The 72,089-nt window shown below is 32.0% G+C and overlaps 1 non-coding gene and 1 pseudogene across 1 annotated transcript; one reads left to right on the top strand and one right to left on the bottom strand.

Moving 5' to 3' along the window:
- Positions 1–23,094: 23,094 nt before the first annotated feature.
- Positions 23,095–27,297, bottom strand: LOC107262667 (annotated as a pseudogene).
- Positions 27,298–27,921: 624 nt separating this feature from the next.
- LOC112534633 lies at positions 27,922–28,029 on the top strand. The gene has a single exon (XR_003078913.1). It is a non-coding gene; the product is annotated as a small nucleolar RNA R71 (small nucleolar RNA).
- Positions 28,030–72,089: the final 44,060 nt, after the last annotated feature.

The following is a 72,089-nucleotide window of genomic DNA, read 5'->3' on the forward strand; positions in this document are numbered from 1 at the left end:
ACATCAGTAGTGCCACATCACTACATACTTAGCCTAATAACCAGGTGGGTCCACATCAGTAGTGCCACATCACTACATACCTAGCTAAAAGACAAATTCATGTAGAATTCAAAATCATGAAAGCATATTCCAAGACACTACCCAACATAAGTCGTAAGTGTAAATCCAAAAAACAATACAAGGAAAGATAAAGTATTGAACTACAACCTCTTGTGCACAAGGAGAAGACTTTAGTCATAGACCGAGAACACCAACTGGTCTCCTAATACTGCTTCACAACTTGAAAGCAACAATCTGAATTGAACTTGAAAAATGCAGATATGGCTTTCTCAGTAAACAGCTTTCACAGCCTCCATAATTCCATTTTTACTGACCAGCTTGATGAGTGAAGGGCATAGATTGATTAAATTCGAGCTCTGAATTGACTTGGACCTCTCCATTCACCTAAACAGGTGGCCTAAATAAAAATCCCAAGATATAAACTGCATAAATGAACACATGTAAACAAAATATTTGAATTGCAGTAGCAAATTAAAAAACAATTAATAAGACATGAGGCACATTATGCTGTAGCAACTTACTAAACCATTATTGTTAATGTTCTCCATCTTTATTTCAAGCTCAAAATAGAGCAACTCCTGTGAGAATCCGAGGCACCAGCAAGAACTTGATAAGTGACATATTTATTCATTTTTCTTGTCCATAAAATGCTCATAAAGAGGGACTTCCTCTTCAGAAATTTTGATTCCAGATACTTACTAGCGCCTACATTATTGTTGAGTGCATATAACTGGATGAAAGCATCTCCATGACAATGAAATCAAAGAAATCAAGCTAGTATTGAAACCGCAGTAGGCAACTTTGACATATATGTTTTATGCACAGAAAGGCATCCCATCCAGTCACAAACACCACTTCATAATAGGCTTTTCTATACAATTATAGTTTTGGGGTCCTCATTCTTTTCTGGACTTGATCACTAAACTTCTCAGAAATCTATCCAGATACTTCATTCCACAGAAAATGGACCCATGGTAGCATATCAAAAGTACAAGTCAGTGGTAAATAACTTAGGCGTCCATTGCAGAAATAGTTTTTTCAATCAATTAACCATCATTCATATAGGGGAAAAAACGAAACCTAATATGCATGCAAGTACTATAACAATTATTTTTATCAATGTTTTTCTGTGTGATGATCTTCTTAAAGTTGAAGATAGTCATTTTTCTGCATTTCAACTTCGTTACAATGATAACCTAATACCGCATCGAATGAGGCTTTTAATAGAGAACAGAAATTTAGAAATTCATTATATGCAAATAACAGTTTAACAAATTATACATGCTAAAGTAGGATAACGACTATTCTAGCAGTATTAGGAAATAGAAAGCAACAAATACTTGATATGGAACCGATCTAACAACAATGTTTAACATGCAAAAAAAATATACCTAACATCAACAAAATGGAGTAACTATAAAAGAATAATATGTACTATTCCAAAAACAAAACAATGACTATTTACCATAATAAATTATAAGAGAAGTGTGATTCTGATAACAAAAATTATAAGAGAAGGACCGATAATTCTTTACAAAAAACAGAGATAGGAAAGTCATATTGTACTGGGCTTTTTGCATTATATAATGGAATACCAACAAATTGTTTGGTGATTTCACCTAAAAATGAGGAAGGAGCTATCTAAGTACAATCTTCATCATACAAAAATAAATACCTAACATCAACATAAGGGAGTAGCTTTAAAATAATAATTTTTAACATAGAAAACAATGGTGACTATTTAGCATCAAAGAACAATTTAAAATGATAGGAGAAGGGTGACTTCACCTCAACTAAAACTGCAATTTCGGATGTGGTCTTACTAGGATATATTTGCGTAGAAGAGAGAAGAGTACTGATGTTGTATTAGGGCTTTTTAACTTTTAAAGGATACTTAGAAATTGATTTCTTATTACTACCCTTCATAAAGTGGTGACTATTTGGACTAACATCAAAATGACGCTAGTTAAACTAGTATGGACTGGAGACACTTTTAAACAGGACCAAATAGTCAATTACCTACTACATCCACTTGTAATAGCAGTGTCCAAATATTCTTACTCCGAGTGTCCCATTGTTTCTAAGGAGGTCCTTCCCACCTTAGAGCCTTTTAAGTTAAATATAAGTGTATTAGAAAAAGGTAACATGCATTTTAAAGCCCTTGAAATTTTCGATTTTATTTTATTGAGCCTTCTAATTTTTTTGTTCCTTTAAACCCTTGTACTTTTATTTTTGGTTTTATTGAGGACATAATAGTCTTTAATCAAAGCAAAAATCAAAGTACAAGGGCTCAATAGAACGAATAAAAATTTCATAAAATAGAACAAACAAAAATCACAATAGAACAAATAATTCCTTTTTGGGCACTATTCAAAACTAATAAACTTTAATTACAAACTAATCTTTCAATCAATAAATAATAATAGTATATTTTAAAAAAATTATGGAAATGATTTTGAGAAGAAACAAAATGCATTAGCCAAATGTCTATCAACTTAGCTTATATACAAATGACTAAAATACTTAAGATACAAGCTAAATATAAATAGGCAAAATATAACACATGTGTCTATCTTATATTTAACACATGTGTCTATCTTATATTTTTTTCTTACATCACATAGTGTTGTCTATTATTATTGCTATTTAGTAACAGTTTATTTTTTTTATTTTCCATTATTAACGACTTAGACGCAAACAATAGAAGGGGTGAAGGATAACTTTGTGTGAAATGATGCATATATGTAATACTTTTAATGATCATATTATTAAATTTAAGACAAGCTATTTTTGCTGATTCACAATTATTATTATTTTAGTAAGTAAAATCGAGTTTTCACGTCATCTTTTTTATCATGAAATCTCAAAAATCAAACAAATTAAAAGTGTGGACGTATATTTTAAATTTTTAAAATAATTAGATAAAATTATCAAGATATGTAAAATTCAGGATTTAATTAGTAATAAGGCCTAAACAAAACAAGCTTGTAACCAAAAATATAAAATGGCATAGCTTTACAGTTTTTTATACGTTGTACTATACTAACGGAGAATACAAAACAACATAACCACAAGTTAGACTACTGGAGATCCTAGTTCAAAGATAATACAATTGGCCACTTCTCCCTCATGTTCATCGGCCTTCTATAGAAGTTCTTTCAACTTTTCAATCATGGAACAAAGGTCATGATCACGGAGTAACTATTTGATAATATCCTCGTCTTCGTAATCAGTTAGCAATATCAATAGTACCTCTTTAAGTTCTCCTACATGGTTGTCCATTATCTCTTGTTTGGAAATTGATATTTTGGCTTTCTTATTCCTACTAGGTTGGCTAGTAGATCAATTATGGAAAAGAGCTCGAGCAACACTTTTTGAATCCCATTTATCCATTCGAGAAGGATTTCAAAAAATCACGTTTTTCACTTTTAGAAAAGTAAATAATCGACCAATGCACCTGTAGTTATTCAATAACTAAGAGGATGCAGTTTTACTTATGTAATCTAGTTTGTTGGCCAAGTTTCTATTAACTTAGTTTCTCCAAGTGACTAAAATACTTAAGATAAGCAAAAAGAAGACATATGGGACAACACATATAAGACAAAAAAATAATGCCCTTTCACGTGCCACTGACAGTTTTTCTATAAGAACGAATAATAATAATAATAACATTAACAATAATAATAATAATAATAATAACAATAATAATAATAATAAACATTATTTCATAAGACCAGCTCCTTTCTCTCTTATTAAACGATGACGTTAATTGGAAGGAAAAAAATTATATATTATGTTTTACTTTATACAACAATATACAATATACAATTTTAATTTATAATTATACTTTTATGAAAAGAAACACTTTTATTTTAATTGTAGGTAGAATTTTATTTACTCCTATTTTAAATCTGAAACAAACAATAATAATAATAATAATAATAATAATAATTCCAACCAAATAAATTATACTTGTAAGAATAAAACTAAATACTCTAATCATAATTGAGTCATGCATCTACTTACTACATGTATCTAAATCCTTAGATCAGGGTGTCCATCAATCTCAGTGCTAAGTGTGCTATATGTCTTAGTAACGTGACTTTTTAATGGAAGTGTCTAAGTTCTCAAATATTCATATCAAATATTATTGAATAACTAAATATTTGATGATGTATGTGTGTGTGTATATATATATATATTTTTTTTTTCAAGTAATATTTTTGTACTTTTAGGTTTTAAATTTATTCAGAGTATTTATATGTTAATACTAAATCAAATAGTTTGGTGATAAAATAATATAAACTCAAAGTTACTGTTTCATATACAAGAACATTCAGAGTTATTGACCCTAAGTCAAGCTATTCAAGTGAAGTTATTGAAAGCACCATGAAGGTCGATGTGCTAACAAGCTCAAATTCAAAATAATCCCCATCTTGAATGTTGTATGTCTCTACAAATTTATTGAATCTCGTGGTTAGTAATATCACTTGGACATATCTCAAAGCTTAAAGGTCAATCATCTAGATTTTGTTTTCAAAATCAGAAAGACCTACTCCTCACTTTGTAGCTTGTTCCTAATGGCGATATCGTATGCCATTAGTTGAATGATTTGAGCAAAAAAAATTCGATAAATACTTTGCTCATGGTACTTCATTTTTACTTAAAGTTATGGGTTATAAGATAAAAATATATAAAAAAGTTGCCCTAGTGTTAAAATAAATATATAAACTGAATAATAGAAAAATCATAAAGGATGGATTTACTAGGATATAAAGTTATTATGTCTTTTCTAGTGACAGCTGTAATGAAAGAAGGATTTAAATAACGACTCTTTATGAAACATTCAGATGGATCAAAAAGTATTGTTCTAAGTATATCATGAGGTTGTTTAATTTTGACTGATGTTGGATAATTTATTTCAACGCCACATCGATCCAAAATGCTAACTACAAGAAAATTTGGTCTTTGAAATTGGAGAACCAACATGTTTCCAGTTTAATTTAGTTATTTATGAAAAATTGCTCCAATTCTTCATAAATGAATATATGACCTAGACTTTGCATTTGAATTTCTATTAGATAACTTTGCCCGTCTGTTAGCCTTAGACACAATACAGTTGATAATTGTCCTCCATATTCCTCAGTAATGCCAGAAAGTAATTGCTACAAAATAAAAAATAAAGCAAATCAAAGTGTACAAATTACTCAAATATATATATACAACAATGGTGGTAGATTATCAAACCAACAAAAGCTTACAATTATCAAATCCAGTATAACCGGTAACACAATCACTTTCAATAATTGCTTTAAAGGAAAAACCTGGACAAAACAATAATGTACGTAATTTATAAAGAAACTATAAGGTAATTCGAATATAATTACAGTGAATAATTATAATAAGTACAATATTAGAATGTACCTCCATTGTAAACCAAAACAAAAGACTAATTGCTTTTCTTCTCGTCGGTGTTCTGCATATTTCATCAAACCCCAAATCATCAGTATTTATAGTAGGACAAGCTAAGGATTCCTACCAAGGGCTAGGGGTTTTCAATGCGTGGAAAAAATAGTGAACTGGCAATCATACATGTCGAAAGTGTCCATTATTTTGTCTCACAAGCATCTATTAGTATAGTGAAGCCTTTCCACATTAGTGGAAATCAATTATATGCAGGACATAGCAAATAACCTTTATGTACAATGATTATCCACAGCAAAACCTTGACAATTATCCCGTGACTTCAACTAGTTGGTCAACAATGAAAAAGAGAGAAAATGAAAAACTTGGACAAACAATTAAATGGCGGGTTTGTTAGAACAAGCTCTGAATTATTTGCGCGAAGCTTTGAAGTTATTTGCACCAACAACCTTTCCCTCGTCCAAAATTCTAGCAATGGCAAACCATTAATTTCATAATACAACTTTTTGATAAATTTTAACTAAATTAAGTAGAATTTTATCACATTACATACCTTTTTCAATTAAATTCTTTATTCATTTTATTTAAAAAAGAATTTCTTGTATACTATGTATAGTCTACTTTATGTATATTACTATAGAAAATAACTTCTATTTTATTTTAATAATATTTTAACTTACATCTACATTAGTCTTTTATAAAAATCATATAATATATTCTTGCAAAATTTATGTATTCATTATGTGCTACATGAGAAGTATGTACATATTTATCAATTTTTATTTTTTTATCAGTTTTAATGCATGTATAGTTGTCCTATGTCCATATAATAAATTTTTTAATAATTCATATTGTTAGAATTGTTAGTGCTCTTTCTCTTATTATTTTTTATATCACATATATATATATATATATATATATATATATATATATATATATATATATATATATATATATATATAGAGAGAGAGAGAGAGAGATTGAAATTTTCTTCTATTTATTAAAAATAGACCCTAATGGTCACTTAAGTATGCCCTAGATGACTTTTGGTCACTAATATTTTTTTTCATTTCATTCATTTGGGTAGCAACATGGTCATTACATGGTGAACAATAAATAAATGCTGACGTGTTTAAATTTTTATACGACTCTATGACATGTGTCTAAGCTCAATCTTACTCACTATCCTAGTAAGATTAGTGATTTAACTCAACTCTAAGCTAACTTAACCAAATAACACAACCAAAGCAAATATTTGAATCAAATTTTTAACTCAAAAAATTTAACTCAAATCTAGTCATTATCCTAGTCAAATCAGGTTTAAGTAAGTTTAGGTTTGAGTCAAATCACTTATCTAACTAGGATAGTGATTAGGATTAAACTTTAGATATGTGTTACACAATTATAAGGTATTTTAAACATGTCCAATTGTTTTTCTTTATGTTTAGTCATGGTAGTGAACACGCTACCCAAATGAAAGCTAAGTGACCAACTTAAATATTCATATAGTTGATGATTATATTGATAGGAAACCACACCCTTATTAGAAATCGGCCACCGAAACTCGCTTTTGCCCTATATCACACTGATGTGCATAGTTTTACACATATTTGCTTGCATATTATTGCGTATGTTCTTAGCAATTATTGTGCTTTTATTCCCAGATCACCCGTGTTTTGTCTTCTTTTGTATTTCAGGAGCATTTATAGGACCGTCATCGGTGTTTAAGCAATTATAGATCAATATGTGCGGAAACGGACGAGAATTCATCAAGATCGGACAAGAGCCTGCGTTGCACACATTGAGCACGGCCTGAGTCAAGGCCGTGCTGACCATCACGGCCTGGACTCTAGTCGTGACCAACCATCGAAACTTGATCTTCAAAATAATGGTTTGGGCACAGTTTCTGAGGCCACCACGGCCTCCACCACGAGCCGTGGCCGGCCAGCACCGGCGGGGGCACGGCCATGGTGAAAACCTACTTAGTGAGATCCACAGTTTCAACACAGCCTAGACTCAGCACGGCCTTGAACACTTGAGTGCCGTCACTTTGCGTTCATGTGAGAATTTTTCTGGTTTATCTACTATGTTTGATGATGATGCTTCTGTGCAAGACGATTTCTTGAACATGGAGATAGAACTAGAAAAGGAAGAGGCGAACATGATTCCTTTGAAAGACTATCAACAAGAACATACAATTGATGATGCTGAGTTGCAGTTAGAGGAATTTTTGGTGGATTTTCCATAAGTCCCTTCGATGATGGAAGATGAGCACGAGTTATCCAATGAAGAAGTCTTGGAGGAGCTCGAGTTTCTTCTAGCAAGTGAACTAAGGCAAGGACTAGAGAAAACCATCGACGTTCCTGAAGAAATTGCCCAACCGTCGATCCTTCCAATTGGTGAAACTTCAGCTTTCAAATTAGAAGAGCCCCTAGAGAATCATGACTACGTGCAATTATACGAGGAGCGAGTTTTGCCCATCATACTGGCAGCTTGCTTGATAGTCAGGAAGAGAAAATTGACGATTGTCCCTCTAAGCGAATACTTGAAGCCTTTTGCTTGGAAGAAGGATGGATGGTCGTCGATCACGCCCATTTTTTTTTCACCATGAGTCCAGCTAAGAAGACTCATCACATCAAAAAGAAGCGCTTTTAGGAGGCACCCCAATTTTTATCTTTAATTTCTAATATTTTAACCTTTTATTTTGAAACATTTTATTAGTTTTAGTTTTCATATTTTATTTAATTTTTGTTTCAGTTTCGATTTTATTTCTTTATTTTATTATTTTCAGATTCTACCGAGGAGGCACTGAATTTCCACAACATCAGCCTCGATGGATGATCAGGGCAGTCCCCTAGATCTCTTTATTTTTCTGCATTTATTTATTTTATTTTTCATACATGTCATGCACTTGGATTGTATTGCCTTTGTTCTCTTAGTTGAGCATCCCATGCAGGGTATCCACAATATTTTACACTGAGGACAGCGTGTTTTTCAAGTGTGGGGTGGTTGTGGGTAAACCTTATAATCCTACTCTCTCATATGATTCTTAGATATATCTGAAATTGCTATCACTAAGTGTTGTGTATTGTTAGGATGTTAGAACACTGTGTTTTTATGCACTTAAGTATGCTATTTTTGAGCTGATTGATGACTTGATTTATAGAATTGTAGTTACTTTTCTTTGTTGTTCATTGTCCTTGGAAAACAATTGATGGTGTTTTACACATCAACCCTGCCGGGTTAAACTGGTTTTATTTAATTATTTTTTGAATTGTCGAATTTTAACTTAGAACGTTGATAATGTCATATGCATGTGTTTCTTAAGTAATGATTCAATTAATGATGTTGTGAACAAATTGCACCTAATACCACACCTCAAAGTGAGATTTTGAGCCTCTTGAGCATTCATTATACTTATGCTCTTTATATTTCTTGTTTGAGTGTGCATTGTACTTGACTTTGCTTCTAGAACTTGCTTTGTAATGCGTGTTGAAGTTACATGAATATTGTGAATACCATGAGATGATTTGGGCGATTTAGGATTCACCACATTTGACCAAAAGCCTATCACTTTATGTTTCCATTAGTTAGCCAGTTTTGAGTCTTAACCTTTTCTTCATAATTTATACCTATACACTTCAATTATACGATTCTTTACATTTATTTTTCCTTTACCCTTATGCTGGAATTTCTTTCTGTGATTTGTTTAACTTTATATGGGATTAAAATGCCAGTTGCTATGTTGGTAAATTCATTAAATCTTTTTTATCTTTTAAATGCTCCCTTTGATCCAATTTGTATTTGTTATTCTTTATGTTTATTCGAGTTGTATGCAGCGGTCGCTAATAAGCTGCTAGTTCATTATTAAAAAAAAAAGAAAAAAAAAGAAAAAGAAAAAAGAAAAAAAAAAGAAGAAGAAGAAAAGAAAAAAAAATATATAATAAATAAAATTCTTTAATTATTTATCTCTTTATCGGATTTAAAGCATTTGCGAGCGTTATTCTATGAAGTAGGGATCTTAGTGAATAATTCTTTTTGTATTTTAGGCATTTAATCCTTTGAGCATATATTGTTGTTTATTGCACGAATTCCAGCATTTTCACACTTCTGTCCAAATCTCCGTACCTTTACCTTAGCCCCATTACAACCTCGATAAAGACCCTTTGATTTTGGTATTTACTTATTCACAGTAGCGAAGATATAATTTCTGAGCAAGCCTATGGTGAGCGGGTTTTGTACATTTGCTTTGAGGGATTTTTTTCTTCACCTTATATACACTTTGAGTGACTTGAGTGATCCCGGTAGGCACTGGTTCGTGATGTTTGTATTGAGTTGTTATTTAAGTTATTCATGCATTAATATTATTTCCATTCTCTGTTAATGATTTGCAATTTAATTTATGATTGAGTATCCTTTGAGATGTGTCGGATACTATCTGTTGTGGACTAGGGGCATAAACTGTAAGGAATTGCTAACTGCAGTTTTATAAGGTGAATTGTTAATTGCTTGAGGACAAGCAATAGCTTAAGTGTGGGGTAATTTGATGTGCATAGTTTTACACATATTTGCTTGCATATTATTGCGTATGTTCTTAGCAATTATTGTACTTTTATTCTCAGATCACTCGTGTTTTCTCTTCTTTTGCATTTCAGGAGCATTTATAGGACCATCATCTGTGTTTAAGCAATTATAGATCAATACGTGCGGAAACGGATGAGAATTCATCAAGATCGGACAAGAGCCCGCGTTGCACACATTGAGCACGGCCTGAGTCAAGGCCGTGCTGACCATCATGGCCTAGACTCTGGCCGTGACCAACCATCGAAACTTGGTCTTCAAAATAATGGTTTGGGCAGGGTTTCCGAGGCCACCACGGCCTCCACCATGGGCTGTGGTGGCCAGCACCAGCGAGGGCACGGCCATGGTGAAAACCTACTTGGTGAGATCCACAGTTTTAGCACGGCCTAGACTTCGGCCGTGCTGACCAGCACGGCCTTGACCACGGTCGTGCTGAAATAAAATATATAAGGAAAGCAAATTTTTTAGGGTAAAAGGAAAGAAGGGGAAGGAGTGACATAGAGCCCTGGCGGCTGGTTCGGTTTCTGCACCGTATTGAGTGCGAGAGAGAGTTGCAGGGAGGAAGAATCCCAGAATCGCAAGGTTCCGAGTGCAAAACAGTAGTGGAGCAATTCAAGAGGCATTTGGGAGATTAATCAAAGTGTAGATCTAGATTTGGAGTTGTTCATCCAATTCGAGAGAAAAGGGTGTACATGTTTTATTTTCATTATTCTTTCATTGTAATTGATTTTCTAGATTGTTTTAAACATGAACATGTTTAGCTAGACTGATTAAATCCATTGGGATTTCTTTACTATGTTGGCTTAATATTATATTGTTGGATTGTTTAAGTTGGTTTTGTATTCTTCTTGTTTCAGTATTAATAAGATAGCATTATTCATAAGACGTTGTGAATTGTGGTGTTTAGATTGCTTTGTGTGATTGAGAAGTCCATTTGGCAATTGGAATTTTGAATAGCAAGAACTGGTTAATAATCACTTAAAGATAAGAATAATTAACTAGCCGGATTAAGAATTAACAAAGCTTAATAGAGGCGGATTAAAGCTTAATGCTAATTTAAGAATCAATCGTTAGGAAGAGATTCCAACTTTAGGTTATTAGGTTTTGGAATTCGGTTATCTTGAGAGAGAAATCGAATTCAGTTAAGAATTCGTCCACGGGTAGCATAATTGGATTCATCAATCCTTTATCTTTTGTTTGATCACCAACTAGTTTAGGTTCCCTTTGGGTTTGTTTTCTTATCTTGGTTATTTCATTTATCCATTCATTCCTGCATCTCCCTTAGAACTTAGCTTGTAGCTATTAGTTAGTTTAGAAATTATTCATCATTCATCTTAGGTTAATATAACAAAGAACAAAGAAGTAACTCTAGGCTTTCACTTTCCTGAGGAATACGACCTTGATACTCGCCATTAGTGCTAGACTGCATCGATAGGTACATTGCCTTAGATTGTAGCTAATACAAGTAGCATATATCACACACCCTCACTACAAATTGGCCATTGAAACCCAATTACACAACAAATGATACCTTTACATTTATCACAAATTGATACCTCTTAAATTGCGGCATATTAGACCTACTGAAATCCATACCCCTCGCACCTTCGGATATACACCACCTATCCTTCCTTAACAATTGGATCGTCGATTATACACATGATATCGACTATCGCTTGTCTCTGCTTATATCACATGCCAACTTTGCGATATCCTACCTTTGATAAAATTGAAGGACATAGTTTGGTATTATAAAATACATTAACTTACTTACTAATGTAGAATTCATTTAAAAATTCTACTTAGTCTGTTAGAATTTAGTTTGACTATAACTAATTCCACACATTTAATTATATAGAATTCTATTTTAATAAAAACACATTAACTATAGATCTAAAAGTGAATTCTATAAAGTTTATAGATTTCAATCAAACCAAATGTTAAACTTGTTAAGTTCAATAATTATTTATTATTTTAAACTAATCAAATAATTATTTATTATTTGAACCAAACTATTTTGTCATATGGGGATGTAAAAAAGAAGGCAATGTAGGATCCTCAAGTAAGGTTTAGATTGTACTTTCTTGTAAATTCATAATAAAGCTTCCTTAAATAATTTTTTTCATTTCAGTCATTCGACTTTCTTTTGATTACATCTCAAAACCTATATTTCGGTTAGGCTTAATTTGCAAATAAATCTTATACTTTTAAATTTCTTTTTCAAATCTATCACATCGCTTTTAACTTATTCAATTTTAACAATGTGCTTTGATATCTATATATATTTGAAAGAAATGTTCTAAACATGATTTCTCTTTCCTACTTGGCAAATTGTATGACTTAAAGCATTATTTATCTAAATTATGAGAAATTTTAGTTTTATAAAGCATAAGAAGAAAACCATATACATTCATAAATTTAATAAAGTGTTATGGTGTAAAACGTCTAAAAGTTTAAGTTTATAGTTCAATTCTCAATACTTTCTCTTTTATGTTTAAATTTTGATATATATTTTTAAATGAAGGTTGCTCTCCGTATGTTTGATAATTTAAAAAGTAGGCACCACTAATTTTTTACTATTTCATGTCTCTTCTTTTTTGGCTGCTCCCATGACAAGTTTTTTTCTTTACATAATGAAACTTATCGTAGTGGCACTCTTCGTTCTTTTAGTTGTTGAATCTTTTTTTGATTGATCGAAGTGTATATTTCTAAGTATGAGGAAACTAACATGTAAGAGGGGGTACATATATAAGTATGAAAAGATAACATTAGAAGAGGGGTATATTTGTAAGTATGAAATGCGTTTAGATAACATCCTTTTTTGATTGGGTATTATTATTTTTTATACTACAATTTAGTTGAATAAAAAAGCTATTAATTCTGATTTTGAATTTATATTTATCTAAATTTTAGAACTTATTTTATCAAATTCTTTGAAAAGATTAAATATTTTATACTTTTTAATATATAAAACTATCATTTATCAATTAAACGTCAAAATTAACTGCATGAACATGAAAGAATCCATTATAAAGAAAATAATGGCTTTCATGGCAAGATGATTGTCAATATATTGTTTTCTAAGATAATGGAGTCAAAGCTGACACTAAGTAACTTAAAAAATTATAGGTATATCAGATATAAAATTTTCAAATATTATATATTGCGCGATAATATAAAATATAAAGTGTTTAAATTTTATTTTGAAAGTGGATAAAAAATCAAAAATATGGTATTATGATTTAAACCAATTTAATTAGAAGTTAATTTATTATAAAATTCTTTTATCTCATTTTACCATCAAAAGTGAATTTTAAAACTGCCTTAATTTCATATAATTAAAATTATACATATTAATTATTAAAATACAATAATTTTAGTATTAAATTAAAATTATTTTATTAATTTTATACAATGTGCGACCAATATCTAACTAAATCATATTTTTTAAATAGTTAATTAAGTTCTATTTTAGCCGCTACCAAAATTATTATACAAAATTTGTTGACCTCACTATTAATTCTACATGGTTAAAGTTTTATGCACTTATCATATTAATTATCCAATTTTTTCGTCCTCTGTCAAAATTATTATCCAAAATTTATTAAAAACATAAACAGATATGTCACTAATTAATTATTGTTTTAATGAATCACTAATTAATTCTTGATTTTATCAATCTCACTTCAAATAAGTCAAATACCTACTTTCTAAATAAATTTTGACCAATCAAACAAAAATAAACTTCCAACATTCCAACGTCTAAAAAAATATATAACTTTCAAGTTCCAACATTTCCACTTAATTATCAAACTATTTTATAAAAAATATATGCCTTATCCACTTATATTGAACCAACCGATATATTTAAATAATGAAAATACGTGTTAGTCATCCTACACCAAAATATAAAACACTCATATATCTGTATCACTCTGTTATTTATTCTGGTGTATACCCTATTTGTACGTAATTATATTTAGGATCGGTGGTTTCTACCTTGAAAAAGATACAACATCTCTTTTTGCATGCATGCATTTATTCACTTATCATAAATGACTATATAATAACTCATCACTCCTCTAAAATACATTTCCCTCTCAAGAAAAATTTGAAGTATCATTTCTTTCTCTCAATCTCTTCACTGCAGAATGGCTAGAAACACATCTTTCATTCGTGCCCTTCACAAACAAATCAGGCTGCTAACTATCCACAGAGATGAGGCAGAAGATAATGGGGATTCAGATGTATTGGACGAAGAGATATAAAGATTGAGGAAAGAACTCACACAGAGGACGAGGACTGTGACGAGGACAAGGAGGATGACGGCGATAAAAAATGAGGAAGAGGAGGACGAGAACAAGGATGTTTCTGAGGAGGAGGACGATGACGACAACGACGAAGACGAGGACATGGAGGAGGAGGAAGATGCAAGCAACGAAGATAACAGTGGCAGTGATCTGAATCTTTCCTCCTCCTAATCTTATTTTATATGATCATTTCTTTCTTTTTTTAAGATTTTTTTTTTCTTTTATGTTTGTAGATTTTTTCTTTGGAATTTGTACTTATAATCTTAATTTTATCTATTGAATTATTTTAATTTTAATTTCTCTTATGGTTAATTAATTTCAAGTTTGAATAGTCCTACACCAAATTAATATTTAATTTCTCTTTTGATTAATCGTATGAAACTTCCATTGCAATTAATAATCCGGCTTTTATTAATTTTCTTCACCAATATTAATTTCAGATAATATTAGTGTCTTAATTTATATGTTTTCTAGTATCAGTATTCTTTTAATAGGGTCCATTTATTACCAAAAATTTATTATTTACAGTATCGAATTTCTCTATATCAGTCTCACAACTAATTCTCTTTTCTGTCTAAATATATATGCTTTGGTGTTTAAATATACATTCTTTGGTACGCCAGCTTTTGCTGTCTATTTCTGTATCAATGTCCTACCTACTATAAGCATTACAAATGCTTTGGTGTCCAATTACATTTTTCCTAATAAGTCGTTGCATGCGGAAACCTCAAACGAAGGGCCATCCAAACATAAAAAAACGAGGTCCAATAACCATTCTAAAATTGTGCATCATTTGGGCCTGCATCATTTTATGGCCTAAATAGCCATCCATATATCCGTACCAGTTCAGATGATGAAATTGTAGGGCTATAATCAATATTGTCCTTCATAGTCATAATTTTATTCTTTTTGAAGGTTAAATATCTTTTTGTTTAAGTTATACTTTTTCGTACTTATTATATATTTATTTCATCAAGTCTATTCAAACTTATTTGTTATAATATAATGACAAATATAAAAAAGATATACTCGTATTCCAACATTCTAACCTTTTCTATGAATGGATGTAAAAATTTTAATTTATAATTTATCTTTATTGTAATCAATTAAGATCATTATATTTTCCTCAAGCAGAAGTAAACAAACCTATTTTACATTCTGCAAATTCTTTGCCTAGTCTAACTTACCAACTTATAAACTAAATCAATAGATGATATTAGTTTTAATAACTATGTATAATGTCAATCATCTAATCTTAAGCTTATAGACCTCATCAATCTTGTCAACAGAGCAATAAATTGCAATTATATAGACAGTACACTTCACCCATGGTACTAAGCCACATATAGATCTTAGAAGTGTAATTTAACGAGTTTTATTATTTCAAGGTCTATTTTCAAGACAATATATTATTTATTTACTCGTTCAATTAAAAAAATAAAATTATACTTTTCAATTAAGATCATCTCATCTTATTATTAGCATCATGTATTGAGATTATCTCATGTTTTACTTGAACATGACAACTCATGTTTGTCTAAATTTAGACCATTCACATCCTAATCATAGTTTATATTTATTATCTAATTAAAACTACTCATTTTTTAAACTTAATTCTGATCTTCTAATAAAATATTAATCATTAGAATTAGAATTAAAGATGTACATCGCAAACACGATCCATTAAGTTGAACATGAAAGGATCCTGTCCCATCACTAAGATAACAAATGTCAACCATTGGTAGTGGACTCAATGATTCAAATTATATAAACATGACCTATTATGTAGTCTTGACCATTCAATTCAAAAATCAAGTGGTTGAGATTTGTTATCCAACCACAGGATCTGAATTCTACAAAAGAGATAATAGAACATATGTGTCATGATTTTTGACACATAAGATTTTTATTTTAATATGTGTACTTATATTAAAATTAATATAGAACTCAAGCTTATATGCAATTTGATGATCTTTTCTGTCAATTTATCAATTAATTAGTTACTTTCTTAATTAAACAATGATTAATTCTAAGCGTACGAATTAGCATCTTAGAAATAATATAACTTTACATATTTAACAACATAAACATTTCTAGTATTACGACAATGGAAAATAATCATTTTATTATAGTAAATTGATCTAAAAATGAACCTATTTTATAACTTATAAGATTTATATTCGTTATTTTCATAGTTGATTTTAGATAAATTAAACATATTGTTAAGGAAAAGTCAAGATTTTTAATACACTATAATATTAATTCAATAAAAAGAATTATGTAATAATAATATTATTTCATTTTAACAAAATATAAGATAGTAAACGCTTTCTAGTATGAAGCATACTTTTATCTTTTTTTACTTTGAAAAGTTATAAAATTAAGTCTTTTAATTCTAATATTCTATGTAGATTTAGATATCTAAAATACATTTCAGATAAGAATAACTAAATTGAATCTTCATAATTTACTTTTCAAAAATTCTTGAAGTGCAGAAAATAATAATTATCCAATTTTTTTTTTATATTTTATAGGACTATTGTGTCTAAATCATGTCAATTAATCTTGAATTTTTTTTTAATGGCCTAATGATAGGATCATTAAGTTGAAGTGTATACTAGGTATAAGTAACGTTATATACTAATAAAAATATATTAATATATAAAACTCTTACAATATACATATTATATTAATAGAAAATAATGACATCATATTAAAATAATAATTTAATACTCCATATAAATATACTTTACATACCACTGCTACTTTTTTTTTCTTCTGTTTCCTTTACTTTGTAAAAATAAATTTAATATATAAATCCAATTACAACACTATTATTATTATTATTATTATTATTATAATTATCATTATTATTAATTATTATTATTCTTTATATCTCCATGATAATACTGTTCCTAATTAAACAATAATTCTAATTTAACAAAATAACATTTTAAATTGAAATGCATATAAACATGACCAATAGCCTATAATGCATGACCTAATTGAGGCCCAAATAACAATTTAAAATTCAATTCAGACGACAGTAGCTAGTAGGACACTAACTTGTGCCTCTTATAACACTAACAAAGTGAAAAGTACACACCAGTGAAGCCATTTCAGACACTATAGTTATATCAGGATAATAAAAAACTAGTACTGATTGCATTTTTGCCTTCATCTTCAATACTGGGCCCATTAAAATGCATATCCCACGATCAACGGCCTATAAAATAGTATTAGAACATACACTCTGTTCTGGCCCCAATAATAAATCATATGGCCTTTAGGTTCATATTATATTTTTTAATGAATTTCGTGTCACGATCGTTACTAGAATACTAACGTGTTCGTTTTATGAAATTGATAAAGGAAAAATTAGACACCAGTGAAGGCAGTTTTAGACATTGCAGTTATATTAGAAAGCAAATACCAATATTCATTGCCTTTCTTTTTTTACGGCCAATAAAAGCATGCCATGAGCCAATTAAAAAAACATAATATATCACCAGTTCATCTTGGATCAAATCCTTTCCGTGTCTAAATAACCTTAGCTATTAAATTCATAAATAATGGTGAAATTCAAATTTATAATAAAATCTCAACCATTATATATAAAATGAAGGTGTACATATTACAAATATGATAGGATCTCAATTCATGATTCTTGTTTAACCATAACTTCTTTATCAATACAATATGGATTAATATCCTCTCATGTTTCAACTTGTAACTGATATCTTATATTTCTATAATCTTTAGCATTGAATTCAAAATTAATATTTGAGATTTATTAATCAATAGATTATTCAATTTTAGACACTAGACATGTTAAGGATACACATAACACAACAAATATGCTAGATGATGTTGACGTTGAACATGAGAGAATCTCAATTCATGCTTCTTGTTCAACCATGACTTCTTAAACAATACAATATAGATTAAGATCCTCTCATGTTTCAACTTGTAAAGGATATCTCATATTTTTACAATCTTGAGCATTAAATTCAAGATCAATGGTTGAGATTTATTATCCAATAGATGATTATTGATGTGTCTAAATAAGTACTCGCAAGTGTACGAACCGAATGGTAGTTCGGGTAAGCTCACTACGAGGTCGATCTCACAAGGAATTGTAGAGCATATATCATAAAGACCAACTATCACACAAATTACTGAAAGTAAATATAAACACTCTAAGCCGATGTTTTGAAAATGATCTTAGTTTAATAAAAGAAATTAAATAAGCAGAAAGTAAATATGAAACTAGAATGATTAATATGAACTATATGATAAAATAGTATTTAGTCTAGCTTTTACTTAGTAATCCCCTTAATTCCCTTAAGCCCTAATTTAACAAATGAGATGGTGATGTGCCTTTTCCCTAAGTTACTCAAGCTAATGATGCAACTTAGGTTTCTTAACCAATATAGATTAAAGTAAAGATGATGTCTCTAATACTTTTAACCTAAAGATTTTCATAACACATATTACTATTGAATTGATATGATGGTCAATCAATAATAATAGATGAAACTAATGAACATATGAAGGAAAAGAAATCATTCATTAAACTCAAAATATATAAGGTTCAAACATAAGTAAAAAACCAAACTAAACACTTATGAGACTTAGCCTAACATACTCAATCCAACGATCATTATAATTAAATAGAGAGACTTAAGATTCATAAAACAGAAAATTAAAACTCCCTCACAGTTCAAAGGGCTCTTCAAGGAATGAAGAAGATTGATCCTCTTTCTCCGATTCTTCAAAAAGTGATGCCACGCAAGCTAGTAATATGTCAAAGATTAATTGATTCACTCTCGAATTTTCTGCCGAGAATAAAACCCTTGTCTTTCAGAGATTCAGTAGTCGAAGCAGTCCCTCTTATAATTCACCTCTACTCCTTGTAGAGATTCCCTTTTTCAGAGTTCTTTCCTTCCCAAACAACTCCTTTAGTTTATCCCTTTATTGTCCTAAACAAACTAAACTACTCAAATGATAATTATCTACTAATTACATAATAATTATTTAAACTTTCCTTTTTGGGCCTTAATGAATTAAGCTAGGCCCAAACTATTAATAGCCCACGTGTCTGATTCTCGAGCCTTTATAGCTGCAGTCCAATTAACGCCCATTAGTGCGTTTTAAACTCAAATTCTCCTTTTTTGCATTATTTTCTGAATTTAGACAAGAAAAACTAAAGTGAGGTAAAACATATCTTTATACCATATTATATATAGAAATAAATCATTAACGCTTTAAAATACTCTTAAATATCTATATACAATTTAGATCGATCAAATGCCCCCACACTTGAACTTTTACTTGTTCTCAAGTAAACAGTAACTTAAGAATCAATCGTTGCAAAAATTCAATAAAGCAATTCGTACTCAGCTCCAAAGTACTATTCAAAAGAATCTCACTAATGCAGAAATTATACAAATCAAAGAAAACTTGAATCATAAGAATTTTTCTAAAAAGGTTGTAAACTCAATCATAGTTAGTCAAAAGATTCAAGTATTTATCATTACACATGTTCACAACAAATAGCTTAACTCATTATCAATGAATATAATTATAATGCATAACCCAAATTATGATAACTTTATTCAAGAAGGAAAACCTTAATGTTCAAATAGCGATCAATAGGTATTTACATTTTTCACTTGCTTTGCAAGCTCTTTTTTCTTCAATTTTCTTTTCTTTTCACCCCTTAGATTTACTCGATACTTAGGGTTTCTTTCTTTCTTGATATGTTATGCCTTTTTACGCAAGTACAAACATGGGTAATGAAGCACCTGGTTACTCAACAAAACAAAAATCAAGATGCTTTGCATACTCATAATTTCAATTGCCTTTTTACGCGAAAATCAACATTGGTCATGAAGACTCTCGGTTACTCAGCAACTAAAACTAGCAGAGTAGAATTATTAACTTAGAGCTTTTAACTTACCCATATCATTTTCCATAAACATAGGTAAACCATAATAATAACAAGGGAATAATAACTTAAATCATACACTTCTAATCATACCCATGTCGAATGTTGCCAAACTACTAATCATGTTCTTATGCAAACGATGAACACTTGATCATTTTAGTGCAATCAACTCATGAGTTCACATTCATATGTGCTTATAAATTAATTCAAGAACTCAAAGATTTATCATAATAGCATTCTTTCATTGATTCTTTAGTGTAGAATAATAATAACAAGCTGAGTATATAATAGTTTTAAAATTTTTTACAAAAAAATTAATCAAAAGCTACTAAATACTTGGCATATATAACAGAATTACTCTAAATCTTCCCCCCACACTTATTTTAGACATTGCCCTGAATGTCTTAATCATAAAAAGAACACATAAAAGAGAAAAAGATAGAGTACTTCCTTTGGAAATTGGAGTGTCATTTAATCACCACTGGCCATAAGTAATCATCATCCCGTATAAACCTTAAACAAGCTTTAGAGAATCATCATTGATAAGAACTAATTAGCTTAAAATAAAATATCATAAATAAAACCGAATTTAAAAGTTATTATTACAAAATAAATGTAACAGAAATCCTAAATAGTTATAAAGCATGGAAATCCTAAGATAGCTAAAAATATCAAAGCAAATGCCCTATGGTAACTAGATAGCTAAATCCTAAAACAAAAAAAAAAAACTTAGTACAAAACTAGAATCAATGATGGGGTGGGGATGATGATGGTGAAAGAGCATCAAAGTCGACGGATTCGAAGTAGCAATCGAGTTTGTATGCTTGTCGACGTTGACTCTTCTCCACATTAGCCAATCGAGAGTCAAAGGCATCAAGCCGTTGGTTAAGGTTGGTGTTCATCGCTTGAAGTTGAGTTAAAACCTGGTGCCAACCTTGATTACCCCATTCTTGCCCTTTACTTTCTTCACTATCCGATTCTTCCTCCATATCATATCTTGGTGGCTCATCTCTAGCCACACTACTACTACCTCCACTCGATCCGTGCTAAAAAGTAAGAGGACTACCACGACAATTTACAAATTAGCTCTAATCAATGCATTAGTATCTAAATTGCCCGCGGAGGGTAATGCCTCATATGGAGAAGACTCCGGATCAAAACTACAAAGATACATAGCCAACCCTGTAATAATATATCCTAACCCGATACAATTCTTAGGTCTAGCCGGTGTCCTTAGTAAACTTTGCATAATAAAGTATGCCGAAGAAATAGATTTATGGGTATCCAAACACCATAGAATATTTAGTTCTTGCTTCGTCACCTTATTTGTCTCTTTCCTACCAAAGATGCCTCCACACATGAATTTTGAAATAAGCAAATAACAATGATCATTGAAGACATTATTTGGCATGTTATTAATATCATATTTGTCTTGACCCGTTAGTTTTTTTCAAAACTTACCCAAATCAAACTTATGATGTTGCTCACAAATACCTCCTTTCTTTAAACCGAAAGCTTGGACAATTGCATCAATAGTAACAGTATAGTTATGCCCAAACAATCTTACCTTAAACTCCTTGTCATTAGAAGGATCACAATGTAGAGTTGTGAAAAACTCTAAAGTTAATTCATTATATGATGGCAATGAGTTAAAGGCAAAATTCTTCCATCCTAATCTATCCAAGAGTATCATCATTCTCTCAAAAATATTCAACTTAACTAGAGAGGGAGCATCCAAGAACTTACATGAAACTTGCTCTCTTGAAGCAAGGCTAAGGAATCGATTGCCCTCTTCATGGGAATAAAGATCAAAAGGAGCTCCATAAGTTGCCTTTAAGCTTTGTTCTTCTTCATGAGAGCTTGAGACTATCTCTTTCCCCTTTTCCTTTCTTGTTCTCTTCTTTGGGGCCATTATTTACCTATGGGATGGATAGAATAGGGATTGGTGGGTAAAGATTTTGAAGTTTTGAAAGAAAAATTAAGGCTTTTTGTATAAAGAGAAAGAAAAACGAGGAGAGAGAAAATATGAGGTTGTGTTAATGGAGGAAGGGAGAGAAAAGAATAGAGTTCTATGTGAGTGTTAGAGTTTTAGAAAGGTGTGTTTTTGAATTCAAATAAAATCCTTTTTGTTGTTTTGGTGGGAGATGAATAACTTTTGGAGTCTTAATGTATTTCAAATTAAAGTTGCTCACTCCTTTTTTTTAATCTTTTTTTTAATCTTTCTTTTAGGGTTCCGCACCCTCCCCGCGCCTGGCGGATGTGCCGCGAGGTTGCGGCATGCGCCAGGCGCCACTGCGAACCTCGCGAAGATCCACGGCCATGAGTGCTTGCCGCTGGGTGCTGCGCACCTCGCGGGAGCATCTGTGGCTCGCGGGTGCTTGGTTTCAAAAAAAAAAAGAATTGTATCTAATACTAATAGAAAAAACTAAGCTAGCAAGGATGACTTGACTAGATTACGACTAAATTCCTAACTAAAGACAAACATTGCAAGGGATACTCAAATCCTAACTAATTGACCTTTATATAATGCACATAATCTTATAAATACTTGAAGCACAATATCGACTAGTAATTTAAGTGTTACCACATGATGCTCTTTTCTTGTAGTTGATGATTGTACACGTGCTCGGACGGTTGAATCTCTTGCAGGTTCCTAAAAACAAAGCGAGAAAATACTTTAATTTGAAAACTAAAATAGTAAAAATAGAAAATATGTAATATGCAAGTGCTAAATTTATTGTCTATAGCTAGACATTGACACAAGTTATTTCAAATTGGAGGTGCTTCCATGCACTCCACTTCATGTCCATAGGTCATCCCTTCATAGTATGGCTTTAAGTGATGGCCATTAACTTTGAATTGTTCTTGGGTCTTAATGTTACGTAATTCCACCACACCATGATTGAAAACTGTTATTACTTCAAAGGGTCCGTTCCATCTAGATCTAAGCTTTCCTAGAAAAAGTTTAAAGCATGAGTTAAATAATAATACTTTTATTCCAGGGATAAAAGATTTACGAAGTAAACTCTTATCATGTTGCTTCTTGGTCCTTTCTTTGTATAGCTTGGCATTCTCATATGCCTTACTACGCATTTCTTCTAACTCATTTAGATGCAATAAACGCTCTTCACCTGCTTTAGTTAAGTCCATATTAAACTCCTTAATAGCCCAATATGCTTTATGTTCTAATTCGACCGGTAAATGGCAAGCTTTGCCATATACTAATCTATAAGGACTCATTCCAATCGGTGTTTTATAAGCCGTTCGATATGCCCACAAGGCATTATTCAAGTGCATAGCCCAATCTTTTCTAGATGGGCGCACTGATTTCTTTAGTATTGACTTAATTTGTCTATTGCTCACTTCCACTTGTCCTGATGTTTGTGGGTGATAAGGTGTTGCAACTCTATGGGTTACTCCATATTTCTTTAGTAAGGCGCTAAATGCCTTGTTGCAAAAATGTGTTCCCCCGTCACTAATGATTGCTCTAGGTGTTCCAAACCTACTAAAAATATTATCTTTTACGAATTTGCATACTATCTTAGCGTCATTAGTTCGTGTAGCTATTGCTTCTACCCATTTAGACACATAATCAACAGCAATAAGTATATACTCATAACCATGAGAAGGTGGAAATGGCCCCATAAAATCGATACCCCATACATCAAATAGTTCCACCACCAGATTAAAAGTCTGAGGCATTTCAGTTCGTTTGCTTATACTTCCACTTCTTTGGCATTTATCACATTTAGCACAAATATATGAGCATCTTTAAATAATGAAGGCCAGAAGAAACCTGATTGCAGAACCTTGTAGGTTGTTTTCTTACCACTAAAGTGACCCCCACAATGCATTTCATGGCAGAAGGCCAAAATACTTTGTTGCTCATCTTCAGGAACACATCTTCTAAACATTTGATCATAATAATGTTTAAACAAATAAGGGTCATCCCAATAATAATGCCTACATCTTGATAGAAATCGCTTCTTTTCCTGCCAAGTTAAGTCAGTTCTCATAACACCACATGCCAAATAGTTAACAACGTCAGCATACCATGGCTCATGACTTACTACAAATAATTGTTCATCAGGAAAAGTCTCATTAATTACTTTTTTAGAACCAAGGTTATCAAAATCAGAAATCAACCTTGAATGGTGAGCTGCTGCTACATTTTCACTCCCTTTTTTATCTTTTATCTCTATATCAAACTCTTGCAATAAGAGCACCCACCTAATAAGCCGTGGTTTAGCATTAGGCTTAGTTAGAAGATATCTCAAAGCTGCATGATCTGAATGAACAATGACTTTAGATCCCACCAAGTAAGATTTAAATTTGTCTAGTGAATATACAACAGCTAGAAATTCTTTTTCAGTTGTCGAATAGTTTACTTGAGCATCATCAAGAGTTTTGCTAGCATAATATATTACATGTAATGCTTTATCAACTCTTTGGCCCAAGACCGCTCCTATAGCATAATCAGATGCATCACACATGATTTCAAAGGGAAAAGACCAATCAGGTGCCATAATAACCGGTGCACTAGTTAATCTTTCTTTCAAGATGTTAAAAGTAGATAAGCATGCATCATTAAAAATAAAGTTAACATCTTTATCCAGCAACTCAATTAAAGGACGAGCAATTTTAGAAAAGTCTTTAATAAAACGCCTATAAAATCCTGCATGGCCAAGAAAACTTCTAATGCCCTTTATTGAAGTAGGCGGGGGCAATTTGGCAATTAAATCAATTTTTGCTTGGTCTACTTCAATACCTTTACTAGAAACAACATGTCCTAGCACAATTCCTTGTTTAACCATGAAATGACTCTTTTCCCAACTCAATGTTAAGTTACATTCAATGCATCTCTCAAGTACACGAGTCAGATTACCTAGACATGTATTAAATGATGAACCAAAAACTGAGAAATCATCCATAAATACCTCGATGCAGTCTTCTAAAATGTCAAAGAAAATAGAAAGCATACATCTTTGGAATGTTGCTGGAGCGTTGCACAGCCCAAAAGGCATCCTTTTAAACGCAAAAGTTCCAAAGCGACATGTGAAAGTTGTCCTTTCTTGATCTTCAGGTGCAATGGGTACCTGGTAATATCCTGAAAGTCCATCAAGAAAACAATGAAATTCATGTCCTACTAAACGCTCTAATATTTGATCAATAAAAGGAAGAGGAAAATGATCATTCTCTGTTGCAGCATTTAACTTTCTATAATCAATACACATTCTCCACCCCGTTGTCATTCTTGTGGGGACTAACTCCCCTTTTTCATTTTTAATAACTGTTGTGCCTGACTTTTTAGGCACTACATGAACAGGGCTTACCCAATTACTATCAGTTATAGGGTATATAATACCCTCATCTAATAACTTATGAACTTCCTTTTTTACTACTTCTTTCATATTGGGATTAAGTCATCGTTGTGTATCTCTAATCGCTTTAGAATTGTCTTCTAAGATAATTTTATGCATACACATTGTTGGATTGATCCCCTTAATATAAGAAATTCCCCACCCAATAGCTTTTTTAAGCCTTTTCAATTCTCTAATGGTTGCCCCTTCCTCTAAAGGAGAAAGATCAAAGGCTCTGATCACTGGATATGTATTCTTTTCTCCTAAGAAGACATATTTAAGTGTGTTAGGTAACTCCTTAAGATCAACCTTAGGTGGTTCATCAATAATTTTTGATTCGCTTTCAATGGTGAATCTAAAGGTTCAATAGTACTTTCATCAGATAACACTGGAATAGCTTCATCTAACTTATCATGTAAGTCTAAGACTTCTTCATCTAAACATTCTTCATGCTTTTCCAATGTTAATGCAACTTCTAACTTATCATCCTTATCTTGTAAATATGTTTCAAAAACAAAATAATCCATGCGATCAACATATGAACATTCATCAATTGAAATACTAGGAGATATAATTAGAGAGTCGAACACTTTAAATTCTACAGTCTCTCCCAAGACTGTCATAGTCAGCTTCCCATTGTGCACGTCAATAACTGTCTTGGTAGTTGCCATGAAAGGTCTACCAAGAGGTATTATTTTCTCCTTATCCCTTGCTGATGTACCTTCCATGTCTAGAACCACAAAGTCAACAAGGATTATCAGTTTTCCTACCTGAATCAGCAAGTCCTCCACTATGCCTCTTGGATATTTAATTGACCTATCAGCTAGGTGTAGAGACATGGTGGTTGGCTTCAATTCTCCTAAGCTAAGTTGTGCATGTTGAATATGGCATCAAATTGATGCTTGCTCCTAAATCCAATATGGCTTTAGCAACCTTTTTGTCCCCCATTGTAATATCAACGGTAAAGCTCCCAGGGTCTTTCATCTTAGGAGGTAACTGTTGTTAGAGAACTGCACTTGCTGTTTCAGACACCATAACTTTTTCATTGTTCCCATATCTCCTCTTGTTAGAATTCAGTTCCTTAAAGAACTTAGCATAAGCTGGCATATTCCTGATCACATCCAACAAGGGCAAATTAATGTTAACTTTAGAAAGCATATCAAAAATTTCAGAAAATTGCTTATCCTGTTTGCTTTCTTTCAATCTGTTAGGGAACGGAATAGGAGGCTTATAAGGCTCAGCTGCCTTATGAAACTCAGGGCCTGAAAACGCCTCATTTTTTCTCTTTCTACCCAAGATTGGGCTATATTCTTCCTTCTTTTTGTAAACCTCCTTCAGTTATCTCCACATCAACTAGTCCACCTTCTTTTGATGTACCTGTGTAAGAAGAATCTTTTTCAATTAGATTTTCAACATTATTATCAAATAACTCACCATCCTTAAGAACAGTGATTGCTTTAGCTTGCTCAGGTTGACTTGGCAATTTTTCTTTCTTATTTTCTTGTACCGCTTCAGCAATTTGCCCAATTTGAATTTCCAATCGCTTTACTGAAGCTTCTATGGAATCAGTTTTCTTCTCATTCCTCTCCATTCTGTCATGGGTAGCCGTCATAAAGGATTAGAGTATTTTCTCTAAACTTGGTTTTCTTTGAGGGGCTTGTCCTTGATTAGGGAATGGAGGATTTTGGTTTCTTGGGTATTGAGGCTCTTGATTCTGATACTGGAGTTGGTTTTGGTTCCTTAGTATTTGTGGTGTATTATGATCGTTATTTCTCCAGGAGAAATTTGGATGATTCCTCCATCCTGGATTATAAGTGTTGGAGTATGGATTATTCCTAGGTTGCCTAGGTTGATAAGATTCCATCAAGTTAACCTGTTCATAATCATCTCCTGCATAAGTCTCATAAGACAAACAAACATTAGCACCATGACCATAAACACCATATATACCGCATACCTCATTGCTTTGTACATTCTTAGTTGAAGCAAGAATCTTAACTTGTTTAGTTAATTCGGCTATTTGCATAGCCATCTCATTATTAGATACAACTTCATTCACTCTTACTCTTTTTGTTCTCACACTCTTTTGTTGTGAATTGGCTCCTAACATCTCAAAGATGTCATAAACCTCATCAGCAGTTCTTTCTAGCATAGCACCCCCCGCTGCATTATCAACCATACATTGGTATTGTTGTGTTAAACCATCATAAAATGATTGGTTAGTAACAGGAAGTGGGTATCCATGGTGTGGGCATTGTAGTAAAAGTGATTTGAAGCGGTCCTATGCTTCGTGAAAGGATTCAGTATCCTTTTGATAAAAATTGGAAATCTCAGCCTTTAATTCTTTGGTCTTTTGATGTGAGTAAAATTTACTCATAAATTTTTGATAAACTTCATCCCAAGTTCTCAAAGAATTAGGAGGCAAGGTCATTAACCAAGCCTTTGCTTTATCTTTTAATGAGTAAGGGAAACATCTCATCTTTAGTTGATCTTTATTAAGTCCAGATAATGGGAATGTGTGAACTATAGCATAGAACTCTCTAATGAATGTCAATGCATCCTCACTAGGCATACCATAGAATGACGGAAGCATGTTAAAATGGATGTTCTTAAGCTCATAATTCCTAGATGCATCGCCTAAGACTATGCATGAAGTAGTGTTACCAATTATCGGACGAGCATAGTCCTTCATGGCCATTCGCCTTTGCGCTGCAACTTCTCTTTGATCATTAGCCATTACCACAACCTCTTCTCCCAACTCTTGTTCCAGCTTTTTTTCAAATTCAATTCCTCTTGGAGTTACAAACTCACTATCTACCTCTTGGTCTCCTTCTGCTTTTTTAACAGTTGATCTCAAGTTATAAGGATTTTGAGTTGATCTCGTTTTCCTGCTAGGCATACAAAATCAAAGGAAAAACTTCAGAAAAAACTTAAAACAGAATTAATAAAAAATAAAACAGAAATAAATAACATGCAATACATAAAAAGAAATCACAGGAAACGATATTTGACAATTAATCAATATAATATTGACACAATTCCCCAGCAACAGTGCCAAAAACTTGATGTGTCTAAATAAGTACTCGCAAGTGTACGAACCGAATGGTAGTTCGGGTAAGCTCACCACGAGGTCGATCTCACAAGGAATTGTAGAGCATATATCATAAAGACCAACTATCACACAAATTATTGAAAGTAAATATAAACACTCTAAGCCAATATTTTGAGAATGATCTTAGTTTAATAAAAGAAATTAAATAACCAGAAAGTAAATATGCAACTAGAATGATTAATATGAACTATATGATAAAATAGTATTTAGTCTAGCTTTTACTTAGTAATCCCCTTAATTCCCTTAAGCCCTAATTTAACAAATGAGATGGTGATGTGCCTTTTCCCTAAGTTACTCAAGCTAATGATGCAACTTAGGTTTCTTTACCAACATAGATTAAAGTAAAGATGATGTCTTTAATACTTTTAACCTAAAGATTTTCATAACACATATACTATTGAATTGATATGATGGTCAATCAATAATAATAGATGAAACTAATGAACATATGAAGGAAAAGAAATCATTCATTAAACTCAAAATATATAAGGTTCAAACATAAGTAAAAAAACCAAACTAAACACTTATGAGACTTAGCCTAACATACTCAATCCAACGATCATTGTAATTAAATAGAAAGACTTAAGATTCATAAAACAAAAAATTAAAACTCCCTCAAAGTTCAAAGGGCTCTTAAAGGAATGAAAAAGATTGATCCTCTTTCTCCACGTCTTCGAAAAGCTTCTCCGATTCTTCAAAAAGTGATGCCACGCAAGCTAGTAAGATGTCAAAGATTAATTGATACACTCCCGAATTTTCTGCCAAGAATAGAACCCTTGTCTTTTAGAGATTCAGTAGTAGAAGCAGTCCCTCTTGTAATTCACCTCTACTCCTTGTAGAGATTCCCTTTTTCAGAGTTCTTTCGTCCCCAAACAACTCCTTTAGTTTATCCCTTTATTGTCCTAAACAAATTAAACTACTCAAATGATAATTATCTACTAATTACATAATAATTATTTAAACTTTCCTTTTTGGGCCTTAATGAATTAAGCTAGGCCCAACTTTTAATAGCCCACATTTCTGATTCTAAGCTAGGCCCAAACTATTAATAGCCCACGTGTCTGATTCTCGAGCCTTTAATAGCCGCAGTCCAATTAACGCCCATTAGTGCGTTTTAAACTCAAATTCTCCTTTTTTGCATTATTTTCTGAATTTAGACAAGAAAAACTAAAGTGAGGTAAAACACATCTTTATACCATATTATATATAGAAACAAATCATTAACGCTCTAAAATACCCTTAAATATCTATATGCAATTTAGATCGATCAATTATCCAATTTTAGACACTAGGAATATTAAAGGCACACATAACACAACAAATATGATAAGTGATGTTGAAGTTGAACATGAGAGGATCTCAAATCATCATTTTTGTTCAACCATGACTTCTTGATTAATACAATTTGAATTAAAATCCTCTCTTGTTTCAACTTGTAAATGATATCTCATATTCCTACAATCTTAACCATTAAATTTAAAATTGATGGTTGAGATTTGTTATACAATAGATGATTATTCAATTTTAGACACTAAAAATAGTAAGGGCACACATAACACAATAAATATTATAGGGGATGTCGAAGTTGAACATGAGAGAATCTCAATTCATCATTCTTATTCAACCATGATTTCTTGATCAATACAATATGGATTAAGATCCTTTCATGTTTCAACTTGTAAATGATATCTCATATTTCTACAATCTTGAATATTAAATTAAAAATTAATGGTTGAGATTTGTTATCTAATAGATGATTATCTATTTTAAACACTAGAAACATTAAGAGCACACATAACACAACAAATATGATAGATGATGTTGAATTTGAACATAAGAGGATCTTAATTCATCATTCTTGTTCAACCATGACTTCTTCATCAATACAATATATATTAATATCCTCTCATGTTTAACTTGTAAATGATATCTCATATTCCTACAAATACTTCCATTTTTTTTATATAAACCCTATTATAATTAAAACATAACTTTATATTTATTTGTATATACTAGATAATATAATCTTTTACATTCTCTTTATCAATATTATTTTTATTTTTATTATTACATATTTATTTTTATTTTTATTTTTATTATCATTACTATTATTATTATTTTTCTAAACATAATTATATTATTACAACAATAAAAATGAATATGTCAGTTTTTTATCCATGGGCCAACATTTCCTTCCACTTATTGTAGCCTCCTCCCATTTTCTTTCACTCTTCTCATTTCCTCCCTTTCCTTCTATCTACTCTCCATCTTTTCCTCTCACTTTCCTTTCCTTTTTCTTCACCTTTCCACATACTTTTTCCCTTTCAAACAGAAAAGCTATCACAAAATCCCAAAAAGATATTTTCCATATCGGACAAAATACAGATAAGTTAAATTGCAAAAATAGACAAAATAAAATATACATGTTGATGAGCGATTTACCTATAAATGTTCAAGTATATACATGTACCATATTAGGAGCGCGAAATGAAAATAGATACAGCTGTAGATAGACTTTTTTGAATGAAAAGGAAGCTAAACAAGCCTAGATATCATTAACAAGGATAGACATATATTTTTTTAATATGAGTAAAAGTATAAAACTTCCTTTCCCATTGTTATCCCTAGCTTTAAACTTCAATTAATATTTTGAATTCTATTTTCCTATTGGGAAAAAATGAAAAAGGAAGAGTCTACTTAAAACTATTAAATACTTATAAAAACAAATGTAAAATAGATAGCACAATATAAAAAGCATGTATTACCTAATTAAATTTTTATGTTTTGTTTAAAATATTTAAATATATCTTTCATTATATAAATTAAGCTTATAAAAAAAAGAGTAAACCTACCGTAAAAATACAAACGTGATATATATATATATATATATATATATATATATATATAGAGAGAGAGAGAGAGAGAGAAAGAGAGAAAAAGTAGTGCTCGTCACAGACATTACACGCATAAATTATTATTATAAGAATTATAATATAAGTTATTTAATAAATTAATATATGATATAATATTATAAATAATTATACCGATAAAGTATTATAATAATAATAACATTTAAATAAATATATCAATAAAATAAAATTGAATCTTAATAATAATAATAATAATAATGATGATAATAATAATCTTTTCAACCTTAATGCTCCGTATTAATGTAGGCATATTATTATATTGAGTAATTCCAACAACTAGACTTATATAAATTTCTCTATTTACTTTCTTACTTGAGAAAGGATTTTCCATGTAACTAAATACTTAGAATCCTAGCCCTTGAGTAATTAATAATTTTACTCCTACTAATACTCAATTTAAATACAATTTAATTCCAATCCTATAAGTAGTTTGATATTTAAATAGTAAGTAATCATACCATCTATCTATATATCTACTAGTATTACTCGTTACGTGCATTACGCGTGTAAAATATTATTATAATAATGATGAACACAAATATTTATATATTAATAAAATAAAATTAGAAATAATATATATTTTTAATTTCTTTTCTTCAATTTTTATGAAAATTCATATTGAGTTATTCCAATTTTATCATACATATATATGTAGTGTGAGTTCAATTACTTTTTATAATTATTAACCAATGTAAATTGCATTGATATCTTAATTAAGCTGAGTGGATGCAAATGCCTCGTATGTGCACAAAAATTGTTCAGTTTATGCTATTATGTATGGACCAATTACTACACATCATAAAATATATCACACGTCTTAATTTTAATGAGAAATCTAGAATCTGATATGGCAGTTATAATATATTTTATAGATTTAATAAATATTTAAACTTCAAATAAACTAATAAAGTACTATAATAATAGTGAACACATAAATTAATATATCAATAAAATAAAATTAAAAATACCATATACCTTTTTACTTATTTTCTTCAATTTTTATAAAAATTTATATTGAGTTATTTGAATTAGATTAGATTAATTACTAATTAATTCTTTTAGGATTAGTAAGAGATTAATCATTAATTACTGTTTGGCAAATAATTATTTTTTGGGCCCAAAGAAATAAAATGAACGCATATATTGTAAGCTTAAAATAATTAATTTAATTGATTAAGTAATTAATTAGTTAATTGATAATCAAGGGTAGTAGGATTAGTAAGAGATTAATCATTAATTACTGTTTGGCATATAATTATTTTTTGGGCCCAAACAAGTAAAATGAACGCATATATTGTAAGCTTAAAATAATTAATTTAATTGATTAAGTAATTAATTAGTTAATTGATAATCAAGGGTAGTTTCAAAAGAATAACGATGGTGAACTGGCTTTGATCCAACAACTGCAAAACTAAACAGATGCACACGTTTAATTATTTGAATTGTTAAAAATTTTAAGGATAAAAGCCTGATTGTCTTGATATATAGGAACTAAGCATGTTAGGATCTAAATATTTTATTAGTCCTAGAAATATATAGTTCCTCAATGAATAAATATGTGAAAGACCAACAAAATATTTAAGGTGGAGCCCCTAATAGTCTCCAAGCTGAAAATGTTCTTGAGATATAGTAATACTTTATATATTTTAAGTTGGAAGCACCAAGTAGTTCCTCAAGTTAAAAATATCATTGGAGAACCGATAGTATTCTAATATGAGATCCACAAGTAAAACTAGTTCTTGGTGCTCTAGTTTTATCTATCGGGTTTCTTAAGTTAACCGATAATATTTTAATATGAGATCCCCGAGTAAAACTAGTTCTTGACACTCTAATTTTGTCTATCGGGTTTCCCACGTTAATTGATAATATTTTAATTTGAGAGTTCCAATTTGAAGATGTTCTTGAGGATTTAGAGTTCGAGAGCTCTAAATAAATTGGGCACTTGGGGTCTAGAGCCCCAAATTGAAAATATACTTGGGGATCCAGAGCCCCAAGTTGGAAATGTCATTGGGGATCTAGGTAATAATTTAATAAAAAAAGAAAAATTTTCAGTTCGAGAGCCCCAAGTTGAAAATATTCTTAGAGATCTAGGAAATATTTTTTATAAAAAAAAATTTAGTTTGAGAGCCCTAAGTAAATTGGGTACTTGGGGATCTAGAGCCCCAAGTTGGAGATTTTCTTAGGGATCTAACCTAAAAAAAAAGTCAAATTCTAAAACTAATTTTTGCTACATCCTAAATCATTCTAGTAATTTAAATCTAATTATGCATAATTACCCAGCAAATAAACACATGAATTATATATATATATATATATATATATATATATATATATATATATATATATATATAATTTTATGAATATTTTTCTCCGATATACTTTAAGATGTTTGTTTTTTCATATTGGTATATTTTCCAATGCCAAGATCTGAAATTTATGCAGATAGAGTTTTACCAATTAACCCAAAGATCATTCATAGAGGAAGAGGGTTTGGTTTGAAATGAATTAAGTCGATATCCCACTAAAAGCTGAGAGAGAGCGATCTTGGACTGGTTGAGTAGTTGGCAATAATCGGTGGTGATACAATGCTGGCGTTAATCGAAGAAGGCCAAGCAAAAAAGCTGTTATCTTCATTTGTGAGTGAAGAGGTTGCTACAAGATTGCAGCGAAGAAGACTCGATGATGAAGAGAGAGAAACAAAAGAAAAAAGTGGCTTGTTTATAGTTACAAGTGTTAAATGCAGGAGAAATAATGAAGCTAAATTACACGTGTAATCGGCTAAAACATGCGCAGAGGGCAATTGTTTGGTCTATAATTATTTTTCAAGCCCAAAGAAGTAAAATAAAAGCTCAAGCTAAAAGCCTATAATAATTAGTAATTAAAGGTTATAACTACACACGTGAAGTCATAGGAGGAGTTATATAAGCAGTTATCCCCATTCCTAAAGTAGAAAGAGATAATGGGACTCTGTGGTACAAATGATGAAAGCACTCCCCAAGAAAAGTGGGCTTGGGACTCTGTGAGCGATTGAATTTTTCAAACAGGTTTCCACTACTGGTCCGGGGTCCGCCCTTCTTACTAGGCCTGTTTAGAATGAGCTGTTCGGTTGAGGGCCCTAAGGGATTTTAAAATGGTCTTAAGACTGTTTCGGAGAAGAAGTCGCCACCCGATGAGATCGGGACAGTTAAGGAGTGAGGATGACCACTTTGTACCCTTCACGAAGAAGCACTGTTTCCTCCTCCCTAAAATCAGAGATTCTAGGTTCAGAAAGCTAGATACGAACAGGAAAGATTTTTGAAAGCACCCCTATCTGTCTAGGCGGTGAAGCCTAGTCTCTACTAGAGTAGACGAGCCTTTGCCTATTCTTATAAAATCTTCTTAGCCTAAGTTTACCCTATATTCATTTTATTCACCAATTCTTTTTATCTTATTAGCATGTGAGGTGAGTAACCAAGAATCTAGCCTAAGGTGGGGATATTTTGGTACCTCAAGTAGTCCTAGATGGGAGGCACATTGTTGTCTTTACTAATCCTAGTCGAAAGGCACTTTGGTGCATTAGATTTTTTCTTGGCATGCCATGGCGTCCATATTATTTGTAATTTTTATTACCTTAATCTACATGACAGATTCATTTTAGCCTTAGCATTTGAAGTGAGAACATGCGAGACGTGGGGGGACTTACTTTGGTAAACTTCCGTTTTATTATCTTTGCATGTGGGGTGATTAGAACAGTTGCTAAATCCAATTTTATCCTTTATTTACATGGTAAGTTATCCTAAGCATAAAATTAAACATTCATAGAAAGGGATTAGAGAGATCGGGGTGCTTAGGAGAAATTATTAAAAATCATGGTCGAACCTGATTATTAAAAATAATAAATAAAGTATGCAATTATAAAATAAAAAATAATAATACACAAAACTATTAAGGTCGAACCTGCGCAGGCATAGGCTAAGCTCGCGTGGATTCAAGTTTCTAGAAGCCTAAAAGTGCAAAAACGATTGCGTTTTATACTAACAATTTAAATTCGAAAGTACTAAGTTGAACTCGCGCATGTTTATCTTACAAAGGGGAAATGGGTCTTGCACCCCAAATTACAAAAATAGAAAAATTTGAAAAGCAAAATATGCACCGAATATCAAATAAAATTAGATTTGACCCTTAAGTTATGGATTTGAGTGCAAAATAAAAAATATACTTTGAAATAAAAAATGAGTGTAAAACCTTTGAAGATACTTTCTAGGATCTTTTTTGGGGGTAAATAAAGTTGGGTTGATTTTTTGTGTTTGAAGGAGGAGTATAGAGAGATAGGTTTTTTTATGTGTAGAGAGAGAAAGATTTTGATTGGTAAAAAGAGAGAGGTTTTGGTGTGTAGAGTGTGTATAGAGAGAGGTGAGGAGATTATAGAAAGAGGGTAATGTAGGGTTTGGATATGTAGAATGTGTGTTGAAAGTGAAGGTGGAGGGGGCTTATATAGGTTTGGCTTGAGCTCGTGCTAGCTTAGGCATAAGCTCACACGAGCTTAGGCTTGACTGCGCGAGAGCTTAGTCTGACAGCTTTGCAACAATGTGTTTCTTTGGGTCCTAGGGATTTAGAGGCGATCCTCGAGGTAGTCTTCATAGGTTTAACTTGCGTTATTTATTCAAGAGCATTCTATCAACTAAAATGTCTTATCATTTGGTTTATAAAAGTTGACTTATAAAATTTGGTAATAACAGTTTGCTCCCCTGCTTGGAGGAGGAAGGCTTGGAAAAAATGATTTTTGTATTGAAATTTTTGAAAATCATTTATGGAAAGCATGAATCCGATCAAAGCAAGAATTTTGGAGTAAGGTTGCAGACTATGTACTTTTATTATTGTGACATGTCGGTGTGATATCGTCATTTTGGTTGTGCATCAGTGCAATACCATCTCTTGGAGGGTGCCACAGGCTCGATGCTATAGTCTTTTGAGACGGTGCCTCAGGTGTGATGCCAAGGTCTGTTATTGAAGGCACCATGGGCGCGATGCCGAGGTCTTTTGAGGGTGCCTGATGCGCGATGCACCAGTGTTTTGTTGAGGGTGCTTCGGGTGTGATGTTGAAGTCTTTTGAGGATGAATCTGGCACAATGCAATGGTATTTTATTGAGCATGCCTTGGGTGTAATGCCGAGGTCTTTTTGTGGGTGCCTAAGGCGTGATGCCAGGTCTTTTGAGGGTCCCACGGGCGTGATGTCAGGGTCTTTTGAGGGTGCTTGAAGTGCGATGCCCAAGTCTTTTGAGGATGCCTCAAGCGCAATGCCAAGGTCTTTTGAGGGTGCTTGAGGCGTGATGTCTAAGTCTTTAAGTATGCCTCGGGCAGGATGCCAAGGTCTTTGAGAGAGTGCCTGGGGCGTGATGCCCAGGACTTTTATTAAGGGTGCCTCAAGCGCGACGCCAAGGTCTTTTGAGGTTGCCTAGGGAGCGATGCCCAAGCCTTTTTGAGGGTGCCCTAGGCACGATGCCAAGTCTTTGAGCGTGGTCTTTTGAAGATGCCCCAGGCGCGATGCCGAGTTCTTTGAGAAGGTGAAAGAATCATACCAACTTCATATTTTTACTTATTTGGGTCAAAGCTTGCGTGCGAGCCACGAGAATTGTTTGAGCATTCCCACTTTATGTCGACAGGTTTATTCATGTATGCATGAGTTTATTCTAATTTATGCATGATATGCTTGGATTAGGGTAGGAGGGAGGACGTCGTCTTGTACAGGCTGCTAGGATTTCTAGGAGTGTGCTCTAGAATGCTTGATATAGACTTGATCTTTTACCGTTTGCGTTTCTCGCAGCTTCTCGAGACTTCAATTGGATTTCACCACTTTTAGTGGCTTTGGACCCCGGTACTCCGTCAATAAGTCTCATGAATTTGCTGATGTATGTCCGACGAGATGCAGTCAAATTTGCTTGTCAACTTGGCTACTTAACTTTCGGTCTGATGAGTCTGGAGACTATGCTTTTCGCTTTGTAGGTGCTTTTCTTTCGAGTCCTCGCGGGGAAGAAATGGAGAGATGCCTTTTGTTAGAGCCTACTTGTGGACCATACCCTTGTTATTTTTCTTATTATTATTATTTTTCCCTTTTGTTTTCTTTTTTCTTACTCTAATTTTTACTTAGGTTGACCTTTCGAGTTTTTGATCTAGTGAGCCATTTTTCCTTAATTGTTGACTAGGTCGCCCTTTTTGGGTTTTTAACTTAGTAGGCTATCCTTAATTTTTGCCTAAGTCGCCCCTTTAAGGGTTTTTAATTTAGCAGGCATCTCTTTTTGTAATTTTCTATTTTATTTTTTTCATTTTCTGAGGATATGGTTGGGCGAGGAGCGGGAGTTACTTGCACTCCGATGATGAATTCTTCGTTGTTGATGTGCTTTGCCGCTTCCTGTCTTGTCCATTCGTGAGACATTTCACAATTTTGTTATTTTGAAGATTAACTCGTGAGCATACTGCTATTCAATGTGATGTCATTATATAATTAGAGTCAAGCATAACTATTGAAGGATCCATGTACCTAGCTGGACTCCCGTCGTCAGCCAGCCTTTTTAGATTTATGGCTGACTATTTTCTCTAGGATGTCCTAACTTTTGCCTTGGTCTCTTTGCTGGATCTTTGAGCCTAGCGGGCTTTTTTTCTCTTTGTTCTATTTTTGTTTTGGTTAATTTTTGGACCGGGTGTTGTCTTGCCTGACTTGGTGAACTCGTACCTTTGCATAGCCTATTGGTCTTATTATGACCCAGGGAAGGTTTTGGGTTGGTGAGCAAGGTTTTCTGTTATGTTTGCATTAGGTATTCTACTTGCTTTAGGACTTTATCCTCAAAAGAAAGAGAGGTTTTAGGAGGAAAGGGAGAAGGAGTTGACTCACTAGGATTTCTATGATCTTTCTTTCTTTTCTTTTGATCATTCACATATTCCCTGATAAGAAGAAAGAATTCTCTATCCATCTCCCACTTAGGATCTAGTCAAATTACTTTAGCATGCTCTAGGAAAGATAGGCCAAGTAAGATTAGTGAAATAGGAGGAGTTAGATAGGTTTTGGTGAGAGGAGTAATGGCTTGGAAGTACTTGGCAATCTTTATGATATGTGAGAAAATAAGGATAGCACCATTGGAAGTATTGCTAAGATGAAAGAGGTGATCAAGAAAGAAATTGGAAGTTAGGATCTGCTTACCATGAATCATTGCAAAGAGGAAAATGAGATCCTTTTGGGGAATTTTCTCAACCCCATTATCTCTTGCATGAATATTGGTGGCGATCATCCTATGAACAACCCAATGAGTGAGGGATTTGAGATCTTGGAGAGGGAGTCTTTTGAGTGAGTCTCTATGGTGGAGATTTGTCTCCAAAATTGAGAAAAAAAGAGAGGCATCTCTACAAGGTTCTCAATGATTGAGAGATGGCCTCTTTCTTGGAACCCAAAGATGGAGAAAAATAGAGGTCTAGTAAGGGTTCTTTTCTCCCCAAAAAGCCTAAATTCTATCATGTACTATTCATCCCCATCTGTTTTTTATTGACTACCAGGGTGGAAAGAAATTCCTTAGTAAGGTTCTCAAAGTCAAGCTCAAAGATAGGAGGAAAAAAGAAGTCTATAAATCTTATGTTATCAAGAAGATCATATACCTCTTGAGATATTACAAGTTTGATTAAAGCTTCTTCATCAAAACTGACTTGGTTCGGTTTTCTTCCTCTCTATTGTCATGTATTTGATTCTTGTCTCATCATTTACCCCTTTCATCCTCTCAATGATGGATTCTATGGAGGAGGAGCTTCTACCAACAGCCTTTCTTGGACCCATCCTTGTCTTCATGAGTAGGAAGAGAAGATTAGAGGATATATGAAGAAGGAAAGAAGGATTTTTGGATGCTTTTTGAAAAAATTATGAGAAATTGATGCAAATGAGCAAAATGTGGCTTTTATAGCCTTAAGGGGGTGTGGAAAATGGTTAAAAATAGCTAGTTTTGCATTAAAAAATAATTTACAAAAATTTCTGTTACGACTAGTTTTTGTTGAAATCGAGGTGAAGCGCGATCGCGCTTTTGAAAAATACTCACAACGACTATAATTTGAAGAAACTGCGATTGGGCTTAGGGGTAGCAGGCACGCTTTTAAGGTCATTTCCAGGATTGGCTGAGGACCTATAAAGCGCGAGCGCTCCCCCAAGGCACCAGTGCACTTTTTAAAATTTCATATAGAAATTATGTTATAATGAATCCACGAGACATGCTCCTTTTGTTTTGATCACACCATTTTATACATATGAGTATTGAGATGCACCAAGATTAAAAAAATCTAGGACTAAGATGATTTCAATACTCAACAATGGCACAATGAAAAAAATCACAAGTATCATAATCAATTGCATAAATTGTCAAGAATTCAAGCTAAAGTGCTATCATCTATCATTCCTAATTTCCTTTTTTGAGATTCATTCTTTCCTCATTTAGGAATTTGGTGAAAATATCGGCTAATTGTTTGGATGTATCAATATATTCTAGCACCAAACTACCATTTTGAACATGATCTCTCAAGAAGTGATGTCTAATATCTATGTGTTTACTCCTGGAGTGTCGAATAGGATTCTTAGATAGGTTTATAGGAGTAGTGTTGTCACATTTGATAGGAATGTGATCAACCTCTCCCCCATAGTCTCTTAATTATTGCCTCATCCAAAGGATTTGAGCACAAGAACAACCCACTGCCACATATTCGGCTTCCGCGGTGGATAGACCAACCGAGACATGTTTCTTGCTAAACCAAGAGACTAAGCATTCATCTAGAAAATGACAAGTTTCGGAGGTGCTCTTTCTATCTAATAGACTACCAGCATAGTCGGCTTCCGAATATCCTATTATATCAAAGGGTGTTTCTCTAGAGTACCAAAGTCCTAAGTTCAAGGTTCCATATAAATATTTTAAAATTCTTTTAACGGCACTTAAATGAGACTCTTTTGGACAAGATTGGAATCTAGCACAAAGGCAAACACTATACATGATATTGGGTCTAGAGGCAGTTAAGTATAAAAATGATCTGATTATACCTCCATAGAGCTTTTCATTTACACTATTACCATTCTTATCCTTGTCCAACTTAGTTGTGATGCTTATTGAGGTCTTGGCTACTTTTCAACCATCCATTTCAAATTTCTTTAAAAGTTCCCTTGTGTACTCGGATTGGTTGATGAATATTCTGTCTTTGCTTTACTTGATTTGAAAACCAAGGAAGAACCTGAGCTCCCCATCATGCTCAGTTCAAATTCTCTAGTCATACACTTAGCAAAATCCTCATAAAGTAATTCATTAGTAGCACTTAATACAATATCATTAACATAAATTTGAACAATTAGAGTATCGTGATGATGTTTCTTTATAAAAAAAAAAGTAGTGTCAACCTTGCCATTTGAAATCCATTTTCAATTAGAAAAAAACTAAGCCTTTTATACCAAGCTCTAGGAGCTTGCTTTAATCCATATAAGGCTTTAAAAAGTTTAAAAATATGATTTGAAAATTTATGATCCTCAAAACTGGGAAGTTGCTCAACATATACTTCCTCCTCAATGAAAACCATTTAAAAAAGCATTGTTCACATCCATTTGAAAGAGTTTAAAATTCATGTGACATGCGTATCTAAAAGCATCCTAATAGCCTCTAATCTAGTAACCGGAGCAAAGGTCTCATCATAGTCAACGCCTTCCTCTTGGTTGTAACCTTTTTCAACCAATCTAACTTTGTTTCTAGTGATAGAGCCTTGCTTATCTAGCTTGTTCCTAAAGACACATTTAGAACCTATAACTTGGCTATCCTTAGGTCGAAGGACAAGTTCCCACATTTTGTTTCTTTCAAATTAGTTGAGTTCATCTTGCATAGCAATCACAAACTTTCATCTTTTAGAGCTTTATCAATGGTCCTTGGCTCAATTTTGAGAAACAAATGCTAGATTATTTGAAGCTACTAGTTTAGAATGAGTACTTACACCTTTTGATAAATCTCCAATGATTTGAGTAGGGAGATGTCCTTTTTGAAATTTCAAGCTTTTGGATGGTCTTTGATGCATCACGTATGCAACTACAACTAAGGCAGTGAACCTATCGATGTAGCCTAGCACAACGACAAGTATTAAAATATTGTATCCCTTAAGAAAGTGAAATCCTAGAGTTACTACTTCACTCTTTGTTATCTAGCCTAAAATTAATGACTGATGGTTTCTAGATTTATTAATGACTAAAAGCTAAGTTCTAAATGGAATGCAAGAATGAATGAGTAAATAAAGCAATGAAGACAAGAAAGCAAACCCAAAGGGGACCTAGACTAATTGGCAATCAAATAAAGGATAACAGATTGTTGAGTCCGATTATGCTACCCGTGGACGGATTCTTAACTGAATTCGGTTTTCCTCTCGAGACAACCGAATTCATAAATCTAAGAACCTAAAGTTGGAATCTCTTCCTAACGATTGATTGTTAAATTAGCCTTAAGCTTTAATCCGCCTCTATTAAGCTTCGTTAATTCTTAATCCAGCAAATTAAATAACCTTATCTCTAAGTGGAAATTAACTTGATCTTGCAATTAAATTTCCAAACTCAATTAGAATTTCTCAATTGCTAAAAGAATTCTATAAACAGTAATCAACACATTCAATGTAAAGAAAACTGGATTTAATTATTTATTGCAAAAAGAATACAGAAAAGAATTCAAACAATCCTAACAATTTAGTACTAAGCCAACATAGTAAGGAACCCCGATGGGTTCAACCAATCTAGCTACTCTTGTTCATGTCTAAAGCAACTAGGAATTCAATTGCAGTGAAAGAATAAAGAAATCGAAACATATACACTCTTTTCCTAGAATTGGATGAATAGCTCGAAGCCTAGATCTATGCTGCAGTTGATCTCCAAAATTACTCCTTGAGTCGCTCCAAAACTCTTCCTCAATCTTCAATCCAAAACCTAGATCACGAATTTGATGTTCCAAGGGGAATCCATTTTTTGGAAGCCTCCCTCTAATGTCTAACAACTCGTCTAAGAAGATTACAACGGAAGATTAAAAGTCAAGATCGCCGATCCCGAACTCTCTCTTTCTTTTGGGTCGTTCCTTTTATACATTGCGCATTATTCTAGCTATTTCCACTAGTATTCTATTTTTTCTTTCCACAACTCCATTTTGTTGAAAAGTTCTAGGAGAGGAAAAGTTGTGAGAAATACCAAATTCTTTACAAAGATTTTCAAAAAAATCATTTTCAAATCCCTTCATATGATCACTTCTTATAGGGGAAATCAAATATCCTTTGTCATTTTGAACACGTTTTGCAAAAGATTTAAAAACATTGAAAGCCTTATTCTTATGAGCAAGGAAGTTAACCCAAGTAAATCTAGAGTAATCATCAATAATTATAAATGCATATGACTTTCCACCCAAGCTAACTACTCTAGTACATCCAAATAAATCCATATGTAGTAATTGGAGTGGTCTAGAAGTACTTACAATGACTTTGGATTTAAAGGATGATTGGTGTTGTTTTCCCATTTGGCATGATTCAAAAGGCTTGTCTTTGATGAACTTCACTTTAGGAAGTCCAATCACTAGTTCATCTTTGGCTAATTTATGAAGATGCTCTATGCTTGCATGACTAAGTCTTCTATGCCATAGCCAAGATTCATCACTAATAGAAACAAGACACTTGAAAGATTGGTTAGCAAATTTGTATAAATCAATTGTGCAGGTGTTGCTACTTCTTTCTCCTTTGAATATCACTTTGTCATCTACAAGAGAATTGACAAGGCATCCATTGGAGCTACCCCTTATCACACAATTGATTTACATTCAATAAATTGTGTTTCAAATCATCCACTAAGAAAACATCATCAATAAAATATCTATCATCCTTACCAATAGATCTGATGCCAATTACCTTACTCTTGGCATCATTTTCAAGAGTTACTTTGCCTCCTTTGTAGTCCTTATGAAAATGCTCTTGTCACTCGTCATGTGCCTTGAACATCCACTATCAACATGCCAAAGATTTATGCTTATGGAGTTAAGACACCTACAAAAAGTAGTTAAATTCACTTGATTTTAGGTACCCAAACAAAATTGGGTCCTTTGGAGTTAGCATTAAAAGACTTACTCATGAAAATGTGCATTTTCCTTATCTTGCATTTTACATTGATGTGTTAAGTTCTCATGCAATAATAGTAAGGTGACCTTAGAATTCTTAATAGAGTTCAAGTTGCTCTTTTTAGCCACTTTTTCTTAATGTTTGAACCTCTTATGATCATTATCACACATGTATGAATAAGGTTACCAAAATCTGTGTTCTTATACATAAATGCATGCTTTATTCCTCTTGGCTTAGTCTTGGGAACATGTGTTATGTGTATTGGTTTTTGAAACTCCATTTGAGTTTCTTTCTAATGCTTGAGATTGAGTGCCTTTAATAAAGATTATATTGTGAGATGAGGATGATGAAGCATCTTTGAACCCAAGTCCATGTCTCACAAAAGGGGAGGTCTTTGAGACACAACTAGAGTGTGAAGAGACTCCTTCCCTTTATGAACTTTTGAAATTAAGTTTCTAAGTTCTTCAACTTCATTTTTCAAAGAGTTGTTTTTCGAAAAAAGCTTTTCTTTTGAAACATCATCAAATGACTTCCTTAGGTCATCATTGGAGGTTTTTAAGGAGGCAATTTTCTTCTTTGAAATTTTAAGGTCTTCTTCTAAGCAAGAATATTTATTTTTATAAAAACTTAGTTTTGAAAGCATAGTTTGCAAAAGATCATCCTCATCATCCAACAAATCATCACCAAAAGATTGAGAAGATGAACATAAAGAAGAAGAATTATAAGAATGAGAAGTGGAACATACCTCTTGAGGTTCTTCCATGTTGGCCATGAAGCAAAGATTTGCCTCCTTTTCTCTTTCACTTTCGTTGTTGGAGGATGAAGATGCATTATTGCAAGTAACCTTCAAGCCCTTTTTCTTTTCTTTGTCTCTTTTCTTCCTCTTTAAGTACTTTAGACAATCCGGTTTGATATGTCTTTGCCTCCCACATTCGTAGCAAGTAACTTCCTCCTTCTTGTCCTTACTTGTTCTTGACTTAGAGAAGGTGTTTTTGCTTGTGAAGGGTTTGCTACTTCTTCTTCTTTTTGCTTCAAGTATCCTCTTGACATGCTTGGTGATGAGTGCCACATCATCACTTTCACTTAGAGCTTTCCTTTGTTCTTCAACATCACTTGGAATATCAATAGCATCTTGAGCTCTAGTGCTAGCTTTGAAGGCTAGAGCTTTCTTTTTCCCATAATCTCTATCTACTTCATCCCTCACAAGAGACATCTCATGAGTTAGAAGCTTACCTGTAAGCACATTCGTAGGAATTTTCCCTAAGTCTTCATTTACTTCTTCAATGCTAGCCACTCTAGCACCATACTTGTCCAAGGAAAGGCTCCTAAGGATTTTATTATTGATGTCTACTAGCTCATAGTGCTTTCCAAGCTTTCTCATGTTGCTGATGATGGTGAGAAGTTTATTTGTCATGTCGGTGACGGACTCGTTAGGCTTCATCTTAAACAATTCATACTCATTGACGTACATTTAGATCTTTCTTGATTTTATTTGTTTGGATCCTTCATGGTAGTTCTCCAAGGTAGTCCAAATTTGATGAGCCATGCTGCAATATTGCACTCTTCTACACTCTTCTCTAGAGAGACAACTCATAAGTATAGCCATTGCTTGCTTATTTTTATGGTTGTGCTTCTTGTGGGCATCAACCCATTCTTCTCTAAGAAGAATTATTTCTTCTCCATTCTTTATTTTGGTAGGAGATTTCCATTTCTTCATTATATAATCCCACACTTCAATGCCATAAGAATCCAAATATATTTCCCTATGGGATTTCCAAAAAGTGTAATCGGATCCGTCGAAGAATGACTTGAGGTGTTAGGCTCCTTTATTGGTTGCCATGATCTTTGCACTCACAATTAAGCTTGATAAGAGTGACTTAGCTCTGATACCACTTGTTATCCCTTGGAACCAAGAAGGGGGGGTTCAATTTGTGACCACAAATTGCGAAAGTAAGAGGCTTTAGGTAAAAAACACAAAAGATTAAGGAAAAAGGATGAGGAGATTAAGGGTTAGAGAAGTCTACATAAAGAGATTTATAGTGGTTCAAAAATAAATCTCCCTACGTCCACTCCTCAAGATCACACTTTAGTATTTCACTATAATCATTTCGATTATAACCTTGGGTTTTACAAGTTCATCCACAACTTAGTATTTTCAAGGCTCATATTAAACCTCTTCCCTTAGTGTATCAAACTCTCATTAAGTCCCTTAACCCTTAAGTATTAACGACTACTCAATAACCAATTTATTGTATTTTTAATACCTAGGCTCACACAACAACCCTTTCTAAGCTTTAGTTGAATAAAGATTTCAACTTAATACACTTTACAAAGAAAGAATATGAGTGTAAAAAGTTAAAAAATGAATTTGCAAGAGTTTTGGTATAACTAACACGTACACTTATTATTGTCTCTTTAAGAGGGGTATTTATACTTATACCAACTCCTTAGAGACGTGATAATAGGGCCAAAACTCCTACAATGCAACATTTGATGACTTGGAAAAAATTACATAAAGTCATGAAAAGTGCCTCTGCGCTTCCTAAGCGCGCTCGTGCTTTCTGAAAAGAGACATTAGAACTCCAGTGGCTCCAGCCACGTAGCACTTATAGGGTGGCTGACATCTCAAAGGTTACTGACATCACATTAATTGCGAAAAACTGCCCCCACATCATAATAGCGCCCTCGCACTTGCCCTGACCGCGCCTAGAAGCGCCCCCACGTTCTCATCGTGCTATCATCTACCAGAAATTATCTCAATACTTAAAGTGAGGGAAAATCAGGGAATTGAGAAAAGGATCCTTGTATCAACTGAACAACAACAACACTGCAAAATCAAGATTATTCAATACAAATTCTCAGCAAATGCTTTTCAAAGCTTTAGCTTCCAGCAAACTATTTATTTATTTATTTATTTGTATTTATTTCAAATACTCAGTTGTTTATGCAAATTTCCAGCAAATTACCTTTAGCTTATTCATTTGCAAACATTTTACTGTTATTTATTTAATTCTTGTGGTATCTCTTGAAGATCTAAGCAACCTGTAAGGAAGCTTAGGAACTCATAGAAAATCTGATTAAGAAGTCAATTCGAGGCGCATTAATTACAATGGTTCATGTAGCTACATATGTAGCATGCTCGGTATTCAATTTTTCACTAAATATATTTATGTGTTTGGCCTATAATTATTTCTTGGGTCCAAAGAAGTAAAATGAAAGCCGCTCTAAGCCCAAAATAATTAATCTAATTAACTACTTGAATTAATTAATTAATTAATTAGTTAAATGATAATTAAGGGTAACGACTAAACACATACGTGAAGAAAGTGGTGGGAGGAGTTGTGTAGCAGTTATCCCCACTCTCCAAGTAGAAAGAAATAATGGGCCCTAGCTCCCCAAGAATAGTGGAATTTGAGATTTTCTATAAAAAGCACGAGCAGGAAACGGAGATAGGGATCCCAGCGTCAACCGAACAACAACAACACCGCACAAAATCAAAATTATTTAATAAAAATTCCCAGCAGACACTTTTCAAAGCTTTAGTTTCTAGGAAACTATTTATTTATTTTTATTTATTTCAAATACTCAGTTGTTTATGTAAATTTTCAGCAAATTACTTTTTGTTTATTCATTTACAAATATTTACCATTATTCATTTAATTCTTATGGTGTCTATTGAGGATCTAAGCAACCTGTCAAGAAAGCTTAGAAATTCATAAGAAATCTGATTAAAAAGTCAAATCGAGGCACATTAATTACAACAGTTCATGTACTTATACGTGTAGCACGCTCGAAATTGAATTTTTCACCAAACATATTTTTGTGTTTGACCTACAATTACTTTTCGGGGCGAAAGAAGTAAAATAAAAACCCATGTCATAAGTCCAAAATAATTAATTTAATTAACTAATTAAATTAATTAATTAATTAATTGATAATTAAGAGTAACTGCTAAACACATACGTTAAGAAAGTGGTAGGAGAAATTGTGTAGTGATTATCTTCACTCTCCAAGAAAAAAAAATAATGGGGCTCTATAACACAAAAAACGAAAACAACTCCCTAAACAAAGTAGAACTTAGGACTCTTAAAAGCAGAAGCAGGAACGAAGATGGGATCTCAGCATCAACCGAACAACAACAACACTGCACAAAATTAAGATTATTCAATACAAAGTTCCCAGCAAACACTTTTCAAAACTTTAGTTTCCAGCAAACTATTTGTTTATTTATCTCTTTGTATTTATTTCAAATATTCAGTTGTTTAGTAAACTTTCAGCAAATTACCTTCAACTTATTCATTTACTAACATTTACTATTATTCATTTAATTATTGTGGTGTCTCTTGAGAATCTAAGTAAACTGTCAAAAGAGCTTAGAAATTCAAAGAAAATCTGATTAAGAAGTCAATTCGAGGCGCATTAAGTATAACGGTTTGAGTACCTACATACATAGCATGCTTAGCTTTTAATTTTCCGCCAAACAATTATACAAATAATTAGAATAAAATTAGTAAGGATATTTTAGTCAGTTTAAAAATTCCTCCCTCCTTCATATTTTTATATATATTATAGATTAAAGATAGATATATATATTTAAGGAGTACACTGCTAATATATCAATATTGAGTGAATTACAATCGAGGAAGTTCAAATATACAAAAATATTAACTGAATAAGTTTAATCTAAACTAAGTAATTAGCTATTTTTTTATCATGTTTAGAATAATAAAAGATTAGTAATTATTGATTAACTTTAAGAGTATTTTAACCAATTTAAAAATTCTTCTTTCGTACTTTTATATATTACTAATATTGCTGGTCACGTGCATTATGGATATAAATGATTATTTTATATTTTCTTAATAAAAAAGAAGAAAATATTAACAAAAAGTAGTAAATAATCCTATAAATGAAGTATTATAATAATAAATACTTAAATTATTATATCAATAAAATAAAATTAAAAATATCATACCTTTTTAAAATTATATTATATTATATATATATATATATATATATATATATATATATATATATCAACAGTCTAAATTTTTTTCCTTTCATACTTTTATAGATCTTATATATATTAATTACTGCTCGGGCCAACAATTGCAATGAGAAACTCAACAAAAGTTTGACATGGCAAAATCCATTTAATGATAAGAAGTGGCAATACGTATGTAGAAGTAAAATGGGACAAGTATTCATGCCTTGTCATTTTCAGACGCCTTAATTAAGAGCGTGCATTTCTCCTAGGTAGGCAGCTTGCACATACAAGATACATGTATTAACTAGTGTCCTTTTCCTCTAATGATTTTCTCTTTTCTATTTTTCTTTTCAAAAAATGATACAAATATTACCTGATCTAATAGCCTTAAAAAAAATAACTTTTCCTATATAAGTTCTTAGTCTCTCAAGTCGTATAAATATTTACTTTTAGAAAGTTTTAAATTTAGATTTTTATTTTGTATTAGATAAATAATTATTTTTATAATTTATATAAAAGTAATTATTTTATTATATAATTAACAGCATTGAATATTTGATATTTTAAAAACCATTTAAAAATATATTTTTAATGAAATTATTTTTTACAATTAGTTTTGTTAATTAACTTATACTAAGTAGAATTTATGAAAAATTCAAGTCAATTCTAATTATTTTATTTAGATATAAAAATAAATTAAAAATGAAATATAACAATTATTTTAACATTTTATTTTAAATACTTAGTTATATGATGAGTTATAAAAGATTATATTTTTCTTATAGATAATTATAAGAAACATTTTCAAATATATATATATACAGTATAATCTCTCAATAGTCATACATCTGGTACTAAATAAAATTCAATATTATAGGAAGTTATAACTTAATGGAGGTTTGAGTACGAAATTTTTTTTGAACTTTATACTTAATTTTGTTAATGGAATGATAAAAACAATAGGTAAAATACGTAAATATTTTATCATATTATACAAATAAGATTGATGAGACAAAATAATACTACAGTAAGACAAAACATAGCATAACATATATTTTTTAAAAGTTATATATACAAATATTACTATATAGAGAAATATTTTTTTAAGGCGAGATTTAAAAAATGTATAATTTATCATATTAGAGAGTTTATTTCTGTTTATAATTGATTTAAATTAGAATCGTAATTATTTATTACTATGTAGAGGTTATTCTTATATAGAGAGTATCACACAAAGAGATTTTTCTGTATATATATATTTATGATATAATTTTTTATGATAAATTGCATTCTACTTAAAGTACAGGTATTTGGTTAATCTTTTAATTTTATTTAAGCATTTCCTAGTACTAACAAAATATATTCATTAAACATTCGAAGAAAATTTTCAACTCAATAATAGTCTTGTACTCTTTGATATTTTTTTTTATAAGTAATATTTCCAAATGAATAAGTGAATATGGATAATGAGATTGGATTTTGGCAGTCAAACATGCCTTAATTATTTTAAAATACTGTTTATATTTATTTTATTAATAAAAAATATATAAATTTTATTAAAAAAGGCACTTAAACAATATGAATTAATTTATTTATAATTTAATTAGATATTTTAAACTAAAAATTTAAATCATAAAATTATTAATAATTGTACATTTGTACAGAAAAATTATTAGTATACAATAATTTTTAGTTTTATAAAATAATACATCTGCAATATTTATTGTGTTAATTTTAATAAATTAATTAACCTATATTTTAAAATAATTTAGATATTTATTATATTAATAAAATCTTTAAAATATTAGAGATTTTATTAAGAAGTAAATACACAAATATTTTAAATTATTATCATTTTTTAAAATATGATAGATAATTATATAATATTGAGTATTTTATTATTTTTTCAATAAACTCAATTTATTTTTTATACATCAAAACAATAATGATAGATGTGGGATACACAAATAAATGAATAAATGATTAGTTATCATCAATGTTTGTAATATGTAGAAGTAAAAATAACTTGTCTTTATAGGAACCAAATGAAGGGTTTTAGGTGGGCTAGTTGGAGCAAACTTTGTGTCCACAAAAGCAATGGAGGATTGGGCTAATCTTAGCTTTATATAGAAGAGTGTTCTTGCTTCTCAAGACATGGAGGGGTTCAAGGTGGAGGATTAGGTCTGGGAATTCTATGAATGTTTGGAGGGACTCTTAGCTTCCCGATGATCATATTTTAGCACCATGGTGACTGGCTAGGAGAATCTAACGGTTTCCACCTTGATTGACAAAGACAAAAGATGCTGGAATATGGATTTGTTGGATTCTATGTTCAACAATAGAGATTGCAGCTTGATTGGAAAAAACACATGTGAGTAGAAATGAGGTTGTAGACCGGTTGATTTGGAGTAGAGAGAAATGAGGAAAAAATTTAGTTAAAAGCGTACACAGGTTGTTGAGGGATACCAATGATGTAAGTAGAGTTATTGTCCCCCCATGGGTTTTAAAATAAAATTTGGGAGGTCCCTTTTTCCGAACAAGATCAGGAATTGAACATGGCATGTTTGTAATGGCTTCTTACCTACAAAATATGCTCTCAAGTGAAAACATGTTGTTAGCCTAGATACTTTGTTACAGGGCACAAGTCTCTAATTTTGATCTTCACATGAAAATCGAGGTTTTGATCTAATATATCCTTGAGTTTTGGTGTTGTAGCTTGATCAAGGCAAAGAATTCAAGTATGCCTTAAAATCGCAACCGCACCTTATATAGGTGCAACTGCGAAAATGGAAAGTTTGAGGACAAAATGTCTTGGATACTTAAGTCCAAAATCACGATCTCACCAAGATAGGCGTGATCGCAAAAGTAAGAAGTTTCAAGGCAAAGATGAAAGGCTTGCAAAATTTATAATTTGCGACTGCACCATAAGCAAACGCGACCATGAACTTCATAGAATTCAATGACCGTTAAAACCGTCAACAGTCACTTCAAAAGCCACGAATGACTCATTACCATGTCAAATAGCCGTTGGAGGCTTTCTATAATGCACAATAGTGACGCAAGCAGTGCAACCATGATTTGCACTCTAACAGTGCATTTAATGCACTAGCCTAAAGCAAGCTTTAATGAGATTTTTGGGATGTATTAGTAATGGCTCCTTGAGATTTTTAGGGTATAAATACCACTTAAATGGCCTTTAATAGTTGATCAATAACCTCCAAAAGCTTACATTATTATGCATTCAATCTTCTCTCTTCTTGCAATTAATTCTAACAATCTTGATTGTTGTAAGAGCTTGAATACTCTAGTGAGGTTTAAGTGTTAGTCAAAACACTTAGGTTTGGATTTGAGAGTTAGCCTAGGTAAACTCTTGTGAAGGTTGTTTATGAGCCATAAAACACAGGTGAGCTTATGAAAACTCCATTTGTAAAGATTGAAAGTATAGTGAATACCCAATTAAGCATTGGATAGTGGGCGTAGGGTTTGTTAACACTTAAACCACTTATGGTCTTTCCTCTCTACTCAGTCTTTATCTCTTTAGCATTTTTTTATTTTCCATCCTTCCTTCAGTTTATCAATTCAACCCCCCCTTCTTAGTTTATAAGGGCAAACAAGTTGTATCAGAGTAAAGTTCTCATAGGTCAACTTAATTATGTGAGCTAAAGATTCAAGATTGCCAATGAATATATCTACCATCTTAAACCATACTTTGATGGGTCCGATTATGCCCATTGAAAGTACTTGATGGAGATATACTTGGATAATGACATGGTAGATGTGTGGGATTGTGTGAGAAAGGAATGGAGACCGCCAACAAAATAAGAAGATGGCGTAGATATTCCACTTAATAGAGATGAATGGGTAGATACTCATAGGAAAGTCGAGCAATGATCATCCTCATTAGTTCATTCTCTTTAGAGGAATGTGAGAGAGTTCAATACCTCATAATAGCCTACAAGATATGAAAGACCTTGAAGAACTATCATAAGGGTACATAGCAAGTTAAATCTAATAATATCCAACTCGTTACGGAATATGAACTCTTCAAGATAAAGCCAAATGAGAGCATCACTGACATGACCAACTGGCTTCTCACCATTATCAAAAATCTTTAAAAATTGGGTAAGCATTATAAGCTTGTTGATATCAACAATAAGATCCTCAAGGTACTACCACTTAAGGTCTATGGCTTAAGGGTGGCAAGTATATATAAAGCCAATGAGGACTTGGGAAAGGTATCTCTGGATGAGTTCATTGGGAAGCTACTTACCCATGAGATGACTCTTAGAAAAGAAGAAGAGCAAGAAAAGAAAAGGGAGTCAAGAAAAAAGCCCTTGGCTGTCAAGAGCTCCACTAGACAATAAGAGAGTGAAAGCTCTAGTGTGTCCGAATCTAGTGAAGATGAGGATGATGAGCTAGCTATGCTCTCCAAGAGGGTCAAGGAGATCATGAAGAATAAAAGAAAAAAAAAAGAAAAGAAGCCCTTCAAGGAGTCATTTTCCAACTCCAATACTAACTCAAGCTTCAAGGAAAGCAAGAAGAAGAAAAATGATCTCTCTTGCAATAGATGCGGGAAGCAAAGGCACATCAAAGCCAATTGCTTCAAGAGTAGAAATAAAGATGAAGATGAAGATGAAGATGAAGATGAAGAAATGGTCAATCTATGCTTCATGGCACAAGAGGATGAACCAAATGAGGTATGTTCCACATCTCACTCTTGTGATGATCTTGACTGTGATAATAATTTGCATTGCACGAATGATGATGAATTTCTTAAAGTCATAAATTTGAAATGTAAAAAAAATCATTTAAAAATGAAGGTTTATAAGAAAAAATACTCCAAATTTGAGCAAGGTTTAATTGAACTTTAAAAACAAATTTCTTTGTTGACTTCTTCAAATGATAACCTAAAAAAATCTTTGAATGAGCTCTCATCTCAAACTATATCTTTAAAATCTCTTTCAAAAGATGATGATTTTTTAAAGGTGGAGGTTGAGCAGTTGAGGAACTCCATCTCAAAATTTCATAAGGGAAAAGAAACCTTAGACACTTTAATTATGTCTCAAAAGCCTCCTTTAATCAAACATGGATTAGGCTTCAATGGTGCATTAGCATCTACTTCATCTCTTTCTACATTTAAATTTGTTGAGGCCTCAACACCACAAACCTCTTCAATTGAGGGTGATAATAAAAAGGCCAAGGCATACACAAAAGCTACACCTTGCAAAAGGAAGGTAAAAACTTCATAAGTTCCAAAGGCTAAACCAAGAGAAACTAATGCATACATGTACAAGAAAAACACTAGAAATCACACATCTAAAATGTGCCCTTGTATGCATAATAAAATCAAAGGCGTATGGGGATCCAAGCCTCAAGTAAAGAGACACTTGAACAAAAGGAGATTCAATCCAAATATCCAATGTCACTATTGCATGAGGAATGGGCATATGAGTGTTTGTTGCTACATTAGAAGACACATCTCCAATTAGGAGAAACCTTCTTGACTAATCCTAAAGGACCCAAAATAATTTGGATACCTAAAAGAAAATAAACTTAATTTTACTTTTATAAGTATGCTTCGAGTCAAATTTGAAAGAAGGAAATTGACATATGGATAGTGGTTTCTGAAGGCACATTGACCAGAAATGCCAATCTCTTCTCACATTTAAAGAAGATTGATGGAGGAAAGGTAATATTTGGGAACAATGCCAAAAGTAAGATTGTTGGTATTGGTTCTATTGGTAAGAAAGACTCATCTAATTGATAATGTTCTACTTGTTGATGGTTTGAAGCATAACCTAATGAGTGTAAGTTAATTATGTGATAAAGGTAACAAGGACACCTTTGAGTTTAAGGGTTGCCATGTCACTTAGGAATGACTAGGAAATCTTTAAGGGAGAAAGGTCTGATAACACCTACACAATTAACTTACACAAGATTACTAATAAGTCTTTTGAGTGTTTTGTTTCTTTTAGTGAAAACTCTTGGCTATGGCATAAAAGGCTTGGATATGCAAGTATGGAGCTCCTTTATAGCCTAAAGAAGGATGAGTTAGTGATTGGATTGCCCAAGGTGAATTTTATAAAGGATAAAACTTATAGACATTGCTAAATGGGAAAGCAATACAAAGCATCCTCCAAAGCCAAGAATGTAATAAGTACTTCTAGACCCCTCTAATTAATTCACATGGACTTATTTGGCCCTACTAGAGTTGATAGTCTAGAAGAAAAAAATATTATGCATATGTCTTTACTGGCTACTCTAGATTTACATGGGTTAATTTCTTATCTCAAAAGAATGATGCTTTTGAAGCTTTTAAAAGTTTTACAAAAAGAGTTCAAAATGAAAAAGGATTTTGTATTTCCAAAATTAGAAGTGATCATAGAAAGGAATTTGAGAATATTTCATATGAATCCTATTGTGATGAAAATGGTAATTCTCATAATTTTTCATCTTCTATAACACCACAACAAAATGGTGTTGTAGAAAGGAAAAATAGAACACTTGTAGAGATGGCTAGAATAATGCTTAATAAGAATATTTTACCTATTTTCTCTTAGCTGAGGCCGTCAATACATCTTGTTATTTGATAAATAGAGTTTTGAAAAGACTCATTTTGAACAAACAATCTTATGAGCTATGGAACGAAAGAAAACCCGCTGTCAGCACCTATTTTCCATATCTAGATATCGAGGAAATTATGAAAAACCCTACAGCAAAAGTTACTACCTTTTTTGAGCCTTGGGAGACGGAGGACGGGCGAATCTGAGGTTAGGATTAAGATTAATCTAATCAAAACTACCTTTCTGAAATCAATTTGGATTTAATTATCAAGAAAAATAAAGTTTGAGGGTTAAAATGATATTTTTACAAGTTCAGGGACTAAATTATAAATATTTTATGAACTTTTTGCTCTTTATAGCCAATTGGCTCTACTTAGATCCAATCGGCATTACAGAGAATCGATCGGCTCATCATAGAGCCGAATTGGCTCTATGCAGAGCTGACTGGCTCTACACAGTGTCGATCCATGGCTTTCTAGATCCAACGTTATTTTTTGGCATTTTAACATCCAAATGACTTTCTAAAAGGATTTTATTGATAAATATGGGATTTATTTAGTTTTATTAGTGATAATCTCTAAAGAACTTAAAATATATCGATATATTCCTAGGTTTCCCAAACCCTAGTACTATAAATACATGCTTAACTTTTAGGTTTAGAGGGATATGAAGAATTAGCAGTCGATACAGTTTTTTGAGAAAAAGATACTGAGAGTTGAGACAATAAGAAAGAACCAGAGAATTAGAAAGTTTTTTGAAGAAGAAATACATAAGCTTTTCATATCCCAAGTAGCACTGGATCCTTAACCGGTCTTCAATTCAACTATATTATCATCTCCTCAGACTTATAGAACAACCAACTACGGTGACAACTTGAGGATTCCCCACACCCACCATCATTCGTATCATCTTTCAAAACTGGTTTTCTTTATGTTTTTCTAAAAACATGATTAGGTTTTATTTTTATTAATTTATGTGTTTAGAATAGGTTTTTTGTAATTATATGTTATAATATTGCTGGAAATCGAATTTGATAATAAAACAATTGCTGGGAATCAAATCTGATAATAAGAATATTACTGGAAATTGAATCTGATAATTAGGGTTTTAGATTAAATCCATAATTATTTCATATTCTTGTAGTCAAATGTTTTAAGATCACATGATCAAAATCTGATATTTTGCCATTTTTATTTATTGTTAGTTTAAGTATTCTAGGGTTTGCATGTCCTAAGGTTTCTATTCAATTTATGTTTTTGATTTAGTTTTCCACATTTTAATTGATCTTGTGTCTCCTGTGCATGTGTGATTGGCTCTAGGGCATTGAATTGAAGGAAAAACTGTCAAGAATCGCCTGCCAAAGCCCAGAGCTTATTTGACTCTACACTCATAGCCAATCAGCTCAGCACCCCAAGACCCTAGATTTCGGCTATTTATAGATTTTTGATGTATTTATTAAATTGTTTATGTTTTGTACTTAGTTTTAGGTGTTTTTTTCTTCCCCTTTTTAGTTGTAGGTGGGTTGTAATAGCTATATTAATTTTCTACACTTTATTTTTTGCTTGCTATTTTTGTTTACTGTATGATTAAATAAGTGTGACATGATTGATAAACTAAAATGGGCCACCTAGACTTAGGTCTTAAAACTGGACCTGGCATGAAATATGCAGTATTAGCTTAATTAAGATGGTAATTAGGCTTGAACCTAAAATCCATATAGACTTAATAAGCTTTTTCATGCTTAGTTAGATTAAAATTGGGCCATATTAGATGTAGGGTCATTGAATTGGGTCTCTCTATGAAAATTAGCTAATTAGGCTTAACAGGCTTGGTTATTAAAGCATAACTTGTAATTGGACTAGACTAGGTAGGCCTTGTACATGACTAGTAAATTAGGTTAATAACCTTAAGTATTAGGCTAGGCTTAAATAAAAAGGGCTAGACTTAGGTAGACTTCACATGCTGTAAGTGCTTAATGTAGAAATATTTTGCTGCATTTATAGGGAATAACTCGTTAAATACTAAAATTAAATATAGATATACACAAATAAAGAAGTTAGCTTCTGGATACATCTCTGGATTTGTGACGTAAGCTTCCTCATAGAATCAAGAAACATCACTCATTAGAAAAAGTGTTCCGATTACCCGGGTGGCAACTCTCATTTCCGTGCTAGTCTTTGTGACTAGTGAGCATATTTCCAATTAGGTTGAAAAGCCTTGCAATATTGTAGTCGCTAAAGACACTTGGGTCCGTGCCAGAAACAGCTGCCCACACCCAAAATTTCATATCTAAGAGTATTTGGATGTAATGCTATAAGTTAAATACCAAGGACAATCTTGGGATATTTTCATCCAAAATAGATTAAGGTATATTTCTAGGCTATTCCTCCTCTAGCAAAGCTTATAGGGTATTTAACAAAAGGTCTATAGTAGTTGAGGAGTCAATGAATGTTGTTTTCTATGAGTTTAGTACACTTGATCTTGTGAAAGGTTCTCTTAACAATTTTGTAGATGAAATTGAGAAGCTTGACATTAATGATGATGACACTCAAGTGGGAGAATCTTCTCAAACTCAACCTCAATAAGTTGAACCTTCTCTACCTCCTCAAGAGGAAACACCACAAGAGTTGCCTAGTGAATGGAGGGAACCCAAGGGGCATCACAAGGAGCTAATCATAGGTGAACTCACAAAAGGAATAAGTACTATATTCACTTCAAATATTTAGATAACAATCTTGCTTTTGTCTCTCAAATTGAGCTAATGACCATTAATGAGGCTTTTAATGAAGTGTGTTGGGTGATTGCTATGCAAGAGGAACTTAACCAATTTAAGAGAAATCAAGTGCGAGAACTTGCTCCTAGACCCAAAGATCATCCTATTATAGGTTGTAAATGGGTCTATAGAAACAGGTTAGATGAGCAATGATCCATCACTAGAAACAAGGCCCGATTGGTAATTAAAGGCTATAACCAAGAGGAAGGCATTGACTATGATGAAACTTTTACACCCATAGCAATATTAGAAGCTATTAGAATATTGCTAGCCTATGCTTGTCACATGAACTTTAAACTTTTTCAAATAGATGTCAAAAGTGCTTTTTAAAATAGTTTTATAGAGAAAGAAGTGTATGTTGAACAACCTCCCGATTTTGAGCTTCATGAACTTCCAAACCATATTTTTAAATTAACTAAAGCCTTGTATGGGTTGAAACAAGCTCTTAAAGCTTGGTATATGAAAGGCTTAGTACATTTTTTATTACAAAAGGAAAGGTTGACACATCACTTTTTATGAAAACTCATAAGCATGATACTTTAATTGTTCAAATTTATATTGATGATGTAGTATTTAGTGCTACTAACAATCCTTGTGTGAGGGATTTTCCAAGTGTATGACTGGAGAATTTGAGATGAGCATGATGAATAAACTCAAGTTCTTCCTAAGATTGCAAATCAAGCAATATAAGGATATCACCTTCTAACAAATCCAAGTACACAAGAGAACTTCTAAAAAAATTTGGGATGGAGGGATGCAAGATTGCCAAGACACCAAATGAGCACATCAATAAAATTAGACAAAAATAAAAGGTGTAAGCCAATTGATGAGAAGAAATATAGAGGTGTGATTGGATCTCTACTCTATCTCACAGCTTGTAGACCCGATATTATGTTTAGTATTTGCTTGTGTGCACGTTTTCAATATAGTCCTAAAGAGTCTTATTTGCATGATGTCAAGAGGATCCTAAAATATTTGCATGGTACTATGCATCTAGGCCTTTGGTATCCTAAGGATACTTCTTTTGACATAGTTGGATTTTCTGATGTTGACTATACATGTAGTCTCTTATATGGAAAGAGCACTTCTAAAAAGTGCCATTTCTTATGAGAATGCTTAGTCTCTTAGTTTAGTAAGAAGCAAGTCTCGGTTATCTTATCCACCATCGAAGCAGAATATGTTGCAGCAAGTTATTATACCTAAATTCTTTGAATAGAACAATTAAGGATTATAGCATAGTGCTTAGTCATATTCCAATTAAGTGTGTCAATACTAATGCAATAAGTTTATTTAAGAACCCCATTCAATACTCTAGGAGTAAGCACATAGACATTAGGCGTCACTTCTTAAGAGATCATGTCCAAAATAATGATGTAGTGTAAGAATTTATTAACACTAACAATCAACTTGTTGATATCTTTATTAAACCCCTTAGTGAAGAAAGATTAAATTTTATTAAAAGGGAACTTAGTATGCTTGATGGTAATTGTCTTGTATGAGTGTGCTTTATTTGATTATATGATTATGAATCTATGCAATTGAATGGAATTGAACATGAATCAAGTTGATGCATTCATTGTTACATCCATTTGTACATCAAAAGGAATTACTTGTCGCATGGGACCAAAGAATGCATGTTTTCCAAACTTTTCTTAATTTTTCAAAAATCGCATGAGCGATCTTCTGTTGAAATTTTGCTTATCGTGATCCCAATAATCGCGGTCGTGAAGCTAGTCAAACTAGTTCTTCTGACAGGAACTCAAAATTAGTGGTCCACTAAAGGTTTACGGTCACGAAGAATATGAATTTTGTATAATTTTGATTGTATTTTTAACTTGAGAGAGTAAAAGTGAGTTAAAATGCATCTAAGAGTGAACATGAGGGGTCTTTATACCTAAAAACTAGTCAAAAAATGGTAAAAGAATTAAAGAGGTGTAACTCCTCATAAATTGTTTCTCTCATTCAAAGCATTCTTTCAAAACTCCATTCTTTGCATCATATTATCATCTTCTCCTCACTTCAAATGGCTCCAAAGAAGACTGCTTCCTAAGAATACAAGGGCAAGGGTAAAGCCTAAATGAAGAAAATCTTGCTTCCTCTCTTGACATTCCTACTAAAATGAAAGGAATCAATCAAGAAGCAAGGAACAAGTATAAGGTGCTTGCCAAGAAAAAGTTAAGGCTTCAAAGGCTCCATTCAATGTTGACTTTAGGAAGCTTAGAGTCTATGAAGATTTTTAAAGAGATCTTAACAATATCTAAATGGAGAGACTTATCTATCCAAATATGGATGGCTACAAAGAACTCACCTTGGAATTCTTGAGTTCTTTAGAGGTCAGCAAAAGACAAGGAGAGATCTTGACTACTTTGGAATCACATTTAACCTCTTTGGATAAAAGTACTCTGTCAGCATCCATTTTCCGGATCTAGATATTGAAGGAATTACAAAAACCCTATTCAAGTCTCGAGAGATTGAGGACGGGAAAATCCAAATTAGGGTTGAGAATAGTTGAACCAAAATTACTTTTCTAGAATCAATTTGGACCCAATTGGCAAAACAATTAAGTTTAAGGGGTGAAATGATAGTTTTTACAAGTTTAGGGACTAAATCGTCAAGATTTTTAAATATTTTTTACTCTTGAAGCCAATCGGCTCTACATACAGCTGAATTGGCTCTACACATAACAGATCGACTTAACATAGAGCTTAATCAACTCTGTGCAGAGCTGATCGGCTACTTTTCGAAATTTGACGCTGTTTCACACGTATTTTTTTTTATCTAAAATGCCAAAATTAGTAAAAGAGAAGTTTTTAGAAGATATTTGTGATAATTATTGAAATTTTAAAATATATCCAGTGATAATTATTTAAAGTTTAAAGATTTTATTTTATGTTATTGGATATCAATCTAATAAAGAAAAAGATAATCGATTTATTTTTTGATTTAAATAATTAAGTATTTATCTCCTCCTCTAGGATTTTCTAACCCTACTATTATAAATAAAAAATGATATCCTAGGTCTAGGGTTAGCTACATTCATTAAGAAATAGGCTAGCAACTTAGGAGAATTCATAGACGTTCATTAAAGCATAGAGTTTTAGGAAACATAGAGAGAAATCATTAAGAAAGAGTTTAAAATTAGGAAAGTATCTTTAGAATGACAGAAGATCTTCTAAACCCTACACAATACTGGATTTTCATTCAATCTTCAATTCAACCGCCTCGTCATCTCTAGAGACTCCCAGATCAGCATTCAACGATGACAACTTAAGGGTTCCTCAAAACCAATATCATCAGCATCCCCATCTTCACAAACTGGTTCTTTTATTCTATGTTTTAAAAACATAATCAAGAATGGTTTTTCTTTTTAGTTATTAATGTATGATTCACATGATTAAATTAGAATTTTTCTTGAATTAACATATTCTTTTATTGAGTTTTGAATATGATAATATGAACATATTAGGTTTTGAATCTGATAATATATTTTCTATTGGATTTTAAATCTGATGATTAGAATAATTAGGGTGATATGTTAGATTTATTCTTTTGATTGTATGATCATATTGAATTTCTAGGGTTGTAGGATTGAATCTAGGATCTGCCATATGAAGTTCTATTTGCCTTTTATCAGTTTTTTTTCTAGGGTTTGTATTATTTTTATGATTTCTAGCTTAATTTGATTTGTTCCATTATGAATCTTGCTTCAATTTTTCAAGTTTTAATCATGTTTTTATCTCTTTGCGTATCAAATCAGCTTTTAGGCGAGGGAAGATCGAGAAAAGATGCAAAATCGGCCGTTACCAAACCCAAGAGCCGATCGGCTCTGTGCAGTGCTGATTCGACTTTATGCTAAGTCGATCAACTCTGCACCAGTTTTAGCCCTATTTCTTTTAGATTTTTATATAAGTTTTTACAAGTTTTATACAGTATAACTTAGTTTAGTCATTTTCTTTAAGTTTATTAGTTGTAAGAATGGTTGTAATAATTAAATTTACTGCATTCTTTATTTTATTTTATTTTGATAATGGCAAATAACTGTTATATGACTGCTAACTAAAATTGAACTTCTATACTTAGGTCTTAAAACTTAGACTTTTGCATGTAATTTATAGTCTATTAGGTTAATTAACTACCAATACATAAATAAGAAAGTTGGCTTCGAGATCCATCTCTGGATTTGTGGTGTAAGCTTCCTTATAGAATCGAGAAACGTCACTCATTAGAAAAGTGTCTCGATAAATTACCTGAATGGTAACTCTCATCTCCGTGCTAGTCTGTATGACTAGTTAGCGTGTCCTCGATTAGGTTGAAAAGCCTTATAGTGCTGTAATCGCTTAAGACATTTGGGTGCGTGCCCGAAACCGCCGCCCACATACTCCCTCACAAGAAATGAACTTGGTGCCATCTTCAACTTCTAAGATTAATAAATCACCGCTTTAGGAGATCTACAAGTAAGTTTGGTTACTTTTTGGAAAAAAAATTCTATTGAAACCAAACTAGATAGAAATTCTAATGCTAAGCACATCAAATCCCTTCTCCTTTGGACCCTCCATAGGATCATCACCCTTATCATTCAAAGAAGGTTTGAAAGTAATGAGAAGATAACTCAAAAGGATCTATGCATTCTCTATTGCATGAGCTATAATAAACCCATCTAATTGATATATTTTCTTATTGATCACTTTGTCCATCTTGCCAAGTCCTCTTATGGATGCATTCTTGTTTCATCTTATGTATCCATGATAGAAAATTACTTCAAACTTCTAACCTCCACCAACCTAGCCTTTTCAAAAACACCCCTTATCCATAAGCACAAATTATATCATCCTTCAATACTTTTTATGTTCAAAAGTGATCAAAAGAAAAGATGATGACTACTTTGAATTGATTTTGGGTACTAATACTTTCTACACCATGAAGCAACTAACGGAGAAGAAAAGAGCAAGGTTGAACATTAAAGAAAGGGAAGAAGAAGAAGAAGAAGAAGAAGAAGATGTGGAGGAGATTAGAAGTGGTGAAGAAAGGGCTAAGCAAGAAACGGGTATCCCTCAAGGAAGGATCAACCTAAGGGATAAAATGATGATCTTCATGACCAAGCAAGCCAAAAAGATTGAAATTTTTTATAGGCTTCTCAAGCATGTTCATGAGGATCATATTGAGATGCAAAAACACCATGCAATTCTCCCTTAATATCTGTATTTTTGGCGGTTCTTGGATAATGAGTCTAGTGAGGATGAGGAAGAGAATGAAGAGGAATTAAATAGTTCTCAAGATCTTTAGAGCTATTCTTTTCCTGTATCATTTGCATTTCATCTTTTTTCATTTTGTTTGTATTTTTGTTTCTTCCTTAATTTCTTTCTTCTCTATTAGTCCCTTTCCATGTGCACTTATAATTCTACATGTTTAAATTAATGAAATTGTTGTTCTTTCTCTCTTTGCTCTAATATTTTCATTTACTCTTTATTTATCTTACCTTTTTTAACCTTTATGATATTGACAAAGGGGGAGAGAGATATATATATAATAATCAAAAGATAACACGTATACAATATTTGAGGGGGAGCAAGACCTTAGGGGATTATTTCATCTTTATCTTTAAAACTCAATCTATTTGTCAAAATCAAAAAAGGGAGATTCTTAGCTTAGCTGCTTTGTCACAAGGTAAAAGTCCCTAATTATGATCTTGACACACAAATTGAGGTCTTGATTTAATGTCTCCTTGAGTTGTGTTGTTGTGGCTTGATTAATGCAAAGAATTCAAGTATGCCTTAAAATCGCGATTACACCATATATAGGCGCAACCGCAAAAAAGGAAAGTTTGAGGACAAAATTTCTTAGATATTTAAGTCCAAAATTTGACCAAACTAAGACAGGCGCAACCACAAAAATAAGAAGTTTCAAGGCAGATATGAAAGGCTTGCATAGTTTATAATGCACGACCGCACCACAAGCAAGCGCGACTGTGAAACTTTATAGAATTTAATGACTGTTAGAAACTACCAACGGTCACCTCAAACCATGAATGACTCATTGCCACCTCAAATAACCGTTGGAAACTTTTTATAATTTGGGATCACGATGCAAGAAGCGCGATCGCAATTTTCATTCTGATAGTGCATTTAATGCACTGGACTAAAATAAACTTTGGTGAGATTTTGAGAATATGTTAGTAACGGCTCCTTAAGATTTTTAGGATATAAAAACACCTTAAATGGCCTTTAATGGTTGATCAACAACCTCCAAATGCTTACATTATTATGCATTCAATTTTCTCTCTTCTTGCAATTAATTCTAACAATCTTGGTTGTTCTAGAGCTTGCATGCTCCAATGAGGTTTAAATATTAGCCAAAATACTTAGGTTTAGGTTTGAGAGTTAGCCTAAGTAAAACTCTTCTGAAGGTTGTGTGTGAGCCATAAAACTCAAGTTGTAAGGTTTGTTCTGAGCCCAAAAACACTAAGTCAGGGGTGAGCTTGTGAAAAATCTATTTGTAAAGATTGAAATTATAATGACTACCCAATTAAACATTAGAGAGTGGACGTAAAGTTTGTTAACACCTGAACCACTATAAGTTTTTGTGTTTTTCTCTCTACTCATTCTCTATCTCTTTAGCAAATTTTTTATTTTCCATCCTTCCTTCAATTCACCAATTCAACCCCTCCCTTCTTGGTTCATAAGGATAAACATATGTCATAGGGATTGACACCTGCTCAGTTTGTAGTTCTCAAGCTGAGACTTCTTTTCATGCCTTGATCTCTTACTTTGAAGCTTAAAGGATATGGACCTTTACTTCTATTAGAGATATGTCAGGTGCTGCTACAAATGTTGAGTGGGTTTCTTCTATTTTGCAGACCTTGAATATGGATATGATTTGTTCGGCTATTGCCATTCATTGTTGGGATATGGTTTAGGATAAATGAGTTAGTGTGGAATAATCTCTTAAGACCTGAGAATGTGGTTATTGCTAGGGCTCTCAATATGATCTCTCAATGGCAAGCAGCTCAATTGGTGAGTCAGAGTAGCCAAAGGTCTCAGGATGTGGGTGGGGTGAGATGGGTAAAGCCTACTGCAGGGATGCTCAAGTACAACATAGATGTTATTGTGTTCAGGGAAGAAGGGAGGATTGGCTTTAAAGAAATTATCTGAAATTCAGTGGGAGGTTTTTATTGCTGCGGTGAATGGTTCTATAGCTAGAAGAATTGATCCATTGCTAGCAGAAGCAATCAACTGCAGAGAAATCCTCAATTGGTTCAAGAATATTGGTATTGCGCAAGAGGTGGAACTTAATTGTCAGCTGCTTGTGAATGAGCTTAATATTCTTATTGATGATTTATCTTATTTCGGGAATATGATCCGTGATTATAAACTCATTGCATCTGAGTTAAGTTGTATTTTTTGTGTGCGTCGCTCAGCAAATCAAGTAGCACATACGTTGGCTCGTGTTGTTGTTTCTAATGCTCGTCTGCTGGAGTGGAAAGATGTAGTTCCTTATTTTATTGTTCATGTTTTTTGTCTTGCGATGCTTTGCTTTAATAATAATCCCAATTTTTATAATGAAAAGAATTATGTCATATGACAAAAGATGCTCAATTTTTTTAAATAGCATAACTCATTTTTATTCATATATGCTCATAATATAAATTATAAAAACTTTGATTTTAGAATGAATAAATTTTATAATAGTTATTTATTTTGTCCTTTTAGGAGAAAATATTTAGTGGAGAGTTTTTAATATAATAATAATTAGTTATTTACTTAGACATTGCATAACTGTTATTATAATTTATTATACCTATTAATTGATTTTTTAATTATAAATAATAAATATTATGATTAAAAATTATTCTATAATTAGAAAATTAACTTATTAATTAATATAATATTAAGAAGTATAATTAAAATATTAGTTTTTAGGATTTGAATCATTATTAAATTTAACAAATTGTTTGGTGAAAAATTAAAATGTCGAGCATACGATTTGTAGGTACACGAATTCTTGTAGATAAATGCGCTTTAAATTGACTTTTTAATCAAATTTAAGAATTTCTAAGCTCTTTGACAGTTTGCTTAAATCCTCAACTGCCACCACAATAATTAAAATTGAATGGTAGTAAATGATTGCAAATAGTTAAGCTGAAGGATTTGTATTTAAATTGCTAGAAATTTACATAAAAAACTGAGTGTTTTAAATAAATACAAAGAAATAAATGAAACAAATAATTTGCTGAAAACTAAAAATATTTGCAGAGAATTTGTGCTTGAGGGTTTGAGTTTTGTAATGTTGTTGTTGTTGTCAATGTTTGGTTGATATTGATTTTTTTTTTCTGTTGATGTCTGCTTCTACTTCTGATAGAGATTCCCAAGTTCTACTTTACTTAGAGATATGCTTCTGTGTTTTGTGCATGTAGAGCCTTATTATCTCATTTATTTAGGGAGCTGAAGTACAAAAGTAGTGGTGACTTGAACATAATCACTACATAATTTCTTCTACCTCTTCTACGTGCTAAATCTTTTAACTATTTACATTAATTATTTAATAATTATGGGCTTACAATGGGCCTTGTACTAGGATTAGGCCCATAAATAATTATAGGCCAAACAATAACCCTCTACATGTGTATTCGCCAGTATTGGCCAATTATATGTGTAATTTAGCTCCATTATTTCTCCTGCATTTAACACGTGTAGTTACAACATTTTGTTTCTCTCTCTTCCTCGTTCGGTCCTTTTCACTACAATCTTGTATGGCCATTAGCAGCCTCTTCACTCACTGTCGAAGATGACCGCTTTTTCGCTGGCCTTCTTCGATCGACGCTATGTATCACCACCGCTCATTACCAGCTGCTCAACTAGTCTAAGATCGCTCTCTCTCAACTCTTGGTGTGCTATCAGCTTGATTTAGTTCAAACCAAACTATCTTTCTTTGTGAGTAATCTTTGGGTTAATATGTGAGATTCTATCTGTATAAATTTCAAATTTTAGTACTGGGAAGTAAACCTGCTTGCAGAAAAAAATTTCTTAAAGTATATTAGAGAAAAAGATTTAGAAAAGGTACTTTTTTTTTTTTTTGATTTCATGTGTTTATTTGTTAGGTAATTGTGTATAATTAGATTCAAATTGCTAAAATGATTTAGGATGTAGCTTGATATGTATGGAAATATTAGTATTAGGATCTAACCTTTTTTTGGTTGGATCTCCAAGAACATTTTCAACTTGGACTCTCGAACTGAATTTTTGTATTATTATTAAATTATTACATGAATCTCTAAGAATATTTCCAATTTGGGGCTCTGAATACCCAAGTACCCAATTTATTTAGGCTCTTAAATTGAAATATTTTAAGATATTACCTAGATCTCCAAGAACATTTCCTATTTTTGCTCCCAAATTAAAATATTATCTTTTAACCTGGGAACCTGATAGACAAAATTAGAGTGCTAAGAACTAGTTTTACTTGGGGATCTCATATTAAATTATTATCAGTTAATTTAGAAAAGCTGATAGACAAAATTAGCGCGCTAAGAACTAATTTTAATTGGAAATCTCATATTAAAATATTATTAGTTCCCCAAGGACTTGTTTAATTTGGAAAACTACTTGGAGCTACCAACTTAAAACATTTTAAAGTACTACTGAATCTCCAAGAACATTTCCAACTTGGGAAACTACTTGGGGCTCGCAACTTAAATTATTTTAAACTATTACCGGGTGTCCAAGAATATTTTCAACTTAGAAAACTACTTAAGGCTCCCAACATAAAATAGTTTAAAATATTATTGGGTCCCCAATAACATTTCTAACTTGATGAACTACTTGGGACTCCATCTAAAATATTTTATTGATGTTCTATATATTTATCCCTTGAGGAACCATATATTTATAGAACCAATAAAATATTATATCCTAACATGCTTAGTTCCCACATATCCACACAATCAGGTTTTTATCCTTAAAATTTCTAATAATTTAAATAATTAGAATGCGTGCACCTTAGTCTTACAATGGTGGATCAAAGCTTAGTTCACCATCGTGATTTTTCTAAAACCTCCAGCACTCTTAGTTCTGAAGATATAGCTTCTTCTTATTATAGAGGTAGTTTGCTTCTTTTTCACTTAACCTTTTTATTTGTACCTAGTAGTCCTTATATTATCTATAGTATATGACATGTTTTCACTGGGTGCCTCCTTTTATATGTGTCTTCTGCCATGTGTTTTGTCTCATCTTACACCATCTTTATCATTTCTGATTCACTCATCACACATCATAAATAAAATACTAAAAGATAAAAGTGCATAAGGCGTACTTTTATTTAATTTCTGAATGATGGTTTTAGAACCAATTTACAGTAAAATAAAAAAATAAAATAATTAAAAAAAACTGGCCATTTATTTTGGCCATATATGGATTCTTGGTCGTAGGTCGGCCTTATGTCTTATTACATAGTTGTTATTAATTTTATTTTTTTCTAGATTTATTGTACTTTTTGTATAGTTCTTTTTGTAATGTTACTAGCCAGTAGAAATTTTTCTTTCCATACAAAAAAAAAACAAATAAAGTAAGTAATATACAATAATTTGCATAAAGACACATTCTAATAAGACACGACAATTTGCAATAAAATTAAGAAAAGCAAGTAGAAATAATTTAATGCCAATTGTGATTTTAACAGATGAAACCCATAAATTTTAATACCTCCTTGATATATGTTGACATATGCTCTCTGTGGAGGTGAGATCTTCTTCCGGTTTATCAAATACTCTTTGGATTACTATGTTGCCTTTGAAGTCTTTCATCTTGTGTTCTTATGAGTGGTTGGTGTCATTTTTGACTAAGTTCTCCATGATGCTTCAGATGTTTCTTATACAATCCCATAGATAACTGAGGAATTTGATTCCTATAGAAATGAGCATTATTTTTTTTATTTTTTATTATCTTTTACCAAGAACTGCTTAAAAATCCATATCTTATGAAAAAATTTCTCATTGTGAATCTCTAAAGATTTATCTTCTTTAACCAAGTATTCTTAGGGATCCACAATTTGCGTAAATATTTTCCATCTAAACATCTCTTATTTGCTTTTCTCTTTTTATCAAGGGTGGAAATTAGAAGTGACCTGTCATTAAGGCGGCCATGTCTTGATAGATTTCTTGGAGAATTTGTTGGTTTCTCATTAATTTCCTACTATTTATATTGTGTGCCTTTGTCATTACGAGCACTTTTAGGAACATTTGGAGGGACTTTTAAGGAATGCCCTATGAATTTCTTAACAGTAAAAGCTTGATGTAGCAACATAGGCCTACCATTAAAGTGATTATATGGTGCATTTATACGATTGTTGTTTTCTTCCTTCTTTTGTGGTGGAAGATAACTTTCCTCTGCATGTATTTGAGAAGATTGAGGCATTTGATGGTCATTTTTCCTCTAGATAACTTAATGCTTCCCGGACTTTATCATTATGCCTTAAAAGCTCTCACAAAACATCATGGCCCTTTGGCTAAGACTTTTCAGAGCTAAACTTGAAGTGACTTTCTCTACAATATTAGTCATTGTTGAACTAAATTGTTTCCATAGTTTTCCAGTTTCTTCCTTTTGGCTTTTTATAATCTCCTCCATATGTTTATTGGCCAATTCTACTTAAATCCTGAAATTATCAGTCAAAAAATGAGTATTAGTATCAAAAATATCCACTAAAGATAAAAATTCATTCTTCCCTTCCACAATAAGTCCTGTTAGAGTGTGTAGGACCTCGCGATAATGATTCTCTTCATGAGAAACAAGATCGCATTCTTCATATGTATCATAATATGGATCATAGTATATGGGGGTAAAACCTAAATCATAAGGAAGATTCAAATTATGATATGCTGTCACATGCACAAATTTCAAATCTTAAGACCTAGCAATATAATTATTTTTTAAAATACATTCTTTAGGATGCATCCCACCAAGCTTTCCAAAGATATGTTTGATAAAACAATTTCAATATCGAGCGTGCCACATGTGCAGGAACACAAACTATTGTAAATAAATGCACTTTAAATTAACTTTCTAACCAGACTTAGTGAATTCCTAAACTCTCTTCACAGTTTGCCTAGATCCTCAAGTCACACCACAGGGATTAAAGTTGAATAGTAGTTAAATAAGCTGAAGGAGTTGTATTTAAATTTCTAAAAGTTTGCTTAAACAACTGAGTGTTCTAAATAAATACAAAGAAATAAATTAAATAAATAATTTGCTGGAAATTAAAAATATTGCAAAGAATTTGTGCTTGAGTATTTGAGTTTTGCAGTGTTGTCGTTATTGTCAATGTTCGGTTTATATTGGTTTTCTTTTCCATGTTTGGGGATATGCTTCCATGTTTTATACATGTAGAACTCCATTATCTCATTTACTTGACAAAAATGGTGGTGACTTGGAATAGGAATGGTAGTCGGGTGGATATTTTCGGGCATCCGACCCGACTAAACCCTAATAGGACAGATTCGAGTTATAATAAACGAGTTTTATGATGGATTTGAAATTTAATTTTATTACCTGTATCGAGTTTGGATTTGAACTCGCAAGTATTCGTTATCCAAATTCGAATATATTAAAATTTATTATATTATATTATATTTTTATTATTTAGAATATTATTTTAAATTTTACTAAATTTATGTTTGGATTATATTAATATATTGAATATATAATGTTGAATATTTAAATTTGATTAGTTTATATTTTATATTTTTTTATTTATATTATTTTTTGTTAATATATTTTAGAATTAAATTATTGTAAACGGGTTCGGTAAATGGGTACCTATTTCATTACCCAAATATTTATATGAACGGACAGGGTACCCGCTATCTATTTAAATATCCATAAATATATTTAATAATTATTTAATTTAAATGGTTTTTAATCAGATTCGGATAGTTGCGGGTATTTCTATTCAGGTTTGGGACGGGTTCGAGTAACAAAAATAATATTTTCAACGGGTTCGGGTATATGTGTTTTAATCAGATTTCGGATTCGGATATCCTTAAATGAATAGATACCCTAACCGTTAGCATTCCTAACTTGAACATAACTATTGCATAACTTCTTCTATCTCTTCTTTTACGTGTTAAATCCTTTTAATTATTATCTAACTTATTAATTAATTAATTAATTAGATAACTTAATAATTATAAATTCACAAAGGACTTTCTAATAAGCTTAGACCCGAAAATAAGTATTGTCCAAACACAAATAATTTATTAATTAATAAAATTATTATATAATGTAAATTGCAGCAATCGTCATTATACTTATATGTAAAAGTCAGAATCACTGTAGCTACATATTAAAATTATTGGCACATATTAAAAAAAATCGATCTTATTTCTTATAAAATATAAATAGTGGAGAAATCTCTTTGTCTGAGACTTGTGATTTATTTATTTCTTTAGAATTTTTGTTACTTCTACAGTTTTTTTAATTATTTCTTGTTTGGTTGATTTGCAGAGGACTTTTACTGAAAAAAAAAAAATTTAAATAATAGATTTATTTTATAAAACTAAAACTATTAAGAGACTAAGAAATTTTAAATATTAAGCAACCGATTTGTTTGATTGTATTAAATTAATCCACGTCGGGACATATAATACTGTTATATAAAATAACTTTACATAGAGTAGATGACTGAATTTGTAAAATTCAATTAGACAACTAATGGGTACTTATTCATAGCATTGTTTTAAAAGCTGAAAAGTTCCCCAACTACAATGGCAACCAGAAAATGTTCCTAAATAATTGGGCAACAACAATCCTCCAAGTACCTAACAAATTATCAACAGCAGTTGCAAAAATCAACAACTCTATGCATTATTGTCACTCTTTCAAACTGACTATGCAACCAATAATTATTGAAGGAGACAAGAAATTCAACATTGTAATAAA

This window comes from Ricinus communis, chromosome 2 (assembly GCF_019578655.1).
Source record: "Ricinus communis isolate WT05 ecotype wild-type chromosome 2, ASM1957865v1, whole genome shotgun sequence".
Taxonomy (NCBI): domain Eukaryota; kingdom Viridiplantae; phylum Streptophyta; class Magnoliopsida; order Malpighiales; family Euphorbiaceae; genus Ricinus; species Ricinus communis.